The sequence below is a fragment of the Arvicanthis niloticus genome, chromosome X (genome assembly GCF_011762505.2).
Source record: "Arvicanthis niloticus isolate mArvNil1 chromosome X, mArvNil1.pat.X, whole genome shotgun sequence".
NCBI classification, from domain to species: Eukaryota; Metazoa; Chordata; class Mammalia; order Rodentia; family Muridae; genus Arvicanthis; species Arvicanthis niloticus.
In genome coordinates this window covers 45,214,028-45,286,116 of record NC_047679.1, presented here as the reverse complement: position 1 = coordinate 45,286,116, position 72,089 = coordinate 45,214,028, and the positions used below count along the sequence as shown (strand labels likewise).

The window sequence follows — 72,089 nt, the reverse complement described above, 5'->3', positions numbered from 1 at the left end:
GTATTTCTGATTTGTTTAATTGTCATGTTATCAAATTGCCTTGTATACTTATGTTTATACCATAAAGTTGGTCTGCTTTCTATACTATCACAAATGCTCTTAGAACACTGCAAAAGAGCAGACAGAAAAAAAATATGAGCCAGGGCTAGAAAGATGACTCACTTATTAAGAGTAAATGTTGCTCTTGCAGAGGGAGGACTCTTGTTTAGATCCCAACACTGACATAGCTTCTATGGGGCCCAAAGCCTTGTTCTGACCTGTGTTGGAATCCAACATATTGTGAACATACATACAGGTATGCAGAAATATTCATACACATTAATAAAAATAAATCTAAAAAAATAAATATAAGAACCAAAAGATGAGGGAGGAGTTTGTGAAATGATTCTTCTGGGAACAACATGGCTATTGCAAAAACAATCTAAAGGAGCTGAGCTGTGGTTACCTTCATGAAACCTATGTAATATCAAGCCAGCCAAAATTATGGAAAAGACAGAGGAGGTGTTGTCCAGACCCTGCCCATTACCAAGGGCTTCCTATGCTCCAGTGACTAGTCATATATGGCCATCCGCACAGGGTTAGCACTAGTTAGATTTAGTGGGTTAATAAAATAAGTCTGGATGAAAACTTTTAGAAATTATCCTATTAGCTATAACAGCATGAACAAAAATTATAAAACATATTCCTAAAAACATTCATAAAAGCAATTATTCTATTTATAGTATACACACACATATATACACACACACACACACACACAGAGAGAGAGAGAGAGAGAGAGAGAGAGAGAGAGAGAGAGAGAGAGAGAGAAGCAACTGGGATAATTTTTTCAGTTTTGAAACATGTACACATTTTCTCATTATTATAAGCAATACTGGAATGAATATTCTTTTCCAAATATTTAATTTTATGTGTATGAATATTTGCCTGTGTGTATGAATGTATGTATGCATACCTCACATATGTCTCATACATACAGAGGGCAAAATACAGCATCTGGATCTCTGGCAGTGGAGTTTCCCATGATCGTGAGCCAGTATGTGGGTGCTGGGAACCAAATTGAAGTCTTTTGCAAGAGCAATGAGTGTTCTTATCCACCAAACAATCTTCCCAGCCCTTTGAATGAATGTTCTTATGCATGTGTACAGATGTCAAATAGCTATCTATAGAAATTCTTAGATATTGAAATGCTATTTCAAAGTAAATTATGTAAACTCTGCTAAAATAATAGCTGATATCTAATGTTTTAAAAATAGACACATAAATTATAGTTTATAAGAAACACAAAAGTTTAAAAAGATTATTATAAATATTGGTTTTTGAAAAACAAGGTAATCAAAACAAAAAGACCCTATACGTGTCTTTTATATTTTTCTATAATGATCTAAAACTTGTATTATCCAATAATAATTATGTTATTTGTTCTTCATCTTCAAATATACACTGTTGTTGGTGGGTAGCATTTCTATTTATTGTGTGTTTCTATAATTAGATAGATATTCTTTATCTTGTAGGCATTCAAATAATTCAAATATTTGCTTAAAATATACTAAAAATAGCACGTGAAAATAATTCTGATCACCACAAGTATCGCACGTAGAAACGACTAAATTATAGCAATGTGTAACAATATACCACCAGCTCAAAACAATATATTAGAGAATAAAAAGTACCTCAATTTCAGGAAATACAACAACAGAAACTTACAACAGCAAAACTTCCTTTACATGTTTTCAACTAGCGAAAAAAGATATGTTACGAGCCTGGGGGAGGGAGATTAATTAGTAATGTGTTGTGCTAATGCAAAGACCTGAATTAAATCCTCAACAACATCTTAAGATTAACTGACATGATGAGATTCCCTGTACAACTGCAATTTCAGTGCTAGGGAGGCAGAAAAAAGAGGCTGCCTGGGGCTCAGTATGAGGTTAGTCTAGCTTAATTAGTGATCTTAAAGCACATGAGAACATTGATTTCAGTTGAAATTGATAGCATACCTAAGGTTATGTTTTGGCCTGCATCCCTTAACACACACCCTTGCCCACCGCTACACATCCAAACACTCACACACAGGCATGTGTGTGCTATGTATTTCAAATAATAAATGATAAGCACAGTGATAACTAGTTTTATTGTTACATTCTAACATTAAATAATCACTTTTAAAATATAATAAAAATTTACAATATAGCATTGTAAATTTTGCAGTTAAAGAGAAATGGTAAATATTTTCCTAGAGTATATATAACAGGAAGTAAGTGATTCTGGTCATTATTATATAATTCTATCCTTGGAGTTTAGTTTGTTTGTTTGTTTGTTTTTTGATTTTGGTTTTAAATGTTGGGCTTTCTTGCCCTTTCAAGATAAAAATATATCACAGGCTTTGAATGGTAGAAAATACAATTTTGTTTATTCAACTGTCAATTTATAAGTATACTTCATTGAATGGAAAAATATGTTGATACTTTAAACTCTGAGTTTTATTTTATTTATTTATTCATTCATTTTAATCATGCAAAAAAAAAAAGGACGATTTACTCAATGTGACTCCATTGGGAAAAGGGATAAAGAGGTCCAATTAACCCCCCAAATCAGTCTTCTGGAATGTAAAGTGAGATTAATATTTTTAAATATGGTCAAGGATATATATGTACACCTAAGTAGTAGTTCAGTTAAAGGTATGGTTCTGCTCAACACTGACACTGGAGAATGGTCTACTGCTCTCTGTCTATCTGTCTGTCTGTCTGTCTGTCTGTCTGTCTGTGGTGTTTGTAGGGTTGTAGAAGACTTTGGTGCTTTGAAATAGAAAAACAGTTTTCCATTCACACTGTAAAGAATACTTAATAGGCTATCCTAGTAAGATCCTGCTTACACAAGTCAACAACGAAAAAAGAACAAATGGGACCAAAAGATATATATATATAAAAAACAAACAGAGATAAAATAAAATAAATAAAATTTTTGAGAGTAAAAGAAAGAACCCAAATAAGTTAAATGTTACAGCCAAGTTTTATGCTGGAAGGGAGGCTGTAATTGTTAAGGAGATTAGCAGTGTTAAATAGAATCCAAATCTGTATTAGGAAGATAGGAAGGATACCCTCAGGGCAATACCTTACCCAGTTAAGATTCGAATTTGTAATAAAAAGCAGGCCTAAGTAACTAACAAAAGTTGTTACAAATGTGGTTCAAGGTGGCCAGGGTTGTTCTGGGTCTTAGCGTCATGAAAGATACATAAGTAAATTGGTAGTGAAATCTTTCTCCACAGTTAAGGAAATCTGTTTAAATCAGGCAACAAGTGTGAGGCCCTGAGGGGCCATTAGGAGAATCTATGAAAGTCTGGATTAGAGTGGAGACCACAAGATTATAGAGGAGCCATCTCTTGTTCTTGTTTAAATTGGGCACAGAGAGATTATTGGCTCTAACTCCTTGATATCTGTCTCTTACTTCCCCAATGTGGTAACAAATTAAAACAACCAGGAAAAATCTTTTCCTGGAAATATGGAACAATAGAAAATAAATTCAAGTTGGATCATCAGCAGTGATATCATAAAATATCCTTCAGAGATTAGGGGGAAAAGATGTAAAAACAAATAAAGTCATGCAGGGCATGGTAGCTCTTGTCTGTTATCCTAGTACTTTGGAAGTAGGATCATAAGTTTGAAGCCCTGTCTTAAATAAACAGAATAGTGCTGCTTGTCCAAAAATAACTAAAATAACCAAAAGTAACTCCTCAAAAATAACTAAAAGCCAAAAGGTTATGAAAAATAGCTCTTACTTACAGCTACTTAGCATTAACTAAATGTCAGCTAAACTTGGTTCCACAGTGCATTCTGTTCAGTTTACTGTATTATTTCAGGCATAGTTGTACTCTATCTCAAGACTCAGGTATTTCAGGTATTGAAACAGAAAATGAGAATTGTAAGTGGCCTGGAAGTTTTTTCTCTTCAATTTTTGTCAGTACTTCTTCTTCTTTTTTTTTTTTTTTTTTTCGAGACAGGGTTTCTGTGTATAGCCTTGGCTGTCCTGGAACTCACTCTGTAGACCAGGCTGGCCTCGAACTCAGAAATCTGCCTGCCTCTGCCTCCCAAGTGCTGGGACTAAAGGTGTGCGCCACCACCGCCCAGCTTTGTCAGTACTTCTTATTCTAAAAGGATTAGTTTATTTAATCAAGACTCTGATTAAATACACACATACACACACAAACCAAAACACTACACTGCACACACATACACACACAAGTAGGGTAAATTAGGGGATGAAGTGACAGAAGAGTCAGGAATCAATTAAGAGAATCACCATTGGAAATTCCCCTGCATTTCCATATAGACCAGTTTGATTCTATTGTTTACATCAGAAACTCTAGGGAGGTGGTTGAATGAAGTTCTAAGATGGTTTATTGGGGGTCAAAATCTTAGTCCCAAATTTAGAGGATTTTGTCATAGTACAAATATCAGTATTAGAGCCAAGACCACTTAGTAAAGTGCAATCTAGCTGGGTATATTAATCTATGTCTGTCACAATAGGTAAACTCTATGAGATATTTTCATTTTTTATCTTTTTGTTTACTAGTACATCATTAGAATCTTAACTGCTGCCGGGCGGTGGTGGCGCACGCCTTTAATCCCAGCACTTGGGAGGCAGAGGCAGGCGGATTTCTGAGTTCGAGGCCAGCCTGGTCTACAGAGTGAGTTCCAGGACAGCCAGGGCTACACAGAGAAACCCTGTCTCGAAAAAAAACCAAAAAAAAAAAAAAAAAGAATCTTAACTGCTAAAAACAATAACAACAACAACAAACAAACAAACAACTTCTTTGGGGTTGAAGAGATAGATCAGCAGTTGCTATCTAGAAAACCAGATTTTAATTCCTAGCACCCACATGGCTGCTTGCAATCATTAGTAATTCTAGTTTTAGGAGATCTAGTGCCCTCTTCTGGCTTTCATAGATATTACTTGCATGATATGAATAGACATGCAGGCAAAACCCCCATACACACAAAATAAAATCATAATTTTAAATATATTTTAATTAGAAAAATTAAAAAAGGATTTCAATTCCTGTAAATTTTATTTTTTTTACTAGGCATCCTATTTTGGTTTAAATCTGTCTTTTAATATTTATATATTTCTCTCTTTTTCTTTCCCTCTCGATATTCACTCCTCTCTCTCTCTCTCTCTCTCGATCGCTCTCTCTCTCTCTCTCTCTCTCTGCACCAGTTTCATGCCATACCTGAAGACATCAGGAGACAATCTTTCTGGAGTGATTTCTTTTTGTGTTTTGATTTCGAGGAATGTTCTACCTGTTACGTCTTTTCTGATCTATATATGTGAGGTTCAGGCTGCTTGTCTGTCTCCACCTCCCATCTCAAAGATGTGGACAATTACATCCAACATTTTTACATAGGTTCGAGGATTAAACTAATGTCAAAAGGATTTCTTGGCATTTGGGTTTACCTGATTAGCTATCTCACCAACCCTTTCTACCTTGAATTTCTTCAATTGTAATTCTCACTTTACTTATTAAATCCCTATGTAACATCACATGCCATTTTAGTTAGAATGTTATATGACTAATTCCCAGCATGTCTCCAAGTTATTTATACTTCAAGTCTTCATCCTTAAAGGGGAAACACATAACAGGCACACACAAACACACACACACACACAACCACACAATACACACACAATTTTAAATATTATACAGAACATATCTTTATAATATTATACAGAACATGTCTTTAACCTGTATCATCTTTTGATAAATGCTCCCCCCCAATCAGGTGAGAACATACTTTCAATGATATCAACCAAGAGGGAGAAAAATGTAAAAACATAATATTCCCAAGCTTGTAAAAAATCAATATAGGATAGTTAATATTTCTTTTCAGTGTGACAAGCTTTTGGAAATGTTTGTAGGGGAGTGCCTAAATTAGGTTAGTCTCTGGTCATGTCTATGTAGGAGTTTTTAGATTAGCTTAATTTAAGGTGAAAGATACACCATAACTATGGGCAGCATCATATCATGTGCTAGGGTCTCAGACTTAATAAGACAGAAGAGAACTCAGAACCAGCATTCATTGCTCTAATTTTAAAATGATGTACACAATAGGATCAGTTGCTTTAAGATCCTGAAACTATAATTTTTCCCTGACATTTTGGACTTTCACTGGAGTTGTGAACCAAATAAATCCCTTCTTCCTTAGACTGTCGTTGTTAGGGTATTTTATCACAGCAATGAAATGGATAATGCATATAACGATATCTGTTCTTTAAGTTGTCTTGATACTATGTTCATTCATTTTCTAATGCTAATATTATCTTTGTCTTCCTTTGCTTTCAACTATAATTTGAACTGAAAAATGAAGTTGGTAGTACTAATAATGGATTCAGTGAGACATCAAAGAATGTCAATTTATAATAAAAATGAATACAGAACAAAGTATAGAAATTTAAATGCTCACTGAACATTTTAATTAAGCTCAGGAAGAATTTATCCTAATATAAGATAAAATACTTCAGAATGAAAACAACTTTCTTTTAGGTGTGTGCCTCTGACATTGTGACATGTTGTCATCCACAAAATTTATATTTGATAAGTGCACAACTGAGTTACAAAAAAATTGCAACTATATCATGATGTTTTAAGAAAACTTACAGTTATGTCCTGTGTTGTATCCACAGTTATCTTGCTGTGCATATGGCCCACAAACTGTGCATTAGACATACCTATAATAGAAAACAAAATTTTATACAAAATGTTAGAAACTAAAGATAGTAGAAAAAAGCATGGGAAGCAATTTCTATGCATACTAAGAGTTTGCTTTTGGTTGGGTTGTTGTAATATTCTGTTTAGTATTCTTAGAGTAACAACATTCTTTGAGAGGTCTGTTTTATACAGATAATATTTTCTAAAGTTGGTCATAGGACTGAACTAACACAAATGAAAGTAACTGAACTCAGTTGGAGGAGAAAAGGGAGAGGTCAAGATCTGCAGTTAACCTATCTTTTTCTCTGGCCTGAATGGCCTTCATTGTTCTGCTTATCCTAATTAATTATTCAGTAACAGTCACATCATTTCCCTGGGCCTGCAATAATTTAAAATACAAAATCTGCCAAGGAGACTTCTCTCTCTCTCTCTCTCTCTCTCTCTCTCTCTCTCTCTCTCACACACACACACACACACACATACACACACACACACACGAAGAATATGAAAAGCACAACATTTTTTTTTACACAGCCTCAACATAATGTTGGAAAAATTTCATTAGGTCTTACACTTTCATTTTTTTTTTACAAACTCCAATGTGGAGTTTCCGCAGCCATTGACTTGCTGAAGCTTTGCAGAGAGATGAAAGTGTTGCAATGCATTACAATAGAGAACCCTAAGAAGGATAAATGGATTGAGTACAACTGCCAGTTAATCACTTTGAAACAATGGCCTTCAACTATAGCAGGAATAGATGAATTTGGCAAGACATCATTTCTGACTAATGCAGTCTAAAGACTTCAGCCTATTGCAAGGGCAAGATAAACCTTTGTATTTGAAGAATAAAATCCATCAATTTTTTGATAAAGATTTGTGGTTATTTCCTCAATATCTTTGAATTTGTCTTTTTACATGTCAAATTTTCTCTCCAACTGGAGTGATAAAAATGCATAATAGCTGAACTAGTTATGAAAATCGAAAGTGTTTCTTAGTATTATAGATTAGATTCCAGTCAATAAAGTAGGTGGGCTAACTGCTGATCTTTTTTCAAAATCGAATCCTAGTGTTACCTCTAGCTCTGTAACAGACTACCTGCTTCAGCTTCCAATCCACCCCTACTCTCATCTCCGGCAGATAATACAAATGTTCCCATTAAACTTTCCTTCCCAGAATTCATTGGTTTTATCACATTTCCCCCAACTCCACTGGCACTCCTTTAGAACTGAAGGCCACTCAGGCTGGAGAAATAGGTAAGTCAACTGGAGATCTTACCTCTCACTTTTCTTTTCCAAACCCAATCACCAGTATCTCCCTCAACTCTGTGGCAGACTACTTGTTGTGCCCACTTCTGCTGCCCCTATCTCTAGTTTATTACTCGAATATTACTCATCCTATTCTCCTTACTACAGTAGGTATTGCTGGGAACCCACCAGCCAAGGCTACTAGGGAAGCAAGTGGTCCATCAAAGGAGGTAGGCAAACTTCAGATTTTTGCTCTCCTACTACATACATTCTCCCAGTGTAATCCCCAGCTCTATATCCTGGTGTGACATCTCTCCACTCTTTGCCTCCATTCCCAGGAGTCTAAAAATATCCTGGCAAACACCACGCTTCCCACTCCCCTGAAGACTGCCATAGCCCCAAGCCAGCACAACTCCATCACTAAGTGTCAACTCTCAATAATTAGAAGCACATTTTACCAGGAACCCCAAGTGGCTACACCTGTGATATCTCAGAAGAATTCCCTACCAGGCAATATACAGCCAGAACACTTTTCTAAGAACACAGAGAGGGCAGTATAAACAAAGGAAGAATATGCCAAAGATAAAACCAGTTATCAGCTAGATCCTCAATCTAGAACTGACCTTAATACTTGCATGTAATTAAAATGGTATAAAAGAAAAAAGGAGGCGGGGGGATGGTATGGGGGTCTTAGGGGTGGGTGAATAATGAAAAAAGATGACATCTAAATGTAAATAGATAAAATATTCAATAAAAATGAAAAAAAAAATTATCAGTGCCAAGAAGTACCATAATCTCAAACCCAGATGTTTAAAAAAAAAAAAAAAACCAGTCAATAACAGCCAGAAGACAAAGTCTCCACTAGATGTCAGCACCCTTACTACAGTAAGATTGAGACTTGTAACATAGCTAAAGCACAATACAAGGACTATAAAATAGCTTTTATGAATATGATGGAGATCTTTAAGAAAAAATTAATAAATCCCTTAAGTAAGTCTGTGAAAAAAAAAACAAAGAAAAGCAAAAATGTGAAAGGAAAAATTTAGGAACTCAAAAAGGTAGCTCAGAGTCATGTCTTACCAACAGAATATAAGAGATAGAAGAGAGAATCTAAGACACTGAAGATACAATAAGAGAAGTGAATACATTAGTCAAAAAATGTTAAATCTAATTTAAAAATCCTGGCACAAAACAATCAGGAAACCTGAGATACTATTTTAAAATAACAAACATAAAAATAACAAGAATACAGGAAGGAGAATAAACACAGGTCTAAGGAACAGAAAATATTTTCAACACAACCATAGAGAAAATTTTCCCTAACTTAAAGAAGGAGCTGCCTATCAAATTACAAGAAATATACAGATCAACAAATAGACTTGACCAGAGATGGAATTCATCTTGGCACCTAATGATCAAAACACTAAACATACAGGACAAAGAAAGTATATTAATATTTACAAGGGGAAATAATCAAGTAACATACAAAACTATTAGAATAACATCTGATTTCTCAATGAAGACTCTAAAGCTAGAAAAGCCCAGACAGATAGTTGTGCTGCAAACTCTATGAGACCTAGGCTATTATATACAGCAAAACTTTTAATCACAATAGATGGAGAAAATAAGATATTTCATTATAAAACTAAACTTAAGCAATATCTATATCTAAAAATTTAGCCTTATAGAAGACACTATAAGGAAAACTTCAATGCAAAGAGATTAACCACACTCAAGAAATCACAAAGAATAAATAATCTCAGAAAATGACATCAAAAGAGGGAAAACACACACACACACACACTAAAATAACAGGAATTAACAAACACTTTTAATTGGTAAATATCAATAGTAGTAGTATTTCTTTATATTTATTTTTTTATTTATATGAATTCACTGTCGCTGTCTTCAGACACACCAGAAGAGGGCATTGGATCCCATTACAGATGGTTGTGAGCCACCAAGTGGTTGCTGGGAATTGAACTCAGGACTTCTGGGAGAGCAGTCAGTGCTCTTAACCCCTGAGCAACCTCTCCATCCCCAATATTAGTAGTCTTAATTCCACAATAAAAAGACATAAATGAAATGATTGTAATAGAATCTATCCTCCTGTTGCAGTAAAAGAAAGAAAGAAAGAAAGAAAGAAAGAAAGAAAGAAAGAAAGACAGACAGACAGACAGACAGAAAGAAAGAAAGAAAGAAAGAAAGAAGAAAGAAAGAAAGGAAAAGAAAAGAAAGAAAGGACAAAAACAGCATAGAATAACATCAAGGATAGATGCCACTTTAGTATAAAAGAATGAACATGACTGAGAATGATATGAGAGAAACAATACCTTTCACAATAATCTCAAAAATATTTTGGTGGTCTTGTGTTTGAGAGAGCTCCAGGGTCCAACACATATATAGCAGAGGACTGCTGGGTTTGGGTTCATTCAGAGAAGATTCACCTAATCCTCAAGAGACTGGAGGCTCCATGGAGTTTAGAGGTCTGGTTGGGTGGGGTAGGGACAACTTTGTGGAGAAAGTGGGGTAGGGAATAGGTGTGTGATGTGGAAGAGTAGGAAGGTGAGCCAGGAGGGGAATAAAATCTGGAGTATAAATAAATAAATAAATTATTAAATAAAAAAATACTTTGGAACTAAATAACCAAGCAATTGAAAGACATGTATGATGAAAATTTAAGGCATTTAAGAAAGGATCTGCAGATGCCAGAAGACACAAATATCTACACGGTCCATGGACTGATAGGATTAAGAGAGTAAAAATGGTCATCCCACTAAAAGCAAACCACCAGATTCAAAGAAATACCCATCAAAATTCCAACATGATTCTTCATAGACCATAAATGGAAAATTTTTCACTTTATATAGAAATAACAATAAACCAAACCAAAACCAGATACAAAAACAAACAAAACAAACCACAGCATAGCTAAAACGTAACACAATATTGAATGAAGTGCTACAATAAAGCATCACTATCCCTGATCCCACATTTTACTACAGAGCTATAATAATAAAACACCATGGCAGGCAAGAATATAGACCCATTGATCAATGGAATCTAACTGAAGATCCAGACATAAATTCATGCATATATGATAAAGAAGAGAGAAAATATAAAACTACAGTATCATCAATGAACAAATGCTTTTTAAACTGGATGTCTGCATGTAGAAGAACACAAATAGATAACTACTCATCACCCTATACCACTCTTGGCATTTATCTAAAGGATGTTTTGCTATATCATTGAGAAACTTGTTCAACCATGTTTATTGCTGCATTATTCACAATAATCGGAAATTTGAAACAAACTAGATGTACCTCAGAAAATGATTGGATAAAAGAAAAATGATATACTTACACACTGGAATATCATTCAGCCAGTGAAATAATGAAATAATGAAATTCATAGGTAAATGGATAGAACTAGAAAGTGCCATCCTAAGTGAGGTAGTCCAGCATCACAAAGACAAATGTGGTATGCATTTGCTTATATGTAGATATCAGTTCATAAGTCAATGATGATCAAAGTTCAATTTGTAGAACCACAAATGTTAGTGAGGCATAGAGTAAGGGACTAGTATAGACAGACAGATTGCCATAGGAAAGGAGAATAGAATAGATAATTTGGAAGAATTTGGGGAAAAGGGCTGAGACAATAGGGCTGTATCAAGTAGGTAGCTGAAGGGAAGGGTGGAAGCGGAAGAGACTATCTGTTAAGATAGCTTAACCTATGGGCCACTTGTTAGTATATGGAAACCTAATAAAGTAGAAGCTTCCTAAAATATGAAAATATATGGAGGCAATTTAAATGAAATTCCCAAATAATTTGAAAAGCATATACCTAACTGGAAATGTCTGTAACCAAGTGAAACTTCCAGTACCAGAAATAAGTAACATTTAATTGAGTTGTTAGCACAAAGGGTCTCATGGGAACCCCCAAATAACACAGGTTATTGCCAAGACTATAGGTTACTCTCCCCAAATGATAGCAAGGCCCTATTGATGATAACAATACATATCCAGTTCACGGAACATGGAGATTTTATCTAGTCCCTACCTACATAGAGCCATTATTCCTATGTTCTAGTGTCTTTTGTACAGGAATGTGCTCTGCATAATGCCAAAGGAGAAATGTAAACAAAATTTCATCTACAAGACCTTCTATCTATAATTGTGGCCTGTCTCTTAGATTTACTAGTACAATAGTGGAATAAACTTTGTGAGAATAACCAACCAATATCTAATTTTACTTAAGGCCCACTCCATGAAGAATGCATATCTGATACGACTTTGGTGATCAAGAACCAAAAACTAGATAGTTCAGGAATCTAAGTTAATACCAAATACAGGTCTTAAAAAATAGTGATAAAATACCTTCTAATGATATTCTGCTATAGTCATAGATCAATACTTTATTCAGGACTTTTCAGAGAAGCTTTCTCCTTCAGCAGATGGGAACAAATAGAGAGACCAAGAGCCAACAGTGTGAGGGTGCTTAGAACACTCTGCTCTATATCTTCAACATATCGCTCACTCAGAGCTCAGGGAAGCCTGTGGAAAAGGAGGAAGAAACAGAATATGAGCCAGAGGGAATGGAGGACACCAAGGATATAAGGCCTTTTAAGCAAGGTAGGAATAATGCAATATGAACTGACAGAGACTGAGACAGCATGCATCAGGTATATCCAGATCTTCACCAGGTGGAGTCCTGGAGTTGAAAGAGAAGTGGATATATGTCCCATTTTAACACAGAAAACATTATATTTAATTGAAGTATCTTCTTGCAAATGAAATTTAAGGTTTTTCTCATTGGGAAAGAAAACTGTTCTATGTGTTTATGCCACATGTCCAACAATAGATGAGCAACAGAAATGAACTTGTTGATATCCTTGGAAGTACTTTTCTCATAATGTCATGTCAGATACCCTTTTATTTTATGTTTCTTCTATCTTTAATTTAAGTTTTATTTATTTTAGTTACATTAATTTATATTCTGTCCTCTCCTTCCCTCACCTCTCTGTCTCTGTCTCTGTCTCTGTCTCTCTGTCTCTCTCTCTTTCAGTCTCTCTCTCTCTCTCTCTCTCTCTCTCTCTCTCTCTCTCTCTCTCTCTCTCTCTCTCTCTCTCTCTCCTACATGTTCTTTGTATATATTATGCCTTCCAGCTCTGTGTTTTTCTATGGGATTCATGAGTCTGTGAACAAATGAGTCTCTGTGTCTATACCTTTTAAAATGCCTTTTCTTGGGCTCCATTCCTTCTGTTTCTTTGCTTTGTACTATTCTAATGTGTTAGAGTTTATTTTAACTTATTTTATTATTACCCTTAGAAGTTTATTTGTTTCTAATGAGACACAAAGGGTATAGAGCTGGAGTGGAGGGGAGGTAGGGAAGAATTAGGGGAAGTTGAGAAAGGACAAACTATAATCAGGACATACTATATGAGTGGAAAATATTTTCAATGAAAGAAAAATATTTTTAAACTAGTTTAGATTGAAGAGAGCTGAAATCTCCCACTGGAATACCAATTTCTATATATAATTGAGTTATCTAATTATCTTTACAAAAATTTGGGAGATTTTTGTGAAATTTGCTCCCCTCTCTAGCAACACATTTGCACAAAGAGACAGAGACAGAGAGAAGACAGAGAAAAAGAGAGAGAGAGGGAGAGAGAGAGAGAGAGAGAGAGAGAGAGAGAGAGAGAGAGAATAAAAGAAAGACAAAGACAGAGAAAGATGGAGAAACACAGAGTAAAAGTGACTTGTATACCATTACTTAAGACAAAGCCAGTAAGAAGGATTCCAGAATATACTGGCTATAGTTTCATGGACTTAATTTTCTTAAAGAATCAAACGTTCAACTTGAGCTGTGTTTAAGGCTTGAACTTAAGAATAATGTTAGTGCCTCCCAGCACTTGGGAGGCAGAGGCAGGCGGATTTCTGAGTTCGAGGCCAGCCTGGTCTACAGAGTGAGTTTCAGTACAGCCAGGGCTACACAGAGAAACCCTGTCTTGAAAAACCAAAAAAAAAAAAAGAATAATGTTAGCAATTATATTAATGAAACTAAAAATTAAGCTTTAATGAGTCCTTTCTATATATCATATTCATTAGTCATTACCCTATTTTAGGAACTTATATTTAACATAAAAACATTCTTGTATTTTATTTAAAATATCAGGACCTATGGTTTTGTATGTATTAACCCTGTCTTATAAATGAGATGGCTGAGGTAAAGTATTTAAGTATCTTGCCCAAAATTGCACAGCTAACAAGAACATTTGAAATTTTAAACCTGGCAGTCTACACTGGAATCCTATACCACCAACTTAACCATTTTCACACACAAATTTTCAAATTTTGCCAAGTATGTGTAATTTTTTAGTGAATTAGGACAATATAGAATCAATGGAATCACCTTTTATGTCAGAGATACTTTTCTATTCAGCATGCTGAATTACATTTAGCAAATTTGGGGGGCTGCAGTTTAACAATTTAATTACCTATGAAACTGGGATACAGGCATGCCACTATGCAAGTAATAAATTAATAGATAGATAGATAGATAGATAGATAGATAGATAGATAGATAGATAGACAGACAAATAGATAACAATATACTTCAAAGAATTTATTACTTTCAATTGGTAGTATTTTTTATTTATTACTGCCTAACCTATTTCCAGGAAGAATGTGATTTATTCATGTTGGAAATATTTTATAAAGGACTGGGTTGTTGCTCAGCCATATAATGCTAATCCAGAATGCTCAGAACTCTGAGCTCCAATGTGATAACTTAAAAACAAAGAATCAAAAGCATTCAATGGAGTATTTTACTTAGAAGAAATTATAAATTGTGATATGTTAGTAATTTTGGCCCCTAAGTAGAGTATCAAATAATAAAAATAGAATCAATCACTTATTCTTGTAAAGAACTAGCTTGAGAATCAAGAATCAGAAACATGGATTCTGAAATAAGTTGGCATGGTAGGGTAAAACAGATTAAGAAAGACCTTTCTTATTTTGCTTATTATTGATCTTTGTATATGCTGCATTATTCTAGGAGATTTAGGAATTTGAAATAGTAAAATTGTTAAGGTGGCAGAGAAAATAATGACCCCTTTCTATTTTGTTTGTTTGTTTGTTTGTTTGCAAACTACAAGCATTTAGCTCAGTCTGCTTGGGTGCAGAGAGAATAAAATAGAGTGAGATTAGTGAGATGAAAATGTCAGGTCAACATTTTGGACTAAAGGATTATTTGTGACTTGGAAAGCACTTGCTGATTTATGTTTCCTGAGAGAAGAGCTAGAAGCTAGAGAGATAGTTTAGGGGTTAAGAGAGCCGACTGCTTTTTCAAAGGATCTTAATTTAGTTTCCAGTACCCATGTCAGGTAGCTCACAATTGCCCATAACTCTAGTCCAAGGAGCCTGATACAATCTTTTGGCTTTTGGGCATCTGTGCATACCAGAAAACATATGATGTACACACACACACACACACACACACACACACACACACACACACTCATGCATGCACATGTGTGTACATTAAAATACAAGGAAATGATCTTTTCTTTGAAAAAGTATGTGAAGAAATCAGGAGATTTCTGTCAATCCTTAAAATGTATGTGGTTTATAGATGTTGAACATGGCAGATGTGGAATTGCTTTTTCTGAATATTTCATGTTTTCTTTTTAAGCATGGCTGTTTTTCATTTAAAGTCAAATGCTCCAAGTTTGACACTTAAAATCTTGATCAGAAAATGTTATTATTTTAGTAAATGAAATATTTAGATTTAAAAAGCAGAAAAGCAGACCAATCAAAGGGCCCTAAAAAATTCACCTTTGCTTTCACAGAAATTTCTAGTATCTTGGCTGAGGAAGATAGCATTCTCACTTTTGACACTACAGTTGTTTGTTTGGTCATGCAAACCTCAATCCAACATAGTCTGGAAGGAAGAGATATTGAAATATTGAGCTATAATAATGAAAAGCAATATTCAATCTAAAGAATTTGAAAAAAATATTTTTAAAATATTTTTAAAAATTCAGCAAGTAGTCATGGAAACACATAGGAGCTATTGACATCTGATGATTGTTAGGGGAGTAAAAATTATATTTTTGAGGATGTGGACACTGGTAGGTTACTTATGCTCCAGTGAATGGGCTTAAAGCCATGTACAGAAGGGAAAAACTAGTTAGACTTGGTTACCAGAGGTGGTAGAGGAAGTGGGACAGGAAGAAGGAGTGGGCAAGAGAATATGATATGTAGGAGGGTGGGGGTTATACATAATCAAACTCCCCTGCATTCTTGTACAAAACTCTCATGAATAAAAAAGTTTTAAAACTGAAAACAAAAATATTAAAACTGTAGGATGAAAATGTCATATATTTGTGTATAAGACTGATTATTTCGCTTGTATTAATTAGGTTGAGATCCATAGGAAAGCGGCTGAGGCATTGCTTTCTAGTTGATCAATGAAAACTAGCATTTGATTATTTGAAACTCTTTAAACTATATAAACTTAGCAAAGAAAGTAGTCAAGTTTTTAGAGGAATAAGAATGCCCTCTAAGTAGGACTTGGGAGATTAATCAGTGGGTGAAGTACCTACATTTTGTGAGAGTGTTTGCATCCTCAGAATCCATTAAAAACAATTGGGTATGTTGGCAACCTAAAATCACAGCACAGAAACAGAGATGGGGAATCCTCATGGCTTATTGGCCATCCAAGATAGCTAACAATCAATCTCAAGTTCAACAAGTGACTTGCTCAAAAAGAACAGTGACATATGGTACTGTAAAACACCAGCTGCCAGCCATACGCAAAAACATGCATTTTTATTCTCAAAAAGTTACACAAAGAATGTCCTATGGTCTGTTGGTTGTATCTTGGGAATTATAAGCTCTTGGTCTAATATCTACTTATCAATGAGTACATACCATGTGTCTTATTTTGTGTCTGGGTTACCTCACTCAGGATATATTCTAGTTCCATCCATTTGCCTAAGAATCTCATAAAGTCATTTTATTTTGTTTTTATTTATTGGATATTTTATTTATTTACAATGCAGATGTCATCTCCTGTCTCCATTTCCCCTCCCTAGATCTCCCTATCCTATACAACCTCTTTTTTTTATACTTTTAAACCATTTTGATTACATGTGTGTATTAAGGTCAGTTCTAGGTTGAGGGTCTAGGAATACATTAGATGCAAAGAGTCAAGGAACAAGCAATACAATAAGCACAAAAAATCAAAGGAATAGTAGGGCATAAAACCCAATTATGTGAACATTCCTGTGATTACTGTTTCTAAAGGCTTATCAGGATGACCAAAGTATCTGAGCCTACGTCCCTATCCTAACCCAAGGTCATTTACAAGTCTGAGGCCTACTTCCTTGTACTAGCATAAAATTTAGATTCTTGCCTGAAATTGCTTCTTTGTTCTAGTCTAATGTTAAATTCCTTCTTGAGCCCTACTTCCTTGTCCTTGGCCAATGTCCTATTCTTGCCAAGCAGGCCCATTTCCTTGTTCTTGGCCAATGTCAGCTTCTTGCCAAGCAGCCCCAAAGGCTCCCTACCTCTCCCCCTTTTTTATTTTGTTAACAAGACTGAGCCTGTCTTAGGTCATTCTGACAAAAATGCCTTTCTTACCTGTCATGGAATATTCATTATCAAAAGCAATGCACTTCTGTCTTATGTTGGTAAAGCTCTGTGCAAAATTTTACCCATCCTTGGCTTGCCAGCCTGTTAATTTAATAACTCTGTTTGGGGGTCTGTTTTTCATTTCAAGCCATGTACTTTGACTGCCAACATGTTGATGTTGTTAAAGATAAGTTTTAATACAATGGGCAGAAATAATATTCCCAGGACAAGAAGGGCTAGCCTGATCAAGCTATATATGCCATTCCTGAGGTTTGACCAAAATTAAACTATGATAACAAGAGATAAAGTTGGGGCAAAATCTGAACTTCAAACAAGTGTTAGTTCATGTTTTAAGGCTCTTTTAATTGTCAAGCTAAAATTGGTTTTGTCTTTTCTACAGTATTTAATGTAAGTTGCATTGACTGTATAATTTCCAATTATGTTAGTGTGTTGAAACCTGGCATGTCTCTTGGGGGGGGGGGGGGCTATCAACCAGCTTTCATCTCACTGCCCTAAATAATAGAAAACCTTGATTCTTTGAAAAAAGCTTGAAAGTGCTGGAAGAAATGAGTTAGGCTTTAAGCAGAAGTAAGAGCATAGTGGGCTTAATTATTGCTGGTATAGCAGCTTTAATTTCATTAATTGCTAGCCCCTCTGCTTCTTCAATAGCATTGACACAAGGAGTTAAGACAGCTATATTTGTTAACCATCTAGCAAAAAAAAATGTTACTAATGTTTTGAGTATACAAAAGGATTTATATAGGTATCTGGAACAACAAATGATGCTCTATAATCCATTCAAATTATCTGAAGGAGGTTCAGGGTTCAAGGGCTAGGAGCCATCCCAAGTGTCATGACAAATATTATTGGAGTAGTGTTACTTTTGAAATTCACAATGATTATCATTATAATTAGAAAAAAAGTTTAAAGATACTTGTAGAATATTTGGCATAATCCTAACACCTCTCTGGGTGTGTTAACTTTGCATAGTAAGATTATGAATTTAAAGAATGCTGCTCTGTAGACCTTGGATGCTGTAGATACTGCCGAAGTCATTGTTTTTAATAGCTGAGTAGTACTTCATTATGTAAATGTACCATATTCTGTATCCATTCCTCTGTTGAGGGACATCAGCATTGGTTTCCATCTTCTGGCTATTATAATTAAGGCTGCTATAAACATAGTGGAGCATGTGTCCTTGTTATATGATGGAACATCTTTTGGATATATGCCCAGTAGTGGTATAGCTGGATCTTCAAGTAGAATTATTTCCAATTTACTCAGGAACCAGCAGACAGATTTCAAGAGTGGATTTACCTGCTTGCAGTCCCACCAGCAAAAGGGGAGTATTCCTCTTTCTCCACATCACTGCTAGTATCTGCTGTCACCTGAGTTTTGATCTTAGCCATTTTGATTGGTTTGAGGTAAAATCTCAGAGTTGCTTTAATTTGCATTACCCTGACAATTAAGGATTTTGAAAAATTTTTTATATGCTTCTTAACCATTCGAGATTTATCAGTTGAAAATTCTCTGTTTAGCGTTGTACTTAATTTTTTCCAGGTGTGTAACAAGATAATTTATTAATTCTAGCCTTTGGAATACATCTAGTCATACCCAGTCTTTTGATATTACAATGCAATAATGTCACCTACAAAGATTACACTCAAGGACTGCACAATCTAATTACTCTCCTCCAAATGCCCTCCTCCAATCTCATAATGTTATGATTTTTTCACTGTATATTCTACTTATTTACATTTCAGATGTTATCCCCTCTCCCAATTTCTGACTGCCCAGGAACTCCCTATCTTATCCACCCCTCCCGCTGCTTCTATGAGGGTGTGCCCCGACCCATCCACCCATTCCTCCTTCCCTGCCTGTGAATTCCTCCACACTGGGCCCTCCATCACTCCAGGGACAAAAACCCTCCTCTTCCACTAATTCCTGACAAGGCCATCCTCCACTGCATATACAGCTGGAGCCATGGGTCTCTTGATGCTTGTTCCAAGGCTGGACGTTTAGACCCTGGGAGCTCTAGTTGGTTGGTAATGTTGCTCTTCCCATGGGGCCACAAGCTCCTTCAAGTCCTTCAGTCTTCTGTCTACTTCCTCCATTGGTTGCCCCAAGATCAGTTCAATGGTTAGCTCTAAGCATCCACGTTGGTATAGGTCAGACTCTGGAAGAGACTCTCAGGAAACAGGTATATCAGGCTTCTGTCAGCATGCACTTTCTTGCATCCATACAGTCCTCTGCATTTGTTGACTGCACATGGGATAGATTCAAAGGTAGGGCAGTCTCCAGGAGGCCCCTCCTCCAGTCTCTGCTCGACACTTTGCCTCTGTTTTTGCTCCCTTGAGTATTTAGTTACTCCTAAAAAGGACAAAAACAACCACACTTTAGTCATCCTCATTCTTGAGCTTCAAGTAGTCTGTGAGTTGTATCTTGGGTATTGTGAGTATTGGGCTAATAACCAATTATCAGTGGGTACATACCATGTGTGTTCTTTTGTGATTGGGTTACCTCACTCAGGATGATATTTTCTAGTTCCATCCATTTGCCTAAGAATTTCTTGAACTCATTGTTTTTAATAGCTAACTAGTACTCAATTGTGTAAATGTACCACATTTTCTGTATCCATTCTTCTGTTGAAGGACATCTGGGTTCTTCCAGCTTCTGGCTATTATAAATAAGGCTGCTATGAACATAGTGGAGCATGTGTCCTTGTTATATGTTGGAGCATCTTTGGGTATATGCCCAGGAGTGCCATAACCATGTCCTCAGGTAATACTATGTCCGATTTTCTGTGGAACTGCCATATTGCTTTCCAGAGTGGTTGTACCAGCTTGCAATCCCACCAACAATGGAGGAGTGTACCTCTTTCTCCCCATACTTGCCAGTATCTGCCATCCACTGAGTTTTTTTATCTTAGCCATTCTGACTGGTGTGAGGTGAAATTTCAGGGTTGTTTTGACTTGCATTTCCCTGATGACTAAGGATGTTTAACATTTCTTTAGGTACTTTTTTATCACTTGAATTTTCTCATTTGAGAATTCTTTGTTTAGGTCTGTACCCCATTTTTAATAGAGTTATTTGATTATCTGGAGTCTAATTTCTTGAGTTCTTTGTATATATTGGATATGAGTATCAGATGTAGGATTGGTAAAGATCTTTGCCCAATCTGTTGGTTGATATTTTGTCCTATTCACACTGTCCTTTGCTTTACAGAAGCTTTGCAATTTTATGAGGTCCCATTTGTCAATTCTTGATCTTAGAGCATAAGTCACTGTTCTGTTCAGGAAATTTTCTTCTATGCTCATCTATTGGAATCTCTTCCCCACTTTCTCTTCTATTAGTTTCAGTATATCTGGTTTTATGTGGAGGTCCTTGATCCACTTAGACTTGAGCTTTGTACAAGGAGATAATAATGGATTGATTTGCATTCTTCTACATACTGACCTCCAGTTGAACCAGTACCATTTGTTGGAAATGCTATCTTTTTTCCACTGAAAGATTTTAGCTCCTTTGTCAAAAATCAAGTGACCATAGGTGTGTGGGTTCATTTCTGCATTTTCAGTTCTATTTCATTGATCTTCCTGCCTGTCTCTGTACCAATACCATGCAGTTTTTATCCCTACTGTTCTGTAGTACAGCTGGAGGTCAGGGATGGTGACTCCCCCAGAAGTTCTTTTATTGTTGTGAATTTTGTTTTAGCTATCCTGTGTTTTTTGTTATTCCAAATGAATTTAAAATTTGCTCTTTCTATCTTCATGAAGAATTGATTTATAATTTTAATGGGGATTGCATTGAGTTTGTAGATTGCTTTCAGCAAGATGGCCATTTTTACTCTATTAATCCTGCCACATTATTAGCATGGGAGATCTTTCCATCTTCTGAGATCTTCTTCAAATTCTTTCTTCAGAGAATGAAGTTTCTGTCATACAAATCTTTCACTTGCTTGGTTAGATTCACACAAAGGTATTTTATATTATTGGTGATTATTGAAAAGGGTGTCATTTTCTTAATTTCTTCTCAGTCTGTTTAGCCTTTGAGTAGAGTAAGGCTACCGATTTGTTTGAGTTTTAAATCCAGCCAATTTGCTGAAGTTGTTTATCAGGTTTAGGAGTTCTCTGGTGGAAGTTTTAGGGTCACTTAAGTATACTATCATATCATCGGCAAATAGTGATATTTCGAATTCTTCCTGTCCTATTTGTATCCCTTTGACTTTCTTTTGTTGTCTAATTGCTCTCTTAAGATTTCAAGTACTATATTGAATAGGTAGGGAGAGAGTGGCCCTTTTCTTGTACCTGATTTTACTGGGATTCCTTCACATTTCTCTCCAATTAGTTTGATGTTGGCTATTGGTTTGCTGTATATGGTTTTTACTATGTTTAGGTATAGGCCTTGAATTCCTGATATTTGCAGGACTTTTACCATAAAGGGGTGTTGAATTTTGTCAAATGCTTTCTTAGCATCTAGTGAGATGATCATGTGGTTTCTTTTCTTTGAGTTTGTTTATATAGTGGATTATGTTGAAGGATTTTATATGTTGAACCATCCCTACATTTGCCATAAAGTGTACTTGATTATGATGGATTGTTTTGATGTATTCTTTGATTAAGTTTGTGAGAATTTTATTGAATATTTTTGTATCAATATTTATAAGGATATTGGCCGGAAGTTCTCTTCTATGTTGGGTCTTTCTGTGGTTTAGGTATGAACATAATTGTGGCTTCATAGATTGAGTTGGTTAGTGTTCCTTCTGCTTCTATTGTGTGGAATAGTTTGAAGAGAATTGGTATTATATTTTATTGGAAGGTCTGATAGGATTCTGCACTAAAACCATTCAGTCCTGTGCATGTTTTGGTGGGGAGACTTTTAATGATTTGTTGTTATTTCTTTAGGGGTTAGGAACTGATTAGATGGTTTATCATATTTTGATTTAATTTTGGTAACTGTTATCTGTCTAGAAAATTGTCCATTTCATCCATTTTCCAGGTTTTTTTAGTATAAGCTTTTGTAGTAGGATCTGATGATTTTTGAATTTCCCCAGCTTCTCTTGTTATGACTCTCTTTTCATTTCTGATTTTATTAATTTGGATATTGTCTCTGTGCCCTTTGGATAGTCTGGCTAAGGGTTTATTCATTTTGTTTATTTTCTCCAAGAACCAGCTCCTGGTTTTGTTGATGCTTTGTATAGTTCTTTTTGTTTCTATTTGGTTGATTTCAGCCCTGGGTTTGATCATTGCTTGCCATCTATTACTCTTGAGTGTATTTGCTTCTTTTTGTTCTAGAGGTTTCATTTGTGCTGTCAAGGTGCTAGTGTATACTATCTCCTGGTACTTTTTGTATGCACTTAGAGCTATGAATTTTCCTCTTAGCACTGTTTTCATTGTGTCCAATAGGTTTTGGTGTGATATGCCCTCACTTTCATTAAATTCTAAAAAGCCTTTAATTTGTTTATTTATTTCATCCTTGACCAAGTTATCATTAGTAGACCATTGTTTAGTTTCCATGTGTATGTGGGATTTTTGTTGTTTTTCTTAATGAAGACCAGCCTTATTTCACTGTGATCTGATAGGATGCTTAGGATTATTTCAACCTTCTTGTATCTTTTGAGGCCTGCTTTGTGACCAATTATATGGTCAATTTTGGAGAAGGGACCTTGAGGTGCTGAGAAAAAGGTATATTCTTTTGTTTTATGGTAAGATGTTCTATAGATCTCTTAATTCCATTTGGTTTGTAACTTCTCATAGTTTTTCTGTATCTCTGCTTAATTTCCCTTTCTATGATCTGTCCATTCCTGAGAGTGGGGTGTTGAAGTCTCCCACTATTATTATGTGAGGTGCAATGTGTGCTTTGAGCTTTAATAAAATTTCTTTTATGAATGTGGCTTCCCTTGCATTTAGAGCATAGATATTAAGAATTGAGAGTTTGTCTTGGTAGATTTTTTTCTTTGATGTGTATGAAGTGTTCTTATCTTTTTTTTTTTTTAACAACTTTTGGTTCAAAGTCGATTTATTTGATATTAGAATGGCTACTCCAGCTTTTTTCTTGGGACCATTTTCTTGTAAAATTGTTTTCCAGCTTTTACTCTGATATAATGTCTGTCTTTGTCACTGAGGTACCTTTCCTGTATGCACCAAAATGCTGGGTCCTGTTTAAGCATCCAGTCTGTTAGTCTATGTCTCTTTACCGGGGAATTCATTCCATTGATGTTAAGAAATATTAAGGAAAAGTAATTGTTTTCCTCCTGTTAATTTTGTTATTGGATGTGAAATTATGCTTGGGTGGCTATCTTCTTTTGGGTTTCATGGAAGTTGATCTCCTTTGCCTTTTCTAGGGCATAAATTTTTCCCTGTTTTGGAGTTTTTTATCTATTATCCTTTGTAGGTCTGTATTTGTGGAAAGATATTATGTAAACTTGGTTTTGTCAATCAATATCTTGGTTTCTCCATCTATGGTAATTGAAAGTTTTTCTAGTTATAGTAGCCTGAGCTGGAATTTGTATTCTCTTAGTGTTTGTATGACATCTGTCCAGGATCTTCTATCTTTTATAGTCTCTGGTGAGAAGTGTGGTATAATTCTGATAGGTCTGCATTTATATGTCACTTAGCATTTTTCCCTTAATGCTTTCAGTATTCTTTCTTTGTTTTATGCATTTGGTGTTTTGATTATTATGTGACAGGAGGAATTTCTTTTTCTGGTCTAGTCTATTTGGAGTTCTGTAGCCTTCTTTTATGTTCACAGGCATCTCTTTTCTTTAGTTTAGAGATGTTTTCCTCTATAATTTTGTTGAAGATATTTACTCATCCTTTAAGTTGAGAATCATAACTTTCTCCTATACATATTACACTTAGGTTTGGTCTTCTCATTGTGTCCTGGATTTCCTGGATGTTTTGGGCTCTGAGCTTTTGGCATTTTGCATTTTCTTTGACAGTTGTGGCAAGGTTTTCTATGGCATCTTCTGTACTTTAGATTCTCTCATCTATCTTTTGTATTCTGTTGGTGATGCTTGTATCTATGACTCCTGATCTCTATCCTAGGTTTTCTATCTCCAGGGTAGTCCTCCTTTTGTGATTTCTTTATTGTTTCTACTTCCATTTTTATATCCTGGGTGGTTTTTTATTCAATTCCTTTACCTGTTTGATTGTATTTTCCTGTAATTCTTTAAGGAATTTTTGTGTTTCCTCTTTAAGGGCTTCTACCTAGGCTTTTACCTGCTTACCTGTGTACTCCTGTATTTCTTTAAGGTAGCTATTTATGTCCTACATAAATTTCTGTATCATCATCATGAGAAGGAGTGTACAGGGAGGTATACATGGCTGCAGATACATATATACCAGAGTGTGTCCTCGTCTGACATTAATAGGAGGAGAGGCCCTTGGTCCTGTGAAGGTTTGATGCTGAAGCAGAGTGGGATGCTGGAGTGGTGGGGTGGGAGAAGATGGGTGGGTCGAGTAGCACCCTCATAGAGGTAAAGGGAGGGGAGAGAAGGCAGATGTGGAATGGGGGTTTTGGAGTGGTAACTGGGAAGTGGGATATTATTTGAGATGTAAATGAAAAAAATAATCTTTTTTTTTTTTTAAAAAAGAATGCCCTACAATCCATGTATTCACTATCAAAACCACAGTCTAACAATTCCTTGAGGAAGATGGAGGGAATGAAAGGACACTAGGATCTGAAGACTACTTTAATGAATATAAGTCAGTAAAACTGGTACTACCAGATTGGAATTTTTTGAGCTTCAAGACAAAGTTAACCATCAGAAACAGAAAGAAAATAGAGTGTATACATTTATCACAACAGGTAGCAGAGAATGGATGTTAATCAGCTGTCAAAAAGTACCCAGACTTAAGATCTTTGGCTATGTTTAATTAATCAGAATACATTAAGCCAATGTTTTGCATAATCAACTGAAGAAGAAAAAAAACCAAAATATAAGACCTGTCTTAATCCATATCAGGAGACAAAGTTTACAGCTCATTTTGGATCTCGAGTCAATTGCTGGGTTCAGTGTAACCAGTTCTCAAGTACCAGTGATATCTTTCTTGTAACACTGCAATTAAGCACTCTCTCATCTTTGTAGACTTATCATAATGACTTCTACTGATTAACTTTGAATCACTGGGTGATGAGGCATGGAACCCAAATATATCAGGTACAATTGTAAAAGCTGCTGATTAACACTAATTTTTGAAGGCACATAAATTACTACATTCTGGAATAGGAATATCCTGTCTTGAAATTCCATGGAATTCTGTGTGATCAAGCAAGAAAATATAGAGAAGTATTTATATGTATGTATATGTGTCAACAAATAAATACCCATTCATACAATAAGTGGATCTTAACACTTGTGTTAGGTACAGAAATTCAAAGTAGAAGTTTTCCTGCCACCCCCCAAAAAACAAATCAAACAACCTTTAGGTACAATGGAGACTTGAATGAATCAAAGTAAGCAGGACTAGTAGTTGGTATCACATCACTGGTTGGTTTTTCAATTTTATTAGCAGAAAATATTTATGGAAGTTGGAGATGAAGAGTAGATTGTCCTATCATCAATGAAGCAATGAATACCACTGTTGTTGCCAATACATATGTCTTTACTTCAGCAGAGAGTATCAGCTCTTTCCATTCAATACTCATTTTTGATTTTGTGAACACATTTTCTCTATTTCAACATATTGAGTCAAGCAACTAGACGTAGTTTGTAATTACCTTATGTAAGATTGCTTAATTTGTCTTTTGCCAGCTCCTATAACAGATTTTTTCTTGTCTTACACTCTTACCTAAACAAACTACTGTTGAATTCTTCTTTGACAAAGGAAGACAAGTTCAACAGTTTACAAAGTTAAGAGCCTGCAGTGTAGGATTTTTGTGAGATTGTAGAGATATGATTGTAGGAAAGTGTATCCTTATAGTTAGCTTTAACTAGTCTACTGAATGTAGAATTATAGTGTTCAGTTTAGCAGACATGAATGAACTCAAATTATTCTAGATGTTGAGAATGCCAAAATTAATAAACTAATGCCTTACCCATATCTGAGAAAAGAGCTTGATTCTGGTAGAGAATGGAGAGAAAAGCCATTTGTATTTTATTTATTTATTTATTGGATAATTTATTTATTTACATTTCAGATGCCATTCCCTTTTCCCATTTCCCCTCCCTAGAAACCCTTTATCCCATCCCACTCCTCCTTTTTGCTTTTATACTATTTTAATTACATGCAAGTATTAAGGTCAGTTCTATGTTGAGGAACTAGCAATACAATAGTTGCAAATAGTCAAGGAACAAGCAAGACAGTGAACACAAATAGTCAAAGAACAAGCAAGGCAATAAACAAAATTCCGTGAACACTCTCATGATCCTGATCAATGTTTCTAAGGGTTTATCAGGATTACAAAAATATCTGAGCCAACTTTCCTGTCCTAGCCCAAAGTCATTTTCATGTCTGAATCCTACTTTCTTGTTCTAGCCTAAAATTAAGATTCCTGCCTGAAATTTCTTCTGAAAAAACTTGCAAGTACTGGAAGAAGTGGGTCAGGCTTTAAGCAGAAGCAAGAGGGTAGTGGGCTTGATTATTGCTGGTATAACAGCTTTAATTACATTAATTGCTAGCACCACTGCTTCTGCAATTGCTTTGACACAAGAAGTTAAAGCAGCTACTTCTGTTAATAATTTAGCAAAAAAAAAGTTACTAATGTGTTGAATAAACAAAAGGATTTAGATAGGCATTTGGAACAATGAATTGATGTTCTTTATCCTATTCAAATTATTGGAAGGAGGTTCAGAGTTAAAGAGTAAGGAGCTATCTCGAGTGTCATGCCTAATACCATTGAATTCATGTTAGTTCTAAAATTTACAGTGGTACTCATTATAATTAGAAAAAAGTTTAAAATACTTGCAGTGTATTTGGCATAATTATAACACATCTCTGGATGTTTTATCTTTGTACAGTGAGCTTATGAATTTAACAATGCTGTTCTGCTGAACATTGATACAGCAGATATTGCTGATAAAATTACCCATGGCCTGAAGTCAGTATTTCTATTTTGGTCAAGCTTCAAGAATGGCATATATAGCTTGATCATGCTAGCCCTTTTTTTCCTCGGAATACTTTTATTCCTGCCCATTGTGTTGAAGCTTGTCTTTAACAAAGTCAAAATGTTGCCAGCCAAAGTACATGGCTTGAAATGAAAAATGGACTCCCAGACAAAGTTATTAAATTAACAAGCTGGCAAGCCAAGGATGGGTAAGATTCTGCACAGAGCCTTACCAACATAAGACAGAAGTTTATTGCTTTTGATAATGCATATTCCATGTAGGGTAAGGAAACCATTTTTGTTAGAGACAACCTAAGACAGGCTCAGTCTTGTTTATGAAATAAAAAAGGGGAGAGGCAGAAAGCTTCTGGGGCTGCTTGGCAAGAACCTGACATGGGCCAATGACAAGGAAATGGGCTGCTTGGCAGGAATATGACATTGGCCAAGGACAAGGAATTGGGCTTCAGGTAGGAATCTGACATTTGGCTAGAACAAAAAAGAAATTTCAGGTAGGAATCTAAATCTTAGGCTAGAACAAAGAAGTAATTTCATGCAGGAATCTAAATATTTACTTATTTATTTTAACTCCAATTTTATTCTCCTCCCAGTCCAACCTCCCACTGTTCCACACCCCATATCTCTTCCCCACTCCCTGTCTTCACAAGGTTGTCCCCATTCCACATCTCCATCCCCCACCCCACCAGACCTCCTCACTCCCTGGGGCCTCCAGTCTCTTAAAGGTTAGGTGCATCTTCTCTGACTGAACCCAGACCCAGTAGTACTTTGCTGTATCTGTATTGGGGGCTCCATATCAGCTGGTGTATGCTGCATGGTTGGTGGTCGAATATTTAAGAGATCTCAAGGTTCCAGTTTAATTGAGACTGCTGGTTCTCCTACAGGGTTGCCTCTTCTCCTCAGCTTTTTCCATCTTTTTCCTAATTCAACCACAGGGGTCAGCAGCTTTTCTTCATTGGTTGGGTGCAAATATCTAAATCTGACACTTATTCAGCTGCTTGTTGGGTCTTTTGGAGTGTGGTTATGATAGGTCCCTTTTTGTGAGCACCTCAAAAAAATGAGGTATAGAACTAATCCACGAATTCACAACAGAGAAATTTTCAAATGGCAGAGAAACACCTGAAGAAATTATTAAAATCTTTAGTGATCAGAGAAATGCAAATCAAAACAACCCTGAGATTCCACCTTACACCAATCAGAATGGCTAAGATCAAAACCTCAGGCTGCAGCCCATGTTGGTGAGATTGTGGAGAAAGAGGAACACTCCTCCATTGCTGGTGGGATTGCAAACTGGTACAAACACTCTGGAAATCAATCTAAGGTTCCTTAGAAAATTGGAAATAGATCTACTTGACGACCCAGCAATACCATTCTTGGTGAATATAGAGAAAAGATGCCCCACCATGCCACAAGGGCACATGTTCCACTTTTTTGATAGCCAGAAGCTGGAAATAACCCAGATGTTCCACAACAGAAGAATGGATACAGAAAATATGGTTGTTTACACAATGGAATACTACACTGCTATTGAGAATGAGGCCGATCATGAGTTTTTCCAGGCAAATGGATCTAACTGCAAATTATTATCCTGAGTGAGGTAACTCAGTCCCAAAATGACATGCATGGTATGTACTCATTAATAAGTGGATATTAGCCAATAAAAAAACTACAGAATAATCAAGATACAGTCCATAGAATTCAAAAAAGGCCAGTAAGCTGAATGGCCCAGTGAGAATGACTCATTCCCATTTGGGAGGAAGATGAAAGCAATCACAAATGTAGAGGAAACAAGCGACCAGGGGATGGAAAGTGGAGAGGGGGGAGAGGGGGAACTTGATCTGGTATTGGGGTGAGAGAAAGGACTGATGCCCTGAGGGCCATCAGAAAGAATGGAAACAGACACCTCAAGGTAGGAGGTTGGAAGGACCCTCCAGAATGCATCAGAGACCTGGGAGGGTGAGAGACTCTAAAGACTCAAAGGGAAGGACCCTAGATGAGATACCAGACAGTAGGAAGAATGAAATTATAGAGCCCACCTCCAACCGGAAGACAGGGCATTAAGTGAGGGAATGGGTTGCCATCCCACAGTCAAAACTCTGACCCATAATTGTTCCTGTCTGAAAGAACTGCAGGAATGGAAATGGAGAGGAGCCTGAGGAAAAGAAGGTCCAGTGACAGGCCCAAAGTGGGATCCAGCTCAAGGGGAAGTCCCCAGGCCTGACACTATTACTGAGGCTATGAAAAGCCATTTTCTACAAAAAAAAAAAAATGAATGACTATTTAGTATTAATAACTGTGATATCTGTTAAATATATAGATGTTTGAAAAAGTTGACCTTGTGGTCATTGAATACTTGAATACCATATTTTGAAAGACAGAGACTTAGTTGTTTTATTTCCTGTGTTAAGGATTATATCTGAGGCCCTGTGTCAGATAGGAAAGTACTTCAGCACTGAGCTATATCAACCAGCTCATGGATACATGTTTTAATTGAAAAATACAACAGAACTCTAGGAGGCAGAGCCAGGATTATCTCTGTGAGTTTAAGGCCAGCCTGGTCGATAAGGAGAATTTCAGGACAGGAGAGCTGTTACACAGAGAAACCCTGTCTCAAACAAAATAAACACAAAACAAAAATATCAAAACAACAAAAAACAAAAACAAATAAACAAAACCTCTAATGTTTAATTATAGCATTAGAAAGCAGTAAAGAGAAATATTATCAGTGAATGTTTGAGGTAAGAAGAGACCTAACCTCAGACATGAAGAAGCCTCTGTGGGAATGAAAATCATTCACCACAGTCCTATTTCAAATTAGAGATCACTAGGTATAAAATCAAGGGAGCTGAATATGTGGAGCAATCAGATATTGAGCATTATACTGTGAGGAATGGGGGTAAAGAAGTGGATGCCAGATGATACAGACTCTTACAAAACTACATTTGAGTATCATCACTTTTATCCTCACAATGTTAAGCATAAATATTTTTCAGAAGTGTAGCTGAAATTTCCGAACAACCCTAAAGCAGGATTTTTTGGGCAAGTACAAACAAATATTGGCAAACCAATTAGGAGGTATATGATCAGACAAATGGTAGTAATGAAAAATTTGAAATAAATTGATAGATTTTACAAATATTTCTGGGTAAAATTGTAAAGCAATGATATGTAAAGTGAGATACTAAGTTGTTAAGAAAAATATACTTACAAAGCCTGTCAGCTATGGTTAGAGTTAAATGATATAAAAATAGTGTTATAATTAGTATGTCCATGAATGTATATGACCAATATCAAGAGAATACTATCTAAAAAACTTCTATCCTTTTTTCATTATTGTAGTAATCAACATGAAAAATATCCTTAATTGGTGGGCATCTCACTCATCAGAGATTGTCATTCACTTTCAAAGCTTTCTTTATATTCCCACAATTCATCATATTCTACACTTTTCAACCCATCAAATCAAATGTACAGTGCCCAGTTCCTTTCTGAAATGAAAATGAATCAAAATTGAAACATTTAGTAGTTGAACAACAGGCTAATGGACTTCCCAGCTGCACTGGTTAATTTTGTGTGTCAACTTGACACAAGCTACAGTCATCAGAGAGGATGTAGCTTCAGTTGAGGAAATAGCTCCATGAGATCCAGTTGTAAGACATTTTCTCAGTTAGGGATTAATGGAGGACGGCCTAGACTATGGTGAGTAGTGCTATTCCTGGGCTGGTGGTCCTGGTTTTTATAAGAAAGCAGACTGAGAAAGCAATGATGAGCAATCCAGAAAGCTACACCCTTCATGGCCTCTGCATCAGCTCCTACATCCAGGAGCATGTTCTCTTTCAGTTCACTTCTATTAGTGATGAACAGCAATGTAGAAGTATAAGACAAATAAATTCTTTTCTCCCCAGCTTGGTTTTTGGTCATGGTGTTTCATTGAAGCAATTGAAACCCTAAGACACCACTATTATGATAGCTAAGAACTGATAGTTTAAGTGCTTTCAATTTAAGTATACATTTGAATCTTTTATAGAGGAATGTCAGACTGCCAAAGAAGCTAAAGTACATTTCATAACTCTAAAATGTTTGATTGTACTTGGACTTAAAAAAGAAAAAAACTTGATTTAGTCTCTTTTAATTAGCTAAATAGGTGAAAATATGAGGTTAAATCTTCATTCACATTTCACTTAGAAACATGACCTGGAGATATGAGATCATTGTAGTTGTATGTGCTGAACAAAATAAAAATAATGCTGAAAAGAAGGCAAAAGCTTTTCTTAGCAAAGAAAGAGAGTTTCTGTTTAGATTCAGCTAGAGCCCTTCATTTTTCCTAATAGAGGAGCCCTTAACTTCAGCAGTGAATAAAAGAAGAAATCAAATCCCTTGCATAATGAAGTTTGAAGGTAAACATATCATCTCATAGCAAAGGCAGAGATAAAATATGTACACATGAACAGACACAGTAAATTTAAGTAGTATCATTTCATACCTTGAAATAAAGATAAGAGTAGAATACTGATAAAGTATTTTCAAACTCCATTATAACAATACTTACAGGTAAAAATAGGCTATAGTTCTGGCATAATATTTTAAAAATTACAAGTACTAGTACATATTTATTGCAAAATGATTGAGTTTATTATGACATTGTCATACATGTGTGTAAAGTACTTAGATTGTATTCACTCTCTCTCTCTAGGTTATAAGACACAAGGCTCTCATTTGTTTCAATAGAATAAGAGCAAAGGCATTAAAACTGTACCAGTTTCAATATTATCAATGACCTTTGGAGAGTCACTTTAAAATTCAAACAATTACCTGAAATAAACTGATATGAAATGTACAGAAAGAACTACATTTCATTCTACAAAAATATAGTAGTTGACATTGATTATTTAATTCAAATAAGCTGTATATTTACCTTATTTTTGTTAGATTAAAATTGTGTAATCATAAAAGGAAGACCTCATATAGCATTTTTGGGAATGTAAACTAGTCAAACTTCTACATAAATCACTACAGACCCATTTTTAAAGAAATTACAAATAGATCTATCATATGACCTAACTGTAACACACCTGGTGTATTTACTTGAAGAACTAAAACCCAACATATCAGAAAAATAATTGTACATCAATATTAACTGCAACAACATTCAAAATAGCCAAAATTTACAAGCAATCTAGATGTCCAACAATTAAGCAACAAGTGAAGAAACTGTGACATATACACACATGGATTCTTTTTAATCATGAAAACTGAAGTTTCTCATTTTCTTTCAAGTGGATGTAAACATGTTTGTTTTTTTTTGTTTTTTGTTTTTTTACAAAAGACAATCTCAGAAAGAGTAACATTACAAGTTTATCTTTTTGCAGTTTCTATATTTTATGTAACTACATTAAACAATGTATACATAAACAAAATGAAAGTAGAATTTTATAGAGAATAAAGGATAAATAAAAGGAGAGGAAATAGAAGGTAGAGAGGAATGGAGATGTAATATACTCAATTAAAATACAATGTTCACTCTATATGTATAAAATACAAATTAAAAATATAAAATATTATATTGACATATCTGAAACAGTATAGCAATACCACAAACTATTTGTTATAGAAGTATCTTTTGAAACATAATGAACACTTTAATCTTTATTCCCTGAAACATTCTGGATTCTAGTTTTCTATGAAATATAACTACTCAAATACTACACACATTTTTATCTGAAATTCTCAGAATGAGTTTTTGGAACTAGTATGACACAGAACATCTGGTAATTATGTGTAGACATAGCATGGCACACTAAAAGCATGTGACATTTAGAGGTTTTAATATTGAAGTGAGATTTTTTTTTCTTAAACTCTTGTTCAAAATTCCTTAAGTCCAATCTTAAAATTGTAAAAATTATTCATGAATCTAAGAAAGAGAAAGGAAAAATATTAGAAAGGATATCCATTAGAAAGCAAACTTTAAGTATTTGATGCTGACAAGTATCCAATGAAGGTGTATTCTTTCCTTCTTTGTTGTATCTAGTTGAGATTGCCTGAAGAAAAACCTTTATTTAGTAAGGAAATCCCTAACATTTGCTGATGAAATTAATTTATGTAATGGGACTATATTGTTTATAATTATAGATATTGAGGATACATTTCCACATGACAAAGGATATGGATCATTGTGATTCAGGTCAATGTTAGTTCATGATGCTGGCAAAACAAATAGTTTTATATGTTGTTGAAACTGCCAAATGTCTTCCCATAATCTTTTATTTAAAGAGAGAAGAATATATTTCTCTAGATAAAAATCCTGTTTAGTTTTCTGTACTTTATATTGACTTTTTGTCTTTCTGACATATTTAATAGATCTTGTTGGAACCATGAGAACTATTAGAGCCATGAGATATTGAATTGGAGATACTGAGTTAGGTAACTACTCTATTTGAATGAATCTTTACAAATTCAGTGTTTTTGCAGAATTTGCAGAATCTGGCAGCTATAACAATGAACACAGCCATAATTTACTTGTGATATGTAAGAGTTTGCATAAATATCATTATAAACATATATGAGACATTGAAAATTAACATCTTCAAAAAGAACTAATGACTAAACATAGAATAATACATAAAATGTAGGCTTCCTATCTTATTCCTAACTCAATTTAAGTTTTTGCACTTCCAAACATTCTTTTAATTACATGCAACAAAATAAAAAAGAATAGGCTTTATCTGCGCTGATTTTTCCCTGATGATTCTTGAGAATTACAAATACCTTCAAACAGTGGAAGCACTGCTTGAGTCTGTTTCGCATCATAGTACTTCAGAGAAGTAATTCAAGAGACATGAGGAAGGATGTGACAACCAAGATTTCAACCATATACAAGTAACTAGAAGTTACTGAAAGAGAATAGCATCTATGAGTAGTTTTAATTTCACTGTCAGAATTGTATCTGTTCAATTCTTAAGATTATTATTTTGTACTTTTATCATCATCTACAGTAAACAATTAAGCAACTCCCACACGTACCCTGTGGCTCTTGATATTTAGCTATTGTCAAATCCATCCAAATTATTTTCACCACAATTCAAGAACCACATCCCTTTACCTTCCAAATACCAGTACTTGTGAAAAGATCACTCATCCTCAAGCTACTGAAGCAGATTTGTACACAAATGGAAAAGATTTTGCACCATCTGGTAAATAATGTGATGCTATCCAGGGAGACTATAAATCAGTGTGTGAAGAGAGAAGGAATATGAAATTCCAAGTTCTTTTGTATGATAAAAAGATAACTGGAAAACAATGATTTCTCATGAATTCCCAGGGGGTCAAAATGAAGCAATCCTCCAAGGGATTTTCACCTGAGATTTATTTCTTCTATGGCTTCCTGTGTTTACTTTTATTCTTCTTCTTTAGAATTCTCCCAGGATCATTTCCAGAAATTATTTGAATACACATTCTCATCTCAGACTATGTCTATCTTAAAGAATATCTATAGTAGAGATGTAACTATTATGTGGAAATATTGCTCCCGTAAGACAACACTAAGAATGTAAGTTCTTTGCATTTATTAAGGGACCTTTTATTCACTATGTGCTTTGTAATAGGTACTAAGAAACACACACATAAAGAGACAATCCATTATATCTGCCTGAAAAGAGCAAATGAAGTCTTGAACCAATCAGGGTGCAGCAAATATGACCAAAATAATATCAGCATATGTAGGCCATTAGGAGACAAAAAAGGAAGTAGAATGTTGAAGACATTAATTTTTCAAAATTTCAGCATCAGAGCCACAGGCTCATAACATCTGGTACAAGTCGTCAGGTTTTATTCACCTCAGTATCTCATACTATTGCATATATATACTCAATATAACTCAATATATGGTTACAGTTTTGAGTAATTTAATCTCAGTAAAAACAATATGTAGAATGGAAAAAAAGAGGTGGAGTATTTAGGTGGACAGTAACAAGACAGATTAAGACTGGCCCAGAGACTGTGTGATGGGGAAAAAAGTCCCCTAATGAAGTTCAGAGCCAGAAATACACTATATTTAGTAGACTCAACATAATAAATAAGTCTGGGTTAGATAAAACTATATATCATTTATATGTGTTGAGTTGATCAAATATACATTTCATATGATTTCATATAATGCAGTATTTTACAAAATAGAACATTTTAATTTGATCTAGATACATATATATGACATCCAATTCAAGGTATCCATCCAAACAGATAGTTATTATATTTGTATTAGTAAGTTTATTGTAACTTTTTAGTGGTGTAAAGCTCATAGTACAAACATTAGTTATTACATTTGTATAACTAACTTTATTGCAACATTTTAGTGTTGTAAAGATCTCTGACACAAGAAATTATTGATTAAGGCTAGAGAGAGGGTTCAGTGATTTAAAGTACCAACTACTCTTTCATAGGTCACAGGTTATATTCTCAGCACCTGCTCAAAAGCACATAGCCAACAGTAACTGAAGTTTCAGGGAACCCCATGCCCCTCTCTGTATTTATAGGCACCAGGCGCATATGTAGGAGAGTAACATATATGCAGATAAGCATGTAAACACATCTTTTAAAAATGCTAGAGCACTGAGAAGATCTTGGGTGGCAGCTCTGCCCCGAACCTCCAAGAACCCAGAGGAAGCGGGGATCCCAGGCGCTCTAACTCAAGCAGTATCTTAGGTAAGCAGACAGCAGGGCTCGCCCTAAACAGGGAGTAACTGGGAACCAAAAAAACCCAGGAAGTCACTCCCGCCTGGAACACTGGTTCCTTCCAGTCTGGGCCAGAGCACTGAGCAGATCTTGGGTGGCAGCTCTGTCCCCAACCTCCAAGAACCTAGAGGAAGCAGGGATCCCAGGCACTCTAACTTGGACAGTGTCTTAGAAACTAGTTCCCAGATCTGAGGCCTGGATCAGACCTCTGCCAGGTGTGCCATTGTGTCGACCCCAGATTCCACCTGAGACATACTGGAAGGTGCACTCAACCCAGAGCCACAGAGGAACAACTGAACTCAGAGCGTCAGACAACATATCCTGAGATATTCTAGAGGAGACACTGCACCCAGAACAGCAGACACCTAGCTGGACTACTACCTTGGAGGCACCATATCCTGAGGCATCCTAGAGGTACCACTGTAATCAGTGCAGCTGGAAAAGATCACAGAGACATCTGGACCCCTAGGAGATCAGACACAAGCTAGATAACTGGAAAGACAGGCTTCAGTCAGAGACAGCAAGTACAGGCAGCACTAGAGTTAACCAGATGGCAAAAAGCATGAGCAAGAACTTAAGCAACAGAAACCAAAGTTACATGGCATCATCAGAACCCAGCTCCCCCATCAGAGCAAGCCCTGAACACCCAATCACACCAGAAAAGCAGGAATCAGAATTAAAATCACTTCTCATGATGATGATAGAGGGCTTTAAGAAAGACATAAATAACACTCTCAAAGAACTTAAGGAGAGCACTGGTAGACAGATAGAAACCCTTAAAGAGGAAACACAAAAATCCCTTAAGGAATTGCAAGAAAAGGCAACCAAACAGGAAAAGGAATTAAACAGAACCATGCAGGATCTAAAAATGGAAGTAGAAACAATAAAGAAATCACAAAGGGAAAATACCCTGGAGATAGAAAACCTAAAAAAAAGATCAGGAGTCATAGACACAAGTATCACCAACAGAATACAAGAGATGGAAGAGAGAATCTCATGTGCAGAAGATACCATGGAAAACATTGACACAACTGTCAAAGAAAATGCAAAATGCAAAAAGCTACTAACCCAAAATATACAAGAAATCCAAGACACAATGAGAAGGCCAAACCTAAGGATAATAGGAATAGATGAGGGGGAAGACACCCAACTTAAAAGACCAGTAAATATCCTCAACAAAATTATAGAGGAAAACTTCCCTAACCTAAAGAAAGAGATGTCCATAAATATACAAGAAGCCTACAGAACTCCAAATAGTTTAGACCTGAAAAGAAATACTTCCCGCCATATAATAGTCAAAACATCAAATGTACAAAACAAAGAAAAAATACTAAAAGCAGTAAGGGAAAAAGGCAAAGTAACATATGAAGGCAGACCTATAAGAATTACACTAGACTTCTCACCAGAGACCATAAAAGCCAGAAGATCCTGGACCGATATCATACAGACCCTAAGAGAACACAAATGCCAGCCGAGACTACTATACCCAGCAAAACTCTCAATCATTATTGTTGGAGAAATCAAAATATTCCATGACAAATCCAAATTTACACAGTATCTCAACACAAATCCAGCACTTCAAAGAATAATTGGTGGAAAACTCCAACACAAGGAGGAAAACTACAACCTTAGAAAAGCAAGAAAGTAATCTTCCAAGAACCCCAAAAGAAGATAGTTACACAAACATATCTCCACGGATGTTAGCCCAAAAGCTTGGATTAGCAAAGACTCAACCCACAGACCACATGAAGCTCATGAAGAAGGAAGACCAAGAGGGGATGCCTCAGTTCTACTTAGAAAGAGAAACAAAAATGCTCAAGGGAGCAAATAGAGAAACAAAACATGGAACAGAAACTGAAGGAGGGGCCATCAGGAGACCATTCCACCTGGGTATTCACCCCATGTACAGCCACCTAATCTAAACACTGTTGTGGATGGCTGGAAGTGCATAATGTGAGGAACATGATATAGCTGTCTCCTTAGAGGTCTGCCAAAGACTAACACACTCAGAGGACGATGCTCACAGTTAACCACTGATATGAGCAGGGGTTTTCCAATGGAGAACTTAGTGAGAGGACTGAAGGAGCAGAAAGGATTAGTGACCCCAGGTGGAAAGCAACAATACCAAACAACCAGAGCCCCCCAGGGTCTAAACCACCAGCATGGGAACACATAGGGAGGGACCCAAGACTCCAGAGGTATATGTAGGGGAGGATGGCCTTGTCGGACGTAGGTGGGAGAGGATTTTCTTGGTCCCATAAAAAAAATGAACACACAGTGGGGGGGGGAATGTGAGGGCGGGGAGGGGATAGTTAGGGGGGGTAGGTGCGGTCACTGCCTCATAGAAGCATGAGGAGGGGGATGGGATAGGAGGTTTCTGGGTGGTGGGAGGAAGTAGGCTAAGGGGATAAAATCTGAAAAGTAAATACTACAACCAATTTTAACAAACGAAAAAAAAAGTTGTCAGAACCAACATCTTTAAAAAAAATGTCAGCCCCCTGGGGGTGGGAATTTTTTTTTCTTGATACTAAAACTTGTTCTGAGAATTGTATATTGCAGAATACACAGCCTTGGTGTATCTACTCATCAAGCATACTGAGCAGACCTGCCCAAGCCTCCAATGTCCTGGAATTCCATCTGGATTCAGTGAAGACACAGCATCAGAGGCTTATCAACTTACTCTTCCCCCCACCCCTCTTCTAATATCTCAATGCCCTTAATCAGCTTGAAGAAGTTAAAGAAGAGTCAGCGCCCCTATTCCCTGAGCTTGGGGGCTAATGTGGTTAATAATGGTCTGTCTTTCTAGGGAAAAGTAGTGGTTTTGTTGGAACAGGGGGGATTAGCTAGGACTTATTGCATAGCCATAACCTATTGGTAGAAATCTGTATAATTATTATCAAGATGAAGTTATAATTTCTTAAATGGTACAAAATTTACTTTGATTTCAAATTTAAGGTTTTCATTGGTATGAGCCTCTTATTAATATAAAAATGAGATGAATATTGATACTCTCATGGGCATTGTGCCTGTATAACACATTTAGGAATACAAGGCCTAGACCCAGCCCTTTTTTAACTGATTTGGGACAGTTAACCTATGAGTTAAGGGACTATAGCAAATTCATGGTTTTGAGTTTATTGTTAGGGTGTTTTCCATATTTTATTTAGAAATAGCTGAGAGGAGTAAACAAACAACAGTCCAGGTTACTTTATGTGGATAGTTGGTTTTCAAAACATCAGAAGTCCATAGAACTGGCACTACAAATATTTATATATTAATGTTCATTTTGATTAGAGACTTGTCTGCTCCTGACAGCTTCCTGTCGTGGATTCTAAGAAGAAATTGAGCATCCTTGGAGTTACTCCAATTGTGCGGTGACAGCCACTAGGCAAGAATTGCCTCTCTCCATCTACAGACAAATTACTGTCCAGAAAAGGACACACATGCAGAATAGTCGACTGATTATATCTGCCTAGACAGAGTTATCAGCCCTTAATAATCCTACATCACTAATGTCTATCAGATGATTCTGGGCCAGAAGGCTGAAGATTTGATGCTCCAACGTTCGGTAGTATAGGGGCTTTTTAGGTGTTCAGCGGTCTCTATAAATGGGCTAAGTTTTAGAAGCTATGCTTAGTGCTTCCCATAACTTCAGTTAACTCAGTCATTCTGGATTTCTGATGGGGTCGAAGACTTATAGTCTCATAATCAATCCTGGCTATTTACTTTGAGGGAAAAGATCTCAGTAGAAGGTTACTGCAAATATTACCATGTTCATCCATTAATCTTGTTTGCAATATTGAATGGTAACAACTGGATTCTTCTTTCATCTTTTTAAAATACTGATTCATGTGTAATATACTGTTTTTTCATCACTCCCATTTAAAAAAATAAATTGTTTATTTTTATATTTTATTAATCATTACTTACACACATGCATAAAATACCTATTTTATTATAAAATCATAAAAATAATCCTGTTTTTATGCAAATATTTTTATTTTCGCAAGGTTGCTCCAAATATTATATAAGGTAAATAGATTAAATGTAGATAAATATGGTCAACAAAGAATGAATAAAAATACAATACATTCATACATATATATACATGTATACATATTTTATCCAGCAAACTTATATCCTATTTTTAAATTTTTTATTGGATATTTTATTTACATTTCAGATGTTATCTCCTTACTTCATCACCCCAGTCCAGGAAACCCCTGTCCCATCCCCCCTCCTCTTGCTTCTATGAGGATGTACCCCCACTTACCCCCAATTCCACCTCCCCACCCTCAAATTACCCCACACTTGGTGTTCAGCCTTCATGGGACCAAGGATCTCCTCTCCCACCTATGCCTGACAAGGCCATCTTCCCCTAGATATACAGATGGAGCCATGGGTCCCTCCCTATGTGCTCCCAGGCTGGTGATTTAGATCCTGAGAGCTCTGTTGGTTGGTATTGTTGCTCTTCCCATGGGGCTGCAAACCCTTTCAGCTCCTTCAGTCGTCTCTCTAACTCCTCCATTGGGAACCCCATGATTAGTTCAATGGTTAGCTCTTAGCATCTGCCTCTGAACATGTCAGATTCTGGCAGACCTCTAAGGAGACAACTATATCAGGCTCTTGTCAGCATGCACTTCCTGATATCCACATCAGTGTCTACCTTTGGTGACTGCACATGGGATGGATACCCAGGTGAAGCAATCTATGGACAGCCCCTCTTTCAGTTTCTGTCCCACATTTGGTCTCCATATTTGCTCCCATGAGTATTTTGTTACTCCTTCTTAGAAAGAACGAAGTACCCACACTTTGGTCTTCCTTCTTTATGAGCTTCATGTGGTCTGTGTGTTATATCTTGGGTATTGTGAGCTTCTGGGCTAATATCCAATTATCAGTGAGTACACATCATGTGGGTTCTTTTGTGATTGCGTTACCTTACTCAGGATGATATTTTCTAGTTCTATCCATTTGTCTAAGAATTTCTTGAATTCATTGTTTTTAATAGCTGAGGAATATTCCATTGTGTAAATGTACCACATTTTCTGTATCCATTCCTCTGTTGAAGGACATCTGGATTCTTTCCAGCTTCTGGCTATTATAAATAAGGCTGCTATGAACATAGTGGAGCATATGTCCTTGTTATAAGTTGGAGCATCTTCTGGATATATGCTCAGGGGTGGTATAGCTGGGTCCTCAGGTAATGCTATGTCCAATTTTCTGAGGAACCACCAGACTTATTTCCATAGTGATTGTACCATCTTGAAATCCCACCAACAATGAAGGAGTGTTCTTCTTTTTCCACATCCTCGCCAGCATCTACGATCACCTTATAATAATACAATACCTATTTTATTATTTTATTATAAAATCATAAAATAATGCTGTTTTATGGGAAATTTTTTATTAATGTTCACTAGAATCACTATAACTGACCAGTGTTAAAATAGGATGCAATAACATCTCAGTATTATTCACTGATGCTATATACTACAGCATTTTCAGAGAAAGTTAGGGTACTATGTAAAAATCTTAAGTATTAAAGTTAATGAGGAAGAGTTTTTGTTTTTCCAAGTAAAACTGAAAATGATCTTAATGATAATACCTAAATAATTAAAGTGAAGAATTGTGAATTTTCTCCACATCATCTCTTTCTTAAGAAAGCAAAATACTAGGGGCTTGTCACAGAAAGAGTAGGCCAAGAGTTTAGTGATAGCTTAGTGTAAGGAATTAATAGGCTTTGTGTCACAAGACTTTGTGTCATAAAACAATTATATTTTGTTACTGTATTAATAACCATATATATGCATTAAGTAACTATTATATATGTATAATTGACATACATTATTTAATATAGTTTATTGTACATATTGATCACATTATTATTATTTTGGAGCAAAATATACTTAAATTATTAAAGAGTGAATCTGGTCAAGAAAACAAAGTGTCTGAAAAAAGTACAAAGATATATTAGTAACACCAAAATAAGATAATGAGAAATAATATTTATTGAACTAAAGTTATTCTTAAATAAGAAAACAAAGAATCAACATTTAAATCAAATTAGAAATATAATAAGAATGAAATGTGAATGATTATGTATTACTCTAAAAGTATAATTATATTTAAAAATTAAGAAATCATCTTTATTTTTTAAGTATGCAGATATCATTTATTTGGTCCATAAGTACAGTATATTTGTTTTTTTGAGTTTATAAAACATCAAATATAAATAAGCTAAAATTGTAACAAATACACAAAAATTGGCTTCTTACACAGATATACCAGGCAGTACAAACTGAAAATGTGAGTAAATTAACATTGTTTTACATTAACATACACAGGGCCAGGTAATGTTTAAAAAACAAGTTTCAATGCATAGCACTTGACACTTCTGTGAATCTTTCAAATAATAACATGAAAATGGTTATATCTAGGCTAAAATTAACTCTTCTCTAGCAAAAAATAAAGGCATAAAATTTATACCCAGGTTGCAGAATTCCTATGCCACCGTGTTTTCCACTAGGAAATGATACCTAAGGCTATTTACAGTGAAGGCAACATGCATGTCCATGTTCTTTCAGCTCATCTCTGGTCCACCCAGCTTTGCTCAAAGGCTTGCAAATTCTATTCCTACCTCAATATAGCACAGTCTCTACAGTCTCAGCAAATGAACGCTTTCACAGGAGCAGAACCACCAAAGCCACAGCAGCCTGTGCTTTCCCTCTGCAACAAAGGATGTAACTTTTGTTTCTGACCAGATCAAGGGCAGGAGCTTGCTCAGTCTAATGCTATGACATCATACAGATCTTCTGTCTACTCCAAGCGGGAATTCTTGGTACAGGTACCCTCATTCTCTTCCAGTTTCCTCTTTCGGGCCCTGTTGTGCCCACTGTGGTCGTCATCTCTATTTGAAGGGCCTTCTTCGTCTAAATTGACTATGAGCACGTTATCTTCCTCTTGTGCTGTGGAGGTGGAAGGCTCGGCACCGTCATCACTGCCATTGGCAATGCTGTTGGCAGCATTTTCAACTTGTTTTGGCCACACCTTTTCAGGGGTGTCACCATCTTCCTCAAATTCAATATCCTTTCCAAGATCCTCACTACGAAGAATGTTTATCAGCAAAGTGTAGTCCTGGAGGAAGTCGTCTGCCTGAAGTTAGCTGCCATTTCTAATTCCAAAATCAGACAACTCCTTGGGTTATTAGCTTCTGTCCCTCTTCTGAAGATAACAGGATTGTGCCTTTCCCATCTTCTGTTTGGACATCTGGTGCCACCATAGCATACTTTTCTTTCACTATCTTATCCTATAAATTTAGGACAGTCACTTTGTGAACATTCAGCCACACCTCTGGCTTGCTGGCACAAACATAATAGTTGGTGTTTGGAGGATCCAGTGCACAGGGCACCAAGAGCATGTTTTGGGGGTTTGGCTGCTTATTCAAAATAATAGTTATACACTGGTCTATTTTTTTATTCAGATAAAAATCTTTAATCTATCCAATACTATCAAGCCAGAGATCACTGCATCCATAGTAGCTATAGCAGGAATGATATTCTCTGCCATTGATTTCATATCAAACCTGCTCTTCATATTCATGCTGAAAATGTGTATCCTGAGGTTTGCAGCAGAAGTGACAAAATCCATTGCAGGTGGGTCATCCTTATTCCAGATGAGCTCAGCTCCATCTCCCTTCTTGGCTAAATATCTTGATGCTCTTTGAAAATAGACTTGCTATATGTGGGAGCATTTTCTGGGTATATGCCCAGGAGTGATACAGCTGTGTCCTCAGGTAGTACTATGTCCAATTTTCTGAGGAACAGCCGGACTGATTTCCAGAGTGGTTGTACCAGCTTGCAACCCCATCAACAATGGAGGAGTGTTCTCCACATCCTCGCCAGCATCTACTATCACCTGAGTTTTTGATCTTAGCCATTCTGACTGGTGTGAGGTGGTATCTCAGGGTTGTTTTGATTTACATTTCCCTGATGACTAAGGATGTTAAGGATTTCTTAAGGTGCTTCTCAGCCATTCGAGTTTCCTCGTTTGAGAATTCTTTGTTTAGCTCCGTACCCCATTTTTAATGGGGTTCTCTTGTTGTCTGGCATCTAATTTCTTGAGTTCTTTGTATATATTCGATATTAGCCCTCTATCGGATATAGGATTGGTAATGATCTTTTCCTAATCTATTGGTTGCTGTTTTGTTTTACTGACAGCGTCCTTTGCCTTACAGAAGCTTTGCAATTTGATGAGGTCCCATTTGTCAATTCTTGATCTTAGAGCATAAGCCATTGGTGTTCTGTTCAGGAACTTTTCCCCTGTGCCTAGGTATTTGAGGGTCTTCCCCACCTTTTCTTCTATTAGTTTTTAGCATATCTGGTTTTATGTGAAGGTCTTTATCCAGACTTGCATAGCTCTTTACATCCAGAACCTGCTGGTCTTTCAAACTCAACTGGGGCTCATTATGTTGATGGGCATTGGCTTCTTCTCCTTGACTCTGCACTTCAGCACAGTTCAGTGGAACTGGAGGTTTCCTCTTCTGCCAGAGTTTGTCCATTGTCAGCAGATACCTAATATCATCTTTAAAAAGCTTGGTAAAAAGTTTAACTGGATCATATCCAGTTAATTTAGCCCATTTTTTAGTGGAAATACGCTGAATGTCTCCATCTCCATTAGATGCTTGGGCTCTGGATTCAGCCTCTGTTGGTTCCCAGGCAGCTTCAGGGTCAGCTCTGCCAGGAAACACTTCTTGATCAGCATCGTCCTCTCCAAACAGCTGGTTGAACAAATACTTGGCCCATATGATGCACTAGATAGGTTCTGAAGGTGTGTTCCAAATCATACAGCCAGGGAATGTTCTCTGGGTAGGCTTAGGACGGCATTTGTAACACTCAGTCACACCCTTCTTGATAGTGGTCACCTGTCTGAGATAGCCAGCAGTTCCAATGTCAATGAGAAGCACATCAACTGCCAGACACATTCTATTCACATGGTTTCATACAGTTCTGTTATCTAATGCATTCATAACCCAAATAAATTGTCAAAAAAAAAAAACCCTCCACATTGTAGTCTGGGTTCATGATGTTGTTATGGTGGGCCTCAATGATTGCTTGTGGTGGAAGTGGAGCACATTTTCTTTGAAAACCTGAGCCTTTGATCTTCCAACATGTTTCTTTTGAAACAAGAACTGCCTGTTGAGGTTACTGACATCGATAGTGTCCTGATCAATCAGGTCAATGTGGGAGAAGCCAGTGAGCACCAGGTTCTTGAGGAGCTCACAGCCAATCCCGCCCACACCAACCACCAACACCCTGCCCCTGTACACTGCCTCGGCCAGCTCCCTGGGCAACCCCCGCAACACTTCTTTTATATTATATAGCTTTAGTTCTGTAGTTAAAAATCTTGAGATGTATAAGGCTCATTTGAGTCTTTATTAGAATAAAAGAAATGAAGAAATTGAAGTCTATATTAAAGAATTTTTAAAAACACTGAAGGGAGAAATCTACTGATATTAAAATCTGAATATAGTTTTTAACAATTTTAAAAATAGAATAAAAAGAGTGTGAGATAATTATGGTTTCTAACTCTGATGCAAAGGAGTAAATAAGATAACCTTAAATGTATTATAAAGGCCTTTAGTCACACATGAAGAACTGATTATTCAAATAATTAGAATGGGCTCACCATGATTAGAATAGTACATTTACACTTTCGCAGTGACATAGTCTTTTGGCACTGACATTTATAAATGACAAAACTTCCAAAAATATAAGGTAACATGTGGCCTTATTCCCTTCTTCACATTTGCAATCAAGAAATACTGACAATGAAACTGAAATGTTTAGCCAACATCTGCAAGTCAGTAGCAAATCTATGAAGAGAGCTTCCTCAGCTATTTTTTTATAATAACATGTGTTTTTTCATTTTTATTGGATATTTTATTTACACTTCAGATGCCATCCCCTTTCCCCCTTCCCCCCTTTAGAAAACGCCTATCCCATGCCCCCTTTTCCTTTTGCACTTATACATATTTAAAAAATGTTAATCAAAAGCTTTATAAGTTTGGTAATGCTCAATCAGAGGTGTAACCCACTACCCAACCTAGATATATCAACTATCTTTGACTGGTGGAGATATGTGAACATCTGCCTCCCTGTCTCCCCCCTCTTTCTCTCTCTCATCACCTAGCTTCTCCTCTCCTTCTTCTCCTCCTCTCCTTACTCCTCCTCTTCCTCTCAGTATTCCTCCCACCTTAGCTCCTCTTACATATCACCATTCCTGTTAAAATAAAACTTTTCTCTCAAAATACAATTAGAGAATAATTATGCCAATTTGTACCAGTGAGGTACAAGATAGTCCTAATACCCAGTCCATCGTTTTGTTGACTAACCAGAACTTCTGTCATCTATCCTAAATAAAACACTTAGTTCTGAATCTGGCTTTTTCCTTGGCTTTAGAATGAATGTCAGCTGAAGACCATCCATTCAAATCTTTTCTCTCAAGGTAAATAGCCAGGATTGGCTATGAGGCTATAAGTTTTCAACCCCGTCAGAAATCCAGAATGACTGAGTTAACTATAATTGTGGGAAGCACAAGAGCTTCCTCATCTTAATTTATGAGTCATATTTATGCCATTGATAAATTAATAAAGTATTCGGTTCAGTGGTTTACTTAGGATTGCTTTCTAAATATTTATGTAATATCAGTTTATGTAATCTAAAAGGACAACCATTAGCTTCAAGTAGATAGAAAGTAAGTAGCCTGACAACCATCTATTTTAATTACTTATCAACCAGTAGCTGTTTTTGTTGTGTTGAGGATACTTTTCTTCTAAAGCATACCATTTCACAAGATATATAAAAAGAGTAATCTAGAGAGCTCAAAGTAGTGGTAGACTCTTAATTCTATCATTTGGAAGGCAGTGGCAGAGGGATCTTTATGATTTTGAGGTCAACCTAGCCCACATAGTGAGTTGTAGGACAGCCATATCTACATAGTACTGAAACACAAAACAAAAGAAAAGAAAAATTTAGAATAATTTTGATGTATTATCATTTATGTCAAAATATAAGACAGGAAATATTGAAGTATTAATAGGACATAATTAATCATTTCTGTACAAGGAAATGTAGTCTTAAATGTTCAAAATGAAGATATTGCCATTAAAATATACTCTATGTATATTTTATTCATTGTCATATGGTGATCATTTTTCTTATATTCATTTTTAAATCCAAAAGAAAATTCTTCTTCCAGAAAAACAAAAATAGTTTCTCCAAATCTGCTTTTACTTTTTAAATTATTTTTCTTTTATATTTTAATTGAAAATAATTTTTCATACAATATGTTCTCAACACGGTTTTACCTTCAATTCCTCCCAAATCCACTCTAGGGCCCCACCAACCCAACTCCATGCATCCTTTCTATATTTCTTCATTAATAAATAAAACAAACACATTAGAATTTAAAACAAACAAATGAATCAAAACAGAAAAATCACAAGAAACACACAAACATACCAAACCCCATAAAAAGACAAAATATGAAACCATAATATATAAGTAGAAGACCAGTAAGATTTTTTAAAGCCCAAATAAAGCAGTATAAGACAAAAATAAATCTACAAAATTGCCATTCAATTTACTTTGTGTTAGACATTTACTGCTGTGCATAGAAGCTTCCAGTAAGAAAATTTTTTATTAACTATCATCTATACTTTTCATCATCTATATAACCTGTGGAATTAGACAGTTCTTTAAGATGGTTAAAGGTTTTGCTTTTTCTCTGATGTGTTAGTTCATAACTGGCATTGGAAGCATTGGCATAATTATCAAAATGTCATGAGCAAATTCATTACTGAGATTCAAATTCTAACTTCAGTGGTTGTTCAAATAGAATCTGTATGTAAAAGCTACATCTACATCCTCAAGATCATTGACACACTACTCAAAATAGCTAACATACAAAAACAGTCTAATTGTCTATCAGCTAGAAATGGGTAATGCAAATATGGGCCATAAACACACTTGACTCCTATATAGTTATAAGAATAAAATAAAAATGTGTCATTCACTGCAATCTTAGAGGACAGGAGATCATTAGTCCAGACACAGATAAACATGTACTACACGATCTCCTCTTAAATGAAGTCTGAAAGTGTTCATCTCATAATGAATAGGATGGTAGTTATCGGTTTCTAGGAAAGAAAGTGGCAGTCAAGAACCAAAAAAACTTCATCAATTGGTTTCTAAGTTTTTAAGGAGGACAATGAATTTCTGGTATACCATTGAAAGCAAAGTTTATTGTGGATAAAAGCCAAAAATAGAGAAAATTTTCAGTTGCCAGAAAATATTTTAATCATTTTAATTATAGAAATGATAAATGATGTAGGAAATAGTTTAAATGTATTTTTCCTTACCTAAAAACTACATAATACTGTGTATTGTGCTTAGAGACATAGACAAAATGCTGATTCCAATCAGAAAACACTCTTCTGTACTTTAGCAAATATAAGAGACTTTTTAAAGCTCAAGATGACAATAAAAAATGGTTGTGGTCTCATCCATAAACATGATATTTATGCCATTGCTTCTACGACTCAGGGAATATTAGGAAAGTAAGAGCAGGAAGTTTGTGAATGCTGGAATGTAGGGTAGAGCACTATGAAATGGTTTTCTTCGATTTCACCAGAACTATTGTAATGATTAACTCAACAATTTCTTTACCTTGCACAAGGAGTAGAGAGGATTAGCCCTAGCAACAATAAGTAAAGGAAATGGAAGGGGTTCTCTGACCTGTACTCTTCTTCTGTTGTACTCTACAAAAGGGTGGAACCAGTGTCTTTAGTTATGGGTACACTGATGAAACCCAACATGAACAGATATCTCTAAACTAACAGGCACACAGAAAGTCCTAGTTAATCTCAATGGGCCACAGTACAAAATGAAAAGACATGAAGAGGAGAGATTTGCAGGGAAGAAGAGGTTGACAAGAGGAGTAGGCAGGTGGAAGTTTCAGGTGTATCCATTGAGTACAGACTCAGAAATACCTGAATATATATATATATATATATATATATATATATATATATATATACACACACACATATACATATACATATATGTCAAAGGCGGGCCTTGTCTGACATCAATGGGAAGGGAGGCCCTTGGTCCTGTGGAGGTTTGATGCCCAAGTATAGGGGGAAGCTAGAGCAGCAGGGAAATGGTGGGTGGGTGTGGGAATACCCTCATGGAGGAAAAGTGGAGGGCAAGAGGGAAGATGTAGGATGAGGGGGTTGTGTAGGGGTAACCGTGAAGTGGAATATCATTTTAGATGTAAACAATTAGAATGACAAAAAAAAAAAAAAAAACAAAACACCGCCTCATGTTAAAAAATTACATCATGCCATTGGTATGCATGGTACTGTTTTTTTCTACAGTCATAAATATAAAAAAAAATAAGAACCCTCATAAGATTATAATTTAGAAAATCTGCACATACTTTGATTCAGAAATTTTTTCCTCAAGAACCCATTAAATAAATATACTCAAAATGGGTATGTAACAAATGTACTAAAATCTAAACACTAAGAGGTATACAATAACATATTGTCACATTATAACTGTTAGAACCAGGATCTGAGAGAAAAAAGGCTACAAATATCACTGTTATTTATACAATAGAATACTGTGAAGCCATTAGAAACAATGGAATACGGGTTGACATGAAACAGTGAAAAAAAACTCATTCATTCACACATTTGGCAAACATTGGAGTTCACACCAAGTTCTTGTCATTAGTGATGCAGCTGTGAACAAGAAAACATCCTGGCTTTATAGTTTTAATATATAGTGAAAGAATCATACACTAAACTGAAAACCAAATGTATATTATATGATGCATGATGCAATGTAGTGACAAATATTATAAAGAAAAATAGCCTCAAAAGTATATATTTCTCATTCAAAAGAAGTAGAATGTTGACCACTCTAGTCCTATCTGTTTTAAAAGTAAGCACAATATAAACAAATAACCACATGTTTAAATATAGCTGAGAATCATCTGTGAAGGCTCCTTAAGGCTTCAGTGAGGGATACTGAGAAAATAAATTGTGACATCAAATATTAAAGAATAAATATGATAAAAATTGTCAACAATACTTAGCATTAATGCTCACCACATTCAAATGGATTTTTGCAAAGTGGTGCTATGTACACAGGACTTATTGTTCATTGCTCATTTTTTTTCTATTAAAGGTGCCAATGTCTTTTTTTTTCTTTTTTGGCATTTTTTATTGGATATTTTATTTACATTTCAGATGCTATCCCCTTTCCCTATTTCCCCTCCCTAGAAAACCCCTATCCCATTCCCCCTTCTCCTTTTTGCTTTTATACAATTTTTTTAAATGTTAAACAATGGCTTTATAAATTTGGTAATGCTCAATATCAATCAGAAGTGTAACCTAATACCCAACCTAGATATATCAACTATCTTTGACTGACGGAGATATGTGAACATCTGCCTCCATGTCTGTCCCCCCTCTCTCATTCTCTCTCTCTCTTCACCTACCTCCTCCTCTCTTCCTCCTCCTCTTCTTACTCCTCCCACCTTAGCTCCTCCTACATATCACCCTTCCTGTTAAAATAAAACTTTTCTCTCAAAAAACAGTTAGAGCATAACTATACCAATTTATGTCAGTAAGGTACAAGATAGTCCTAATACCCAGTCCATCATTTTGTTGACTAACCAGAACCTCTGTCATCTCTCCTAAATAAAAGACTTCGTTCTGAACCTGGCTTTTTTTCTTGGCTTTAGAATGAATGTCAGCTGAAAACCATCCTCTCAAATCTTTTCCCTCAAAGTAAATAGCAAGGATTGGCTATGAGTCTATAAGTTTTTAACCCCATCAGAAATCCAAAATGACTGAGTTAACTGAAATTATGGGAAGCACAAAGCATAGCTTCTAAAACATAACAAATTTATAGAGACTGCTGAACACCTGGATAGTCTCTATACTACAGAACATTGGAGCATCCGATCTTCAGCCTTATGGCCCAGGATCATCTGATAAACCTAGTGATGCAGAATTATTAAGGGCTGATTACTCTGATTGGCAGATATAATCAGTCGACTATTCTGCAAGTGTGTCCTTTTCTGGACAGTGAATTGTCTGTAGATGGAAAGAGTCAATTCTTGCCTAGTGGCTGTCTCACCACAATTCGAATAACTCACAACTGGAGTAACTCCAAGGATGCTCAATTTCTTCTTAGAATCCAAGAGAGGAAGCTGTCAGGAACAGACCAGTTTCTAATCAAAATGAGCATTAATACAGAAATGCTTATAACATCAATTCTGTGGATTTCTGATGTTTTGAAAACAACTATTTATGTAAGGCAATCTGGACTGTTGTCTGTTAACTCCTCTCAGCTATTTCTAAAGAAAATATAAAAAACACCCTAACAATAAACTCAAAGCCATGAATTTGCTATAGGCCCTTATCTCACAGGCTAACCATCTCAAATCTGTTAAAAAAGTTAAAGAAGGACTGGGTCTAAGCCTTGTATTCCTAAATGCGTTGTACAGGCGCAATGCCTATGATTGTAACAATATTCATCTCACTTTTATATTAATAAGAAGCTCATACCAATGAAAACCTTAAATTTGAAATAAAAGTAAATTTTATACCATTGAAGAAATTATAACTTCATCTTAATAACAATTATATGTATTTATACCAGTAGGTTATGGCTATGCAATAAATCCTAGCTAATACTCCCTGTTCCACCAAAACCACTACTTTTACCTAGATAGACAGCCCAATATTAACCACCTCAGGCCCCAAGCCCAGGGAATAGGGACACTGACACTTCATTAACTTCTTCAAGCTGACTATGGGTGTTGAGATATTAGAAGAGAGGTTGGGGGAAGAGTAAATTGATAAGCCTAAGGCACTGTGTCTTCACTGCATCCAGCTGGAATTCCAGGACATCAGAGATTCGAGCAGGTCTACTCAGCTTGCCTGATGAGTAGATACACCAAGGCTGTGTATTCTGCAATATACAATTCTCAAAACAGATTTTAGTATCAAGATAATTGTTTGTTTGAATTCTGGAATATAGTCTTTTGGCGGCATCTCCCTGTCATGTCTAATCCATATAATTCTGGGAGTTACTATGAGGGTGTGCCCCCACCATACTCCCATTTTTGCCTTCCTGCTCTCAAATTTCCCAACATCAGGGAATCCAAACTTTCAGGCACCTAGGCCCTCCACTTCCACTGATGCCTAACCCCTTACCCCACCCCACCCCCTAATTACTATGAGGGTGTGCTCCTTCCCGCCTCCCTGCTTTTGCAATTCCCCAACACTAGGGGAATCCAAACTTTCAGGTACCAAGGCTGTCCACTTCCACTGATGCCTGGCAAGGCCACCCTCAACTACCTATACACATGGAGCCATGAGTCCCTCCTTTTGTGTGCTTGGGCTGGAGATTTTAGAATGGCTACTCCAGCTTGTTTCTTAGGACCATTTGCTTGAAAAATTGTTTTTCAGCCTTTTACTCTAAGGTAGAGTCTGTCTTTGCACTGAGGTGGGTTTCCTGTATGCAGTAAAATGCTGGGTCCTGTTTATGTATCCAGTTCATTAGCCTATGTCTTTTAATTTGGGAATTGAGTCCATTGATGTTAAGAGATATTAAGGAACAGTGATTGTTTCTTCTTGTTACTTTTGTTATTAGAGGTGAAGTTATCTTTGTGTGGCTATCTTCTTTTGGATTTGTTGGAAGAGGGTTACTTTCTTGCTCTTTCTAGGGTATAATTTCCCTCCTTGTATTGGAGCATTCCTGCAATTATCCTTTGTAATGCTGGATTTGTGGAAAGATATTGTGTAAATTTGGTTTTTTCATGGAATATCTTGATTTCTCCATCTATGGTAATTGAGACTTTTGCTGGGTATAGTAGCCTGGGCTGGCATTTGTGTTCTCTTAGGGTCTGTATGACATCTGTCCACCATCTTCTAGCTTTTATAGTATCTTGTGAGAAGTCTGGTGTAATTCTGATACATCTGCCTTTCTATGTTACTTGGCCTTTCTCACTTACTGCATCTAATATTTTTCTTTGTTTTGTGCACTTGGTATTTTGATTATTATATGATGGGAGGTATTTCTTTTCAGTCTAGTCTATTTGTTGTTCTATAGGCTTCTTGTATTTTTATGGGCATCTCTTTCTTTAGATGGGGGAAGTTTTCTTCTATAATTTTGTTGAAGATATTTATTGGTCCTTTAAGTTGGGAATCTTCACTCTCATCTATACCTATTATTTTTAGGTTTGGTCTCCTCATTGTGTCCTGGATTCCCTGGATATTTTGTGTTAAGAACTGTTTGCATTTTACATTTTCTTTGACAGTTGTGTTGATATTTTCTATGGTATCTTCTGCACCTGAGATTCTCTCTTCTATCTCTTGTATTCTGTTGGTGATGCTTGTGTCTATGACTCATAATTTCTTTCCTAGGTTTTCTATCTCCAGGGTAATCTCCCTTTGTGATTTTTTTTTATTGTTTCTACTTCCATTTTTATTTCCTGGATGTTTTTGTTCAATTCCTTCACCTGTTTGGTTGTGTTCTCTTATAATTCTTTAAGGAATTTTTGTGTTTCCTCTTTAAGGGCTTCTACCTGTTTACCTGTGTTCTAAAATTCTTTGAGAGTGTTATTTATGTCCTTCTTAAAGTCCTCTATTATCATTATTAGAAGTGATTTTAAATCTGAATCTTGCTTTCCTGGTGATATGAGGAATTCAGGATTTTCTAGTGTGAGAGAACTAGGTTCTAATGATGCCAAGTACCCTGGATTGCTGATGCTTATGTTCTTGTGCTTGCCTTTTGCCATCTTTATCTCCTTAGTGCTACCTGCCCTGTCCCTGACTGGAGCCTGTCTTTCCTATTATCTTGGTTGTATCAGATGTGTTTGGGACGGGTGTAACTACTGGGGTAAGCACTGGGGCCCAAAATCTGCTCAGTGCTCAAGTGCAGACAGGATGCTATCCAAGTTAGAGCTCTAGGAGCCCTGTTTCCTCTGGGTTCTTAGAGATTTTGGGCAGAGCTGCTGCCCAAGATCTGCTCAGTGTTCTGGCCCAGACCAAAAGAACCAGTGCTCTGGGCTGGGAGTGACTTCCTGGGTCCATGTGGGTCCCAGTTACTCCCTGTTTGGAGCAGACCTTGCTGTCTGCTTACCTAAGATACTGCCTGAGTTAGAGCACCTGGGATCCCTGCTTCCTCTGGGTTCTTAGAGATTGGGGGCAGAGCTGCCACCCAAGATCTGCTCAGTGCTCTGTCTCATTGTTCATTTTAAAAAGGTTTTACTACATTTAACATAATAAAATGTCAGATTGTTACATTGGCTTTTAAATATCATTTGAATTTGCTCTGCCTACCTGTTTCCTCATTGATTCCCTTCCACCATTCACATGTTACTATCACTCTTGAGTCCACATATACTATATTCTCTTTGGGATAAACAACTGCTGGCTCAGGGGAATTAATGGAAAACCTCATTCTACTTAACTAATATCCTGAAGTTAGTAGTAGTTTGAAGTTTTTCTCGACTGAGATAGAAATGACAGATTGAAAGCATGCCTATTAATAGTCTCATGTGTCATCAAATACTACTGAAATAAGCATTTTTGAAATGAAGGACAAAACTGCATTTTCCTGTGCCAAGCAATTTTTCTGTATTTCTATGCACATTTACCTAAAAGTTCTTTAGATATGTGCACATTTATTATTTTGTAAGAATGACACTTAATATATATTAAAGAAAAAAAGCTAACAAAATATCAGATTTAATATCAGATCAAATGGTAGCAATTCACTAACTACATGAATCTAACAAGGTTATAGCTCTTCATAAAATATCTCATTTTATATCATAAATTATTTTTACATGAAATAGATCTGATACCTTATCTTTTCTTCACATATTTGTGAAAAATTTGTCTTAAGAGAAAGGTATATGTGATTTTCAAACCTTTATTGGAAAAATTTAAGTTCATATAGGATGAGAGAAGAAATATAATAAAAATAATCTTTAAGAATTAAATAAATTTTATATTCTACATAATTATTTAATGTATGCCAGAAGTCTTGATGATTAATTGCTGAAATTGAAGATATAGTTACATGTATTAGGAACATTACAAAATTAATGAAAATTAATATTCATTTAAATATCCCTTTCTATGTTTTTGTTCTATATTAAAAATAAAAATTTCATTATTATTACTAACGTACTAACCAAGAAAATATTCAAGAAATTTGTGTATAACAATACTTTTAAATTATTGTATATGCTATCATTTTTATTTTAAAATTTAGTAATTCTTCATTTTATTCAGTTCATAAGTTGCCCTAAATTAGAATACAACAAGAAGCAGAGACTGAATTCACATAGATTGTTAAAATATGGGCAAGTGGTGGATAATGAAAAAAAAATGGTATTTGGAACCTTGGATTAAAGATACAGAAAGAATATTAGCAGAAATAAAAAATAACAGAACAAAGGTAATTTGGGTTTGAGGTTGAGTGGGGATGTTAAATCTGTTATGAAGTACTTTATGTAAATCTTGTGCTTTTGTGTAAAATGACTTTGATTCTTTTATTTATTTAAGACAGAGTCCTATGTAGTCTAGGTTGGCCTCAATCTCACTCTATATTTAAGGATAATCCTGAACTCCTTATTCTCCAATCCCTACTTTCCAGGTAGTAGGATTACATGCATGTGTTAACATAGTCAGCATGCAGTCAATATATTTGATTCAGATGAAAATGTTTTGTAAGCAGCTAGAAAATTGCAAGAGTACTGATTTAAAATTTCAATCAGCGGTGGAAGTCTTCTCTAAACAATATTTATGAATAACAAATTAGAATAAATACAAACATAAGCAGTAAAAATTTAAAAAGTGTATACTTTTACAAAAGCTCTTGGCACACTCAGGTTTTAGTTCATCAGGTTTACCTTCACATTTAGAGGTAGGTGTAATGTGTATGGTTTAAAAAGTGACTCTTATTTTTCAAATACATTACAAAGAGCATTCCTGTCTTCTTTGCTTTATTTGTATGAACATGGATAGGTTTACTCTAAAATTGCTTGTCACTCTAATTGTTACATTCATATTTCTACTATGGGAAGATCTATGTCAAAGGTGAAATATAAAGTTATAAAATGGACTCACAAATGCACAAATACACATTTTAAGCAAATAACATGATTTAGTCTCAATATATGTATCATTGAGATATGTTAAGTGGGATGTTTTATGGAGCTTTCTGACAAAGTTAGATTCTGAAATGATTCTGGTTTTCTAAATATTTATTTTTATTCTTTAATTGTGTGTATGTATGTACATGCATGTATGTGCACATGTCAGTGCAGGTGTCTCTGGAATACAAAAAGAGAGCATCAGATGCCATGGAGGTAGAATTTCAGGTAGTTGTGAGCTACATGGGCTGGAGATTATCAATTCAGAGTCAGGGTTCTAATGGGTAGAAGACTAGCATTTTAAATTAATTTGTGAGTTTTGAAGTCAAACAGATTAACAATAAATTAGCTCTCTCTGTTTACCACTCATACATTAGGTACTTTTGAGAAGCTCTTACTGTTTTCATTCTCAATATCATCATCTAAAATAATTGTGTACCCATATCTTTTTTCTCAATAAAATATGTATATAGCATAGTAGAATGCTTTGCATGCAGCAAAAGTATAGTTAAAAACAGCATTGAGTATTATTGTCCTGTCTATAATTAAGAAAGTAATTAATACTATAGAATAGTATTGCTATAATGAAAGTATTGCTATAACTCATACAGAATACACATTCTTGTGAATAGGAACTCATAAAAAGAATTCTTCATGTTACTTTAAGTGGTACATTACTACTATTCACGGTTCAAATACTACATTTTCAAATTGACATTTTAACTTACATATAAATATTTTTGCAAAATTTTGCAATGTAAATGGAGAGAAGCCTGAGGAAATGAAGGTCCAGTGACAGGCCCAAAGTGGGATCCAGCTCAAGGGGAGGCCCCAAGGCCTGACACTATTACTGAGGGTATGGTGCACTCACAAAAAGGGACCTATCATGACTGTTCTCCGAAAGACCTAACAAGCAGCTGAAAGAGTCAGATGCAGATATTTGCACTCAACCAATGGACAGAAGCTGCTGACCCTTGTAGTTGATTTAGAGGAAATCTGGAAGAACCTGAGGAGGAGGGCAACCTATAGGAGAACCAGCAGTCTTAACTCACCTGGACCCCAGAGATCTCTCAGAGACTGGACCACCAACCAGGCAACATATATCAGCTGATATGAGGCCCCCAACACATATACAGAAAAGGAATCCTGGGTCTGGGTTCAGTCAGAGAAGATGCACCTAATCCTCCAGAGACTGGAGGACCCAGGGAGTTTAGAGTTTGGTGGGGTTGGGGGTGGGCACATCCTTGTGGAGACAGGGGTGTAGGAAACAGTCAGAGGGTGAACTGGGAGGGGTATAAAATATGGAGTTTAAAATAAATAAATAATTAAAAGATTGAAAAACAAAACACTTAATGCTAATGTATAAAAAATTAAAGTGTAAGGCATTAAGTGCCATGATAGACCACAGGAAAGACAGAATCTGTCTGTTGAGCCTCGAGGAAAATGTTGTCCATTTTTTAGCTGTATTCCTAACACAATGACAGTTTACCTTAGGTATTTCCAGAAGCCATATTTTCGTGTGATTATATATTCACTGTATTAGTTAATTTAAAATAGCAACAATTTAGACTGTCACACCTGTTATCCTAGCACTGGTGAGTCTGAGATAAGATATTGCCATAAGTTTGAGGCCAGTATGGGTGATGTTTCAAATTCTGGGATTTCTTAAACTACAGAGTGAGACTCTTATCTCAAAAACCTCATATAAATAAGTGAATTAACACATACTGCAATAATTTAATTATAAAGCCACATACACAAGTGCATTATATGAAGAAAATAATTTAAAGCATATAAGCATGAAACAATTATGATCAAAAAGTCATGAAGATTAATTTCCTTTTTCTCTTAAATGTTAAGTCTTTTAAACAAAAGGCCTTCAGATTATTAAAGCATATTTTTGTCATGTCCAATAGCAAATCCTTCTAAGAAACTATCATTGTGGGTTTGACTCTTGAATCTCTCTTTAAATAGACTCCATAGGGAAGCCTAGATAAGGAATACAATGGAAGAGAATACATTTGGAGTCAGTTGGAAAGCACTGAGTCTTTTAAATGCAGTAACTTTTTTTTAGTATAGAATTAATAATATCCCCAAAAGGAGATTTCTACAAGTAAATCTGGTATTACCATTTTACCAGGTCAGATGAGGTTGAGGAGGGCAATACTGCATGTGCTATGAAGAGTTTGAAATTATTTTCTTTAAAAAAATGTACACAATATCTCTTCACCTGACCTAACCCCTGAGACTTAAGTAAAAGCTGAATGGCAGTTCTTCTAAGGTAAAAGTTTCTAGCAAACAGACTGAGGTCACAGTTTTGTACTCATGTGATTGACAGTAAGACTGTCTAGAAGTAACTTTATAGAGGTGATAAAAATATGCAATGGCTAGGTTAAACAAATTGTACTCCATCACCTTTTAATACTGTGTATAGTGCTGTTTTCCAATAGAATATTCTCCCTCATAATCATAAGCCTTAACATGAATGTATTGGTCTTTTGTTTATAGATTATGTTTTCCAGTTGTTTGGTTTTATGGGTTATGTGTGTGTGTGTGTGTTTCTGGTTTATGGGTTGTGTGTGTGTGTGTGTGTTTCTGGTTTATGGGTTGTGTGTGTGTGTGTGTTAAATTCTTTTTCTTTGTTTTCTTTCTGTTTGGTTAGTTGTTTTGTTTTTATTATTTGCATGTTTGTTGTGCAATGAGAGAGAAAAATAAGATGTGAAGTTGGTTGTGTGAGGAGGATCTGAGAGGAGAACCTGTGATCAAAAGTATTGTATGAATTATATTAAAATAAAAAAAAGGTGAGCATCCACTTCTATTAATAAAGGAATGGGGAGAAAACAAATCACAAAGAAAAGAGGGATACTAAAGCTTACTGATTTTCATGGGGTTCTTTTATATGGCATACCTGCCATGTAGACACATATGGGTACATGAGAGAAATATAAAATGCTTTATTTCCTTAGAAGGCATTTCTTTGTAAAATCAGAGGTGAATTGTCAATTTAGTAAAGATAATTCAAATATTAAATATTCAATTGCCTATAGTATTTTCAGAGTTAATACAGGGATCATATTGTACCACAAATGTCCATGAAAACATTAAATTTCATTTACAAAAATCAAGTAATTTTAAATAAACCATCAGAACTTCCTATTTAAGCAAGCCATGAAATTAACTATTTTGTAAATTTGAAAATAGAGTCCCAGGCATAGCATAGTATCCCTGTGGATGAGGATTCCATGCCAAAGAACAAACAGCATCAGGTAAGAGATGACATCAAATGGGATACTCAGACTATCCCGCAGAAAACAATTGCAGAAATTGAGAAGGTCAGCTTGCTTTAACAATTGAGTTTTCTCTCCATGGCTGACCTACCAGATTCTCCTTCTGACTGTAAGCTCTATTATAACATGGGATAAAAGATGTAGGAAATGTTTTATTTTTTGACTTTTCTCAAGACAGAATGATTTCTCTACTGTGATGTTTCACTCTCCCTTTCACAGAGTTACAATGGCCAGCCCATCCCCTGAGAAGTAGCTCTGGAGGACATGGAGATACTTAGGTATGAAGTTGGGGAGAGGCAACAACACAGCCAAAACTTGTTGCTTCTGGAACAAGTTTTCCATTAAGTTCAATGCATATTAGTACTCCTAAGATCAGAAACGAGACAAAAAATAGCCATCATTATTACTTCAGCACAATATTGTAAATTTTAGGGAGGGAATACTTATACATTATTAGTGAGCAATCAAAACATGTAATTGATAAAATAATTACATTTACAATAAATTAAAAATGCCATGAATAAAAATAAGTTAAAAAATGAGTGACCCATTTCTCATTTTCTTTCCATCTTCTTTGCAAATTCTCTAACCATAAAACTTTCTGGTTTATAATTAGTCTTAAGTGCACTCTCTGATGTAAGTAAGAGCACCCTTAGATGAAGTGACAAGAAATAGGGACTTGTTGTTACTTAATAAGTCTATGGTTTAACTCCTTCCTAGTGATTCCAATACATTTTGGCTGATTTATTTGCTAACACATAAAGTTGACATTTGTAAGTCTATATTTGGCTGTCACTTCTTCATTGCACAATCATAAAAAGGTTTAAGCAAAGGCACAAGGTTTAACAATATGGACTCATTAGAATATTTTTTAAGATATTTGTATGTGACAAATATGCCTTTTCATAAACAAAACATTATAGTACCCATAATTTAAAGAAGTTAGGGTTGGGAATAGAAAATTAAGAATAACTGGTACATGGAATATATAATAACATATACTAAATCTACAATTCTAAATAAAATCATGAAGGAAATAATTGTATACAGAGAAGAAATAGTTTCCAATTATAATTTGATATACTTCAGAGTTCAGGATCCAGAAAAAATGAAAGATGAAGCAAGAAAGAAGACTGGGAGAAATAATAATTATCTTGTTAAATATGTGCACTATCAAATATTTTGCTTTTTTTTTTTTTTTTTTTTTTTTTTTTTTTTTTTTTTTTTTTTTTTTTTTTGGTTTTTCGAGACAGGGTTTCTCTGTGTAGTCCTGGCTGTCCTGGAACTCACTCTGTAGACCAGGCTGGCCTCGAACTCAGAAATCCGCCTGCCTCTGCCTCCCAAGTGCTGGGATTAAAGGCGTGCGCCACCACCGCCTGGCTCAAATATTTTTCTAAACTGAATTTGAATAATTTGAAAATTTACTAATAAATGAAAAAAAATATAAGGGTTGAAAATTGACCAGTTAAATAATGTATATATTATAAGTGACCACAATGGAACAGTTCATATAAAATAATTGGAAGAATCAGATATAAGAGTAATTGAATGAACACAGTGGATTAAATAAGATATTATGTTATGAAAAATAATGTGAGCCAGTGCTAGCACTCCCCTGCTGCTGCGCGCCCCTCCTCCGGTCTGAGGCCTGGGCAGGACCTCTGCTCGGCCAGCTTGTGAGTACAACCCGGATTCCCACAGACACATTCTGGGGGATCCATAGAACCCATAGCCAGCGCTAGCACTCCCCTGCCGCTGCGCGCCCCTCTTCCTGTCTGAGGCCTGGGCCCGACCTCTGACAGGCCAGCTTGTGAGTGCACCCCGGATTCCCCCAGACACATTCTGGGGGATCCATAGAACCCATAGCCACAGCTAGCACTCCCCTGCCGACGCTCGCCCCCCTTCCGGTCTGAGGCCTGTTGGAGAGTGCACCCTGTTACTGCTGCCAGACACATTCTGGGGGCTCCACAGATCCCAGAACCAGCTTTAGGTAGGAAAACCCACATACTATCCTGAACTCATAGATGGGTGCCCTGAGGGCTCAGAATCCAGCAGATACCCCCCTGCCCCCCGCCCCTGCCGGCTAGCAGCCCCTTTCTGCCCATCTCCCGGGTCTGAGGCCTAGACCAGACCTCTGCCAGGTCTGCAGTTGTGTGGACCCCGGATTCTGCCTGAGACACACTGGAAGGTCCACTCAAACCAGAGCCACAGAGGAACAACTGAACTCAGAGTGTCAAACAACATATCCTGAGATATCCAAGAGGAGACACTGCACCCAGAACAGCAGACAAATAGCTGGACTGCTACCTTGGAGGCACCATATCCTGAGGCATCCTAGAGATACCACCATAATCAGTGCAGCTGGAAAAAATCATAGAGACATCTGGACCCCTAGAAGACCAAACACAAGCGAGACAACTGGAAAGGCAGGCTACAATCAGAGACAGAAGCACAGGTAGCACTAGATTTAACCAGATGGCAAAAGGCAGGCGCAAGAACATAAGCAACAGAAACCAAAGTTACATGGCATCATCAGAACCCAGTTCCCCCATCATAGCAAGCCCTGAACACCCCATCACACCAGAAAAGCAGGATTCAGAATTAAAATCACTTCTCATGATGATGATAGAGGACTTTAAGAAAGACATAAATAACACTCTCAAAGAACAGATAGAAACCCTTAAAGAGGAAACACAAAAATCCCTTAAGGAATTGCAAGAAAAGGCAACCAAATGGGAGAAGGAATTAAACAAAACCATGCAGGATCTAAAAATGGAAGTAGAAACTATAAAGAAATCACAAAGGGACAATACCCTGGAGATAGAAAACCTAAAAAAAAGATCAGGAGTCATAGACACAAGTATTACCAACAGAATACAGGAGATGGAAGAGAGAATCTCATGTGCAGAAGATACCATGGAAAACATTGACACAACTGTCAAAGAAAATGTAAAATACAAAAAGCTACTAACCCAAAGTATACAAGAAATCCAAGACACAATGAGAAGGCCAAACCTAAGGATAATAGGAGTAGATGAGGGGGAAGACTCCCAACTTAAAGGACCAGTAAATATCCTCAACAAAATTATAGAGGAAAACTTCCCTAACCTAAAGAAAGAGCTGTCCATAAATATACAAGAAGCCTACAGAACTCCAAATAGTTTAGACTAGAAAAGAAATACTTCCCGCCACATAATAGTCAAAACATCAAATGTACAAAACAAAGAAAAAATACTAAAAGCAGTAAGGGAAAAAGGCAAAGTAACATATAAAGGCAGACCTATAAGAATTACACCAGACTTCTCACCAGAGACCATAAAAGCCAGAAGATCCTGGACTGATATCATATAGACCCTAAGAGAACATAAATGTCAGCCCAGACTAGTATACCCAGCAAAACTGTCAATCATTATTGATGGAGAAACCAAAATATTCCATGACAAATCCAAATTTACACAGTATCTCAACACAAACCCAGCACTTCAAAGGATAATTGGTGGAAAACTCCATCACAAGGAAGGAAACTACAACCTAGAAAAAACAGGAAAGTAATCTTCTAAAAACCATAAAAGAAGGTAGCTACACAAACATATCTCCACTGCCAATAACAAAAATACCAGGAAACAACACTCATTTTTCCTTAATATCTCTTAATATCAATGGACTCAATTATCCAGTAAAAAGACATAGACTATCAGACTGGACAGGTAAACAGGACCCAACATTTTGCTGCATTCAGGAAACGCACCTCTGTGGAAAGGACAGACACTACCTCAGAGTAAAAGGTTGGAAAACAATCTTCCAAGCAAATGGTCCCAAGAAACAAGCTGGAGTAGCAATTCTAATAACAAATAAAATCAGTTTTCAACCAGAAGTAATCAAAAAAGTTAAAGAAGGACACTTCATATTCATCAAAGGAAAAATGTACCAAGAGGAACTTGCAATTCTCAACATCTATGCCCCAAATGTAAGGGCACCCACATATATAAAAGACACTTTACTAAAGCTTAAAGCATACATTGCACCCTACACAATAATAGTGGGAGATTTCAACACCCCACTCTCAGCTATGGACAGATCATGGAAACAGAAACTAAACCGAGACACAATGAAACTAACAGAAGTTATGAACCAATTGGACTTAACTGACATCTATAGAACATTTCATCCTAAAACAAAAGACTATACCTTCTTCTCAGCACCTCATGGTACCTTCTCCAAAATAGACCATATAATTGGTCACAAAACAGGCCTCAACAGGTACAGAAAGATTGAAATAATCCCTGGTACCTTATCAGACCACCATGGGTTAAGACTTGTCTTTGACATAGAGAAAAACAACAGAAAGCCCACATACACTTGGCAACTGAACAATGCTCTACTCAATGATGACTTGGTCAAGGAAGAAATTAAGAAAGAAATTAAAGACTTTTTAGATTTAAATGAAAATGAGGACACATCATATCTAAACATGTGGGACTCATTGAAAGCAGTACTAAGAGGAAAACTCATAGCTCTAAGTGCTTACAAAAAGAAAGTGGAAAGAGCATACATTAACAACTTGACAGCAAACCTGAAAGCATTAGAACAAAAAGAAGCTAGTATACCCAAGAGGAGTAGACGGCAGGAAATAATCAAACTCAGGGCTGAAATCAACCAAGTCAAAACAAAAAGAACTATACAAAATATCAACAAAACCAGGAGCTGGTTCTTTGAGAAAATCAACAAGATAGACAAACCCTTAGCCAGACTAACCAAAGGGTGCAGAGACAGCATTTAAATTAATAAAATCAGAACTGAAAAGGGAGACATAACAACAGAAACAGAGGAAATTAAAAAAATTATCAGATCCTACTACAAAGGCCTATACTCAACAAAATTGGAAAATCTGGAGGAAATGGACAATTTTCTAGATAGATACCAGGTACCAAAGTTAAAGAGGAGCAGATAAACCATCTAAACAGTCCCATAACGCCTAAAGAAATAGACACAGTCATCAAAAATCTTCCCACCAAAAAATGTTCGGGGCCAGATGGGTTCAGTGCAGAATTCTTTCAGACCTTCAAGGAAGACCTAATACCAATCCTCTTCAAGTTATTCCATCGAATAGAAACAGAAGGAACACTACCCAATTCATTCTATGAAGCTACCATTACACTCATACCTAAACCACAGAAAGACCCAACAAAGAAAGAGAACTAGAGACCAATCTCTCTTATGAATATTGATGCAAAAATACTCAATAAAATTCTCGCAAACTGAATCCAACAACACATCAAAACAATTATCCATCAAGATCAAGTAGGCTTTATCCCAGGAATGCAGGGATGGTTCAATATTCAGAAATCTATCAATGTAATCCACTACATAAATAAACTCAAAGAGAAAAACCACATGTTCATCTCACTAGATGCTGAGAAAGCATTTGACAAAATTCAACATCCCTTCATGTTAAAAGTCTTGGAAAGATCAGGAATACAAGGCCCATATCTAAACATAGTAAAAGCAATATACAGCAAGCCAGTAGCCAACATCAAACTAAATGGAGAGAAACTTGAAGCAATCCCACTAAGATCAGGGACTAGGCAAGGCTGCCCACTCTCACCTTACCTATTCAATATAGTACTGGAAGTCTTAGCCAGAGCAATTAGACAACAAAAGGAAGTCAAAGGGATACAGATAGGAAAGGAAGAAGTCAAAATTTCACTATTTGCAGATGATATGATAGTATACTTAAGTGACCCTAAAACTTCCACCAGAGAACTCCTAAACCTGATAAACAACTTTAGCAATGTGGCTGGATATAAAATCAACTCAAACAAATCAGTAGCCTTCCTCTATTCAAAGGATAAACAGGCAGAGAAAGAAATTAGGGAAATGACACCCTTCACAATAGCCACAAATAAAATAAATTATCTTGGAGTGAATCTAACAAAGCAAGTGAAAGATCTGTATGACAAGAACTTCAAGTCTCTCAAGAAAGAAATTGAAGAAGATCTCAGAAGATGGAAAGATCTCCCATGCTTTTGGATTGGCAGGATTAACTTAGTAAAAATGGCTATCCTGCCAAAAGCAATCTACAGATTCAATGCAATACCCATCAAAATTCCAAATCAATTCTTCATAGAGATAGAAAGAGCAATTTACAAATTCATTTGGAATAACAAAAAACCTAGGATAGCAAGAACTATTCTCAACAATAAAAGAACCTCTGGGGGAATCACCAACCCTGACCTCAAACTGTACTACAGAGCAGTAGTGATAAAAACTGCATGGTATTGGTACAGAGACAGACAGGATGATCAATGGAATAGAATTGAAGACCCAGAAATGAACCCGCACACCTATGGTCACTTGATCTTTGACAAGGGAGCTAAATCCATCCAGTGGAAAAAGGACAGCATTTTCAACAAGTGGTGCTGGCTCAACTGGAGGTCAACATGTAGAAGAATGCAAATTAATCCATTCTTATCCCCCTGCACAAAGCTCAACTCCAAGTGGATAAAGGACCTTCACATAAAGCCAGATACACTGAAACTATTAGAAGAGAAGTTGGGGAAGACCCTCGAATACCTAGGCACAGGGGAAAAGTTCCTGAACAGAACACCAATGGCTTATGCTCTAAGATCAAGAATCCACAAATGGGACCTCATCAAATTGCAAAGCTTCTGTAAGGCAAAGGACACTGTCAACAAGACAAAATGTCAACCAACAGATTGGGAAAAGATCATTACCAATCCTACATCCGATAGGGGGCTAATATCGAATATTTACAAAGAACTCAAGTAATTAGACAACAAACAACAAAATAACCCCATTAAAAAATGGGGTACAGAGCTAAACAAAGAATTCTCAACTGAGGAAACTCGAATAGCTGAGAAACACCTTAAGAAATGTTCAACATCCTTAGTCATCAGGGAAATGCAAATCAAAACAACACTGAGATACCACCTCACACCAGTCAGAATGGCTAAGATCAAAAACTCAGAAGATAGTAGATGCTGGCGAGGATGTGAAGAAAGAGGAACACTCCTTCATTGTTGGTGGGGTTGCAAGCTGGTACAACCACTTTGGAAGTCAGTCTGGCAGTTCCTCAGAAAATTGGATATAACACTACCTGAGGACCCATCTATACCACTCCTGGGCATATACCCAGAAAATGCCCCAACAAATAACAAAGACATATGCTCCACTATGTTCATAGCAGCCTTATTTATAATAGCCAGAAGCTGGAAAGAACCCAGATGCCCTTCAACAGAGGAATGGATACAAAAATGTGGTACATTTACACAATGGAATATTACTCAGCCATTAAAAATAATGAATTTGGGAAATTCTTAGGTAAATAGATGGAACTAGAAAATATCATCCTGAGTGAGGTAACCCAATCACAAAAGAACACACATGGTATTTACTCACTGATAAGCGGAGATTATCCCAAAAATCTGAAACAACAAAGATTCAACTACCAGACGACATGAAGCTCATGAAGAAGAAAGAACAAGTAAGGATGCCTAGGTCTTTCTTAGAAGGAGTAACTAAATACCCAAGGGAGCAAATATGGAGACAAAGTGTGGGACAGAATCTGAAGGGGGGGTTGTAGGGAGACCATTCCATCTGGGTATTCATTCCATGGGCAGTCACCAAAAATAGACGCTGATAGGGATGTCAGGATGGGAAAGCTGACAGCAGCCAGATAAGGCTATCTCCTTAGAGGTCCCCCAGAGTCGGACATACACAGAGACAGATACCCACAGCTATCCATTAATCTGATCAAAGTGTCCCAATGGAAGAGTTAGAGAGTAAATAGAAGGAACCTTAAGGGCTGGTGGCCCTGTGAGGAGAACAACAATACCAACCAGCCAGAGCTCCCCAGGGTCCAAACCACCAGCCTAGGAGCACATATGGAGAGACACATGACTCCAGCTGTATATGTAGGGGAGGATGGCCTTGTTGGGCATAGGTGGGAGACAAGATCATTGGTACCCTGAAGGCTGAGCACAGAGGGGGGGAATCTGAGGGTGGGGAGGGGGGCTGGGAGTAGGTGGGTAAACACCTTCATAGAGGCAGGAGGAGGGGGGATGGGATAAGGGGTTCCTGGCTGGTGGGGGAAATATGGTAAGGGGATAAAATTTGAAATGTAAATATTATATTCAATAAAAGAGGGGAAAAAATAGAAAAGCGGTTTGAACCAACATTCTTAATAAAATGTCAGCCCTCTTTAAAAAAAAAAACTATCTTGATACTAAAAGTTTTTTTGAGAATTGTATATTGCAGAATGATCAGCCTTGGTGTATCTACTCAACAAGCAAGCTGGGCAGACCTGCTCAAACCTCTGAGGTCCCAGAATTCCATCTGGAGGTAGCGAAGACACAGCATCAGACGATTGTCAACTTGCTCTCCCCCCCCCCACTCCTCTTCTAATATCTCAACGCCCATAATCAGCTTGAAGAAGCTAATGATGAGTCAGCGCCCCTATTCCCTGGGCTTGGGGACTAAGGTGGTAAATGTTAGGCTGTCTCTCTAGGGAAAAGTAGTGGTTTTGTGGGAATAGAGAGGATTAGCTAGGGTTTATTGCATAGCCATAACCTATTAGTAGAAATCTGTACAATTAATATCAAGATGAAGATATAAATTCTTAAATGGCACCAATTTACTTTGTTTACAAATTTTAAGATTTTCATTGGCATGAGCTTCTTAGTGATATAAGAGTGAGATGAATATTATTACTCCCATAGGCATTGTACCAGTATAACACATTTAGGAATACAAAGCTTAGACCCAGTCCTTCTTTAACTTTTTTAACTGATTTGAGATGGTCAGCCTGTGAGTTAAGGGACTATAGCAAATTCATGGTTTGGAGTTTATTATAAGGGTGTTCTCTATGTTTTATTTAGAAATAGCTGAGTGGAGTTAACAGGCAACAGTCCAGATTACCTTACATGGGTAGCTGGTTTTCAAAACATCAGAAATCCTTAGAATTGACATGACAAACATTTCAGTATTAATGTTCATTTTCATTAGAGACCTGTCTGCCCCAGACAGCTTCCTATATTGAATTCTAAGAAGAAATTGAGCATCCTTGGAGTTACTCCAGTTGTGGTGAGACAGCCACTAGGCAAGAAGTGCCACTTTCCTGCTACAGACAAATTACTGTCCAGAAAAGGACACACTTGCAGAATAGTCGACTGATTATATCTGCCTAGACAGAGTAATCAGCCCTTAATAAGTCTGCAGCACTAAGGTCTGTCAGATGATCCTGGGCCAGAAGGCAGAAGAACAGATGCTCCAACGTTTTGAAGTAGAGCGGGTGTCCAGGTGTTCAGAGGTCTCTATAAATTGGCTAAGTTTTAGAAAGTATGATTTGTGCTTCCCACAATTATAGTTAACTCAGTCATTCTGGATTTTTGATGGGGTTGAAAACATATAGCTATTGACCTCAAGAGAAAAGACTTGAGTGGATGGTCGTCAGCTGACATTCATCCTAAAGCCAGGTTCAGAACTAAATGTTTTAGTTAGAATAGATGACAGAGGAGCTGGTTAGTCAACAAAAGGCAAAAGGATGGACTGGGTATTAGGACTATCCTGTACCTCACTGGTAAAAATTGGCATAATTATGTTCTAATTGTATTTTGAGAGAAAAGTTTCATTTTAACAGGAAGGGTGATGTGTAGGAGGAGCTAAGGTAGGAGGAGTACTGAGAGGAAGAAAAGGAGTAAGAAGAGGAGAAGAAGAAAGAGAGGAGAAGCTAGATGAAGAAAGAGAGAAAGAGGGGGGAGACAGGGAGGCAGAGGTTCAAGTATCTCCACCAGTCAAAGATAGTTGTTATACCTAGGTTGGTCAGTGGGTTATACCTCTGATTGAACAATTCCAAACTTATAAAGCCTATGATTAACATTATTTTTAAAAAATGTATAAATGCATAAAGGAAAAGGGGGCATGGGATAGGGGTTTCCTAAGGGGGGGGGGGGGGTATGGGGAAAGGGGATGCCATCTGAAGTGTAAATAAAATATCTAATAAAAAAAGAAAAATAATGCAATACTTGTTCACAGGAATAATCTCAGTGGGAAAACTGACGGTACACAACATAAGTTGGCAACCATTTTCTCTACAAGTCCAGATAATAGTTTAGTTTCTCTGTGCTGTATTGTTATGGTTGTGACCAGTAAAAGATTGTTTTCTGTCAGATGGAATGATTTAGCTTGTGCATCATGTTTTTCTGACCTATAATACAGGGCAAAGGAGAATAACACGAGGGTTTCTCAAGGAATGGAGATTGCAAATTGCCAACCTTGATACCTACAATGATGATCAGGCCTACAGCAGCTTGAATGGCTGTACAGAGTCCCATGACAGTGCTGGTGGCCATGGGTCTGAAAGCCTGAAGGAGCTATCCACAGAATCCCCCCTACACAGCTCCCTTTTAACACAGCTCAGGGTGACATAGATGCTATCTTTAAAGATTTCAGCATACAGAGGGTACAGCTTGTTAGAGACTAAGACACAGGCAAATTTAAAGGGTTCAGTTATGTAGAATTTGATTAGATGGATTCCCTGAAGGAGGCTCTGGCTTATGATGAAGCACTCTTTTATGATTGGTCACTGTGTGGCAGAAGGCAGAAAACAAGATAAAGTTGGCTTTGGATTCAGGAAACACAGACCCGATAACAGGAATGGGTGGCTCTCCAGAATCTAGAGGTGGATGGAATTTCTGGGATGACATCAACTCTGGCTACAGAGATGGATGACTTTTTAGAGGGTGGCAGGGGTGTGTGTACAGTCATCCTGGGGGCCAGCAAGCAGGCCCTCCAATGGAGAGTCGCTCTCAAGATGGTCCTCCTCTGTGTGGCTTCAACATGGACTTCAGAGAACCCACAGAAGACCACAGAGATCATGGTTGCAGCTTAAAACTTGGACAGTGGCAATGCCTCTTAATCAAGTAGCTATCTCCAACTCAGACATTTTGGGGGGAGGTAGGAGCACAGAGATCATGGCTGCAGCTTAAACCTTGGACAGTGGCAATGCCCTTTAATCAAGTAGCCAAGCCCAACTTAGCCATTTTGGGGGGAGCTAGGCCCAGAGAGCAAGTGGTTCAGAAGGAGCAAAAATGAGCTTAGGTTGGGAGAGAATGGGGCATGAGGAACTGGAGCAAGAGCACAGCCTGGTGGCAGCTTGTAGCCCTGAAGGCCCCATTCCAGCCTGTCACTGTCCTCATTAAAAAGGAAACAGAGTTTGTGGGTTCTTGTCAGCTGTTAACAAGTGGTTTCTAGTACATTCTTGGCTTTGCTATATCTATCTAGTGCTTGTTTTGTGTTTTCTTTCTCTCCCCTTTCACTCCTGGCACTTCCTGCTCCTTCCCACGCGGTGTGGATGTGTGTCACATGTGGAAGGTGGGCTGAGGTATTTCACCCTTCTTTGTTTTCTTTCTTTCTTTCTTTCTTTCTTTCTTTCTTTCTTTCTTTCTTTCTTCCTTCCTTCCTTCCTTCCTTCCTTCCTTCCTTTATGCTCCCTGGCTATGCTCTGTGCCTGTTGTTCTCTGCTTTTTCTCAGAGCATTTCTCTAACCTACATGTCGAATTCTGCATTGCTGTGGCTTCTGGGAAAGAGCTGGAGCCATCAGCTAGGTGGCTGGTGGCAACTTGTTGGTATCCAGTTGGGATGAGCAGGTAGAATTGGAGGTACCTTGCTTTAAAAGAAGGAAACATGCCTGCTGGTCCTGATAGGTTGCAGTGTTTTGGGGGCCTATCACCTACCTCAGCATCCTGTTCAGGCATAGCAGGCTCCTATCAAACAGTGAGGCGAGAAGGGTGTAGGGGAATCTGGACATTCTGCACTGGTGGCTTACCTGGGTGTCAGTGGTCACATAGCTTTGCTCCTGCTCTCTCTAAGACCAAGTAGAAGCTCATTTCCTGATTTTGCTGGGCTATGGAGGCCTTTTGGCAGTGCAGCCCACTGAAACTCAATACGATTTCTGCAGCTGAGGTCTGTAGGAAGCAAGGGTGGTGCTGGAGCTGCACCAGGAAGCCGTGCTTGCACTAAGTCTGTACTCTTTCCCTTTTGCCTGTCTGCAATGGGACACTTTTCCCAAGAGGCTGCTCCCCACTGTAGCTCAATGCCTAGCCTAGATACTGGAACTTTCTCTGATCAGTTGCACAGCTGTTGAAACAATTAGTACCTGGGT

The 72,089-nt window shown here is 36.6% G+C and overlaps 2 pseudogenes; one reads left to right on the top strand and one right to left on the bottom strand.

Moving 5' to 3' along the window:
* Positions 1–43,140: 43,140 nt before the first annotated feature.
* Positions 43,141–45,469, bottom strand: LOC117694931 (SUMO-activating enzyme subunit 2-like; annotated as a pseudogene).
* Positions 45,470–45,540: 71 nt separating this feature from the next.
* LOC117694930 (eukaryotic translation initiation factor 4H pseudogene) lies at positions 45,541–71,020 on the top strand (annotated as a pseudogene).
* Positions 71,021–72,089: the final 1,069 nt, after the last annotated feature.